Source organism: Wyeomyia smithii, chromosome 3, assembly GCF_029784165.1.
Source record: "Wyeomyia smithii strain HCP4-BCI-WySm-NY-G18 chromosome 3, ASM2978416v1, whole genome shotgun sequence".
Taxonomy (NCBI): Eukaryota; Metazoa; Arthropoda; class Insecta; order Diptera; family Culicidae; genus Wyeomyia; species Wyeomyia smithii.
In genome coordinates, this window is record NC_073696.1 from 16,701,552 (window position 1) to 16,772,983 (window position 71,432).

Consider the following 71,432-nt stretch of genomic DNA (forward strand, 5'->3'; position numbering starts at 1 on the left):
AGAAATTTACTCTTAACTAAAACCCCCAAAGTTTAATTCATCAAAAATAGCTGATATAAATACGTCAGCTAGAGTTGTATCATATACTTTGACATACGTAACACTGGCGATTTTTTTTTTGGTACTCTTTGCCCCACATCACCCGGTACCAACACCAGTTTGAACTGCTCGACGAAAATGAACGGAATGAATTTTGTTCATCGCGGCTCTACTCGAGCCCATAGCAAAATCCCTTAAGAAACTGTCAAAAAGTTGTCTACAAAATCAATGCTGCATTTTTCGAGTGGGGACGAGCCAAATGCAGGGCTGCGCAGGTACACAACCTCCATAAACTACTCAAACAGAGGTTTTTTACAGAGGTTGGTACTTTCGAGTAGTTCATTTTGTACCAACTTTTTTGGAAGATTTCTTCCTGAGTGTTACGTATGTCTTATGTATGGGTTGTATCTTATTCACCATTTTTAATAGAGTGCACTCTTGATCGCAATTTTACAATATGACTTTATAGTTGTCACCCGAGTTGAGCTTAAGAGTTATTTTTCATTTCTCAAATCAGCATAACAAAACTTTTACCCCTTTTCTCTACGAAAAGCCCCGCAATACCCCATCCCGTACGCCCGGCTATGCTCAGGAGCATCGCTGCTCCAGCGTTACTGCTGATACTGCATTCTTATTACAGCAGATCCGGAACGCTCTATCATCATATTCATCATCTTGACAATATTGAACATCGATTAGCTCTCCCATTATGTATGCATTGGCAATCATGCGCAGGATACAAGAAGTTGCAATATAAAATATATTTTATTGAATTTTCAAGTATGGTTTCTCTTCTGTCACTAGCTGGATGATGATGCTTACGTTACCGGAGCTAGTAAACCAGCAAGCAGAGAACCTAGCTCGCTTCTGCAAAAGGATATATTCTATTATTATATCAAAAGGATGAAGTGTGCACCTGAAACGGAGCCCAAAATCCGTCTGAACCTGAACTGAGTACTCAGTTTGGCTGTCTTGATGCTAGCGTTAGGGAAAATGGTCGTACATGCATGGTAGTAGAGCAGATGATTGATTTATAAATTGTAGAGAGTTGTCGCATCTTGTCATCAGCAGACAAACCTTTACAATTCTGCTTTAAAAGTTTATTACTTAATGTGTCAAATTGAACCATTTTGGTTTGCCTTCCTCCGTCAAATGCTAGTGGTTACAACAACAGTATCAGAGTTATACAGTGTTTCACCAAAGTCAACAAAAGAAAACAAAGTCATTACTTGTAGTATGGAGTACGGATCACACTATCGAAGGTCCTGCTGCTGCTCCTTTTCGATTACTTACTATACGCCAGCCAGCAAACAAAACCGACCAGAACCGCTTGTCGTCGTCTTCGAGCTTCCAGACACCAAACATTTGAACTGGAAGCGAGAATGGAAAATAATTGCTTTATTTATTAAAGATTAAAAGACAAATAGCAATTGCTAATACTGAACAAACACCCGCTGGAAAACGTTTCCTTGTTCGTCTTTGGTTTTTCTTGCTCGGTCTAGAGCGACGATTCGTAAGGGTTTTCTACGATGATGACGAACAAAAATGGTGACCCAGAAGCGGAATCGCTTGAGGGATGTCGGAAGAAAGTGAGGAAGTAAAAAACCTTCTCTATTATGGTACCCAGCCACGGTAGAGAAGTGATAATTTCCGTCATTACTTCGTAGAATAAATAGTTTACTTTCGGGTGGTAGATGATAGCGCCCATGTAATTGATTGGTAAAGAGAGAAGTATGATGTTCCATGATAAAACAAACAGAAAACGATGTTAATTGCTTTACTGATGACAGCTTGTGATAGAGCAAGTAATATCTCACTTGAAAGTAGCTTAGTAAAATGTGTTTACAGTGCATCCTTGTACATTTATTACCAGTTTCGTTTTGGATACTTTCACATCAGCTTAGGCTCTGAAGGTTTCATTGATGTAAATATTAGACAAAGATTGAGTAAACATTATTTATTTGTTCTCCAAATTTGTTTCAATTCGACAATTTTGTTTACTCCCCGGAATTGCAATCGATGTTTTATCTGGAATTGTTTCTTTTCCAAGTTTTGTTCACATTTCTGTTGAAAACGCATGAGAATATTTTGTCCTATTGAATAATTTATTATACATGTTGACAATGTTAACTTTAATCATCAAAAATAATTAGACTCTGGAGTCGAAAATCTTCTTCTAGACAGTGGCATGGAAAACTATAATGACCAATCAGTACTGAAAAATGTTTAGTTTAGTAATTTCAGTCAATCTTATTAAACACAAGGTGCTGAATACCGCTACAGTCGACATGTAAATGCAACAACCTAATTCTATTCTAGCGAATGTTTCCCAATTCTTCTCTTGCGTTATAATCTCCACAATTTTTTACAGCTATGCGAATTTTACCTTCGTTACAAACATTGAGCAAATAGTTTATCAATTCATGAAGTCTGTCACATAGCAAAAACTTTATTTTGATGTCGTCCTAAATTATTAAATAAATAAATAATATTCAAAAAATGCTGTTATTTTCAGTGCTCCCAGTAATCAATGTTAGCAGTTTTGAACTGATCTTTGGTTTACGTGAGATTATAACACTTAGCTATTAGAACTTCTACTTTTACAACTACAAATAAATAAATAAATTATTAAATCTACACAATAAATACTCCACAGTTAACCGAAACCTAACCAGTCTGGTCATCATTGACTCAAGGCCTCACCTCACGAAAACCGACAGGAAACCTCGATGGTAGACCCATCATCAAATTTGCGGGTCGTCGCACCAGAAACTGCCCCTCGGTAGGTGTGGGAAAAAGTGGAACAATCTGACCACCGGGAAAGCCCGGTCCTTGGGGATACTGATTAGGGGCAAACTGGTTGGGAAACGACACCGGATAGCGATTACCGCCTGGGTAAGGTTGCGGGAATGTAGGAAACGGCACCGGGAAGGGCTGCATCGGATCTTGTTGAGCCGGACGTCGGCGCCGGACCGGTGCGAAGACTTCCACGTCCGGATGGAGCGGAATTGCCTCGTTCGCTGGCAGATAGTTGATGGCAATGTCATTCGAGAGATCGATCACGGTCGGATTTGAGGAATCGGTTCCAGCGGCATCAAATTGGTGCTGGTTCGTGGTTGGGAATCGATTCGGTCTGTTGTACACCGGAACGGTGATTCTTTTACGCTCGTCGTGGTACTGTTTCCATTCGTCCGGAGAGAATACATCATCGTCGGTATTCTCGGTGGATTCGGCGTCCTCTCGACTCTTGTAGATGTAGTTGTGGCGCAACATATTGCGTTCCTGCGATTCCAAAGGGACGGAATTCACTTCTGATAGCGGTAAGGATTCCAAAACCTGGAATGATTCGATGTTGGATACCGTAGTTACATGTTGAGAGAAAATATATGAGAATTTTTCACAACTTAATTTATTGCATTAATTTGAATTTGTTATGGATATTCAGCAGTTTTTTGACGTAGGACTACGTGTTGTTTTCTATACTAGATTACACTTTGTGAAAATGAGAATGAAACTGGCAAATGTTGCGACAGATTTCAAACGGTTATAGCGAGCAAACGACTTAATGCATCTTAGTCATTTATATGTCGGTGGATAGATAAAATGTGTAACAATTTTTTGATATTATGTTCAACATTGTTGCTTTATTGCTTAATGGTGGAAAAAAGAGAAAAGTTCCAAGGTCAAGCTTTCCCATACATTTCCCTTGTTCTTGGCTTGCTTCCCAAGCACAGATAACAATAACATGGACGAAATAAATTCCACTGCCTACATATTTTGACTCAACAAAGTGTTTTGGTTTGTTTGTCTTTGTCTAAGCTGCGTGGCCACGCGCGGTAAAAATCTACGCTGAACTCGATACAAAAGACTGCGTGTGGAAAATTCAGCTTCAGTTTAGTTTGTTCCACAATAGCGAGAGCGGTGCAGCTGTTAAAGGTACGCGACATTGAGAAACGAGAGCTGCATACGAGTCAACTTCCAGGCACTGCGGAACATGTTACACCTTTATTTTGCATACGGCAGCAACAGTTACCATCGTACGCTGCAGGATATTTTGCTGGCACAGCTACTGGAGGGCACAGCGGAGAGCAAATTTTATGCGCGGCCAACAAAATATTCATGGTGCGATTATCAGCGTTCTGTAGAACGAATTTCTAACTGAATATTATGGAATCGGTTCTTTTCAGAACTATAGATGCTTGAAGATAAGAGTTATGAGAATTTTCGCAACTACTACTAGTGTAAAATTTTCATGTATTCATGCATCGTTAGTTTTAAAATAACGACTATCTAAAATAAACGGTAGTGTTACCTATGAACAGTTTAGCGCAGCATATAATAATATTTAGTTTAGCATATATTATATATTTAGTCCTACGTCACCATTTCATACAACCCCTAGGGCTGTATACCTTGTAGTATTTTTCCATTTCTTGAGTGACCTATAACGACCTAGACGCTCAATATGGACTGCTTTGCGGATTTCAAGTTGTTATTAATTTTGCTTGATGAGTTTTGGTTCAATAATCCGAGAGTATCCGGAACAGAACCAAGACAGGCCCGCTTGTGGTTCTAAGTACTGCAATGATCATGGCCATTATAATACAGGAATATGTTCCTAATTTAATTCCTAAGCCGGTTTACCAATAGCGGTTGTTCTTATTGGCATCAAAAAACCATAATACCTTGATTTTGGAGGTTATTGAGTAAGAATTGGTTGAAGGAATGACGAGTAAGCTGCTAAAAACGAACTGTCTAAGCGGAACGGGGCTTTTACCGCTACAATTATGAACAACCCCGAACGTCCCAATGACCCGGAAGACAAAAGTACGTTATTGAAATACAGAAACAAAAAATACTCCGGATAATCGAATCATTTCCTCCGGATAATCGAGCCCCGGTTTATCGAGCCCCCGGATAATCGAGTCCGACCTGTATTTTCAACTATTTTTTCTACTTTTTCATTCCATTTTATCGTTTCATTACTAGCTTAGTTTATCATTTTTACATGTCATTTTTACATGTTTGATTTGTCTTTATTTAATTTTTGCCATATTCTAATCAAATTATTGGCCGTGTTTAACTATTTGGAATCTTTTGTCATTTTTGCCCTATTTCGACTAATGTTTCTCCATTTCAACATAATTTTGTCGCATTTTTTTTTGTTTTTTCGCACTATTGTTTTGTTTTTGTTCAATTCTAATTCCATTTCTGTCTCATTTCCATCTCCTTGGTTATTTTTGATGCATTCAAAATATTTGACATATTCATTAAATTTTTGTTTTCGCTTTAGTTAATTTTTGTATAATTTTTGCATTATTTTGGTTTATTGCCTATGTTTTTGTCGTTTTCTTTGTTCAATTTTCATGCTTCATTATGTTTTATTTTCTCTCGTTTTTGTGTGAGTTTTATCTTATTTACGACTAAGGCCGTTACAAATTTTATTTCCATTTTATGCCCCCCCCCTCCCTCTTCAAAAATCTTGAATATTGGAAGGGGAAGAAAAAAAAAGCTCAGACCGTTTTGCTCATTTTATTGGTTTTCCGACAGTATAAATGCTTTATTTAGCAACAACCAAGTCCAGTGACGGCGAGAGTGTCGTCAAAAGGCAAGTGAAATAAATAAATAATAATAATAAAGCGTTATTTTTCAACAATTATTTAAGTGCAAGTTACAAACGTCATAACTTGCACACAAACTTTGATCAAAGATATTTCTTTTTTTTCGTCTCGGTGTTAATAATTCTTGCCACCCCCTTTGCTAACTTTGATAACCTTGGAAATAAAAAGAATTCGAAATTTGTATCAGCTCAATTTCAAAATAATTGTTGTCTTATATTTGTCGTATTTTTGTTTTATTTCTTCGTTTGCAGTCTGAAGGGTTTGTTTTATCTTCATGTTCGTCTAGCTACAAGTTGTCTCATTCCTGTCTGTTTTATGACTCTGTATTTTTTCGCCTCTGTTTTTCGGATTATCTTATTTATTTTTTCTCTCATTTTTTGTAACATTTTTGTTCGTCTTTGAGACTTATTTTCAACTAGAGATTGTCTCTTTTTTTGTTTTATGCCCAACTTAATTGTTACCACAATTTCATTCTTGTAATTTTTTTTTTTTTGTTGTTTAACTATACCTTTCATATTCCCATCTTATTCTCGTCCCATTCTTGTGTCATTTTTGTCTGATTTAGACTGATGTTTCTCCATTTTGTTATGATTTTATCTCATTTTTTTTTGGTACATTGGTTTTGTTTTCGTTCTTTTTATCCCATGTTGGTTTATTTTCGTTTTATTTTTATCACATTTTTGTTTTTTTTAAGTTCCTGTATACTTTCGCAATATTTAACACTTCGGACCTATTAAATAAATATTTGTCTCGCTCAAAACTACTTGTTGTCCCATTTTTGCATCATTTTGCTTTAAGTTTTTTGTTTTCGCTTTTTATCCTGCTATTTTTTGTCCTCTTTTGTATTTTTTTTCTTATTTTTGTTCTAATTATTGACTAATTTGAAACTAAATCAGTTTCCAATTTTTGTCTTGTTTCTGTTCTCTTTCCAGCTCTATTTATCATTTTTGGGACCACGTAGTCTCATTCCCCTCTTGTTTTAAACTTTGTTTAATTCTTTTGGTTTTTGTCTTATTTTTGCCCATTCTTTTGTCATTTTATCTTGATTTTCGACTAATTGTTCTCAATTTATTTTTTCTAAAACTCATTTTTTCTTTTGTTCTTCTGCACTTTTGTTTCGTTTTCGTTTCTTCTGTAACCATTTTTCTTATTTTCCACCAATTCTTATTCTTTTTTTGACCCATTCTTGTCATTTTTGTCTGATTTTTGAATATTTTTTACGTGTTACTTAATTTTATCTATTTTGTCATTTTGTTTTGCTATATTTTGGTTAAGTTTTTGTGTCCTTTTCGATTTTTTTTTATCATTTTTATATAATTTTTGTCTTATTTTCAACTTGTTTTCAATTGATTATTGTATTGTTTTCGTTTTATTTCAAGCTCACTTATTCATTTGTAAACATTTTTGTCATATCCTTATCTATTTCGTTACAACTTTGTGTTATTTTCGCACTTGTTTTTTTCTGTCTTTTTTATTTTTGTCGTATATTTGTCCCATTTTTGTCTGATTTTCAATTATAGCATAGTTATGACCAACAACAAATTGAAATAATTATTGTTGGTCAAAACAATGCTTTTGTTTGTCTAGTTTTTTTTATTTCCGCCACTGTCATTTTTTTTCTGATGCATATTTGATTTATTGTTTTCTCATTTCCGACCCATTTTAAGCTAGTTGTTGTCTTATATTTGTCTTATTTTTGCTTTATTTTTTCCTCATTTTTTATATTTTGGTTTAATTTTTCCTCCCTTTTTGTTACAACTTTATCTCATGTTTGTCTTGTTTACGTCGAACTATGATTCTGTCAAATATATGTTTTTATTATTTTTGTCTCTATGTAGTCCCATTCTAGTCATTTTTGTTTGATTTTCGACTAGTTTTCGCTCAGTTTTATCTGATTTTTATCTCATTTTTTTTTGGTTTTGTTAATTCATGTTTTTTTTTATATTTTATTTAATGTATTTTTGGTAATTTTGAATAACTTTTGTTACAATTTGGTCTAATTCTTGTCTCATTTTTGACTCTGTTTGTAGCTGTCAAACTTATTTTTATCATATTTTGTCTAATTCTGATCATTTTTGACATAATTTTTTCTGAATTTGATTTAATTTTTGCTCTTTGCTTAGTGTTGTATTAATTTTCTTTGTTATCCATTTTTGTTAAGCTTTTGTCTTAGGCGCCGTACACAAATTACGTAACGCTAAAAATCTGGATTTCAGACTCCCTCCCCCCTATGTAACGATAGGAAACGTTAAATATGACTTCTCCCCCCCCTAAAATTACGTTACTCTGAACAGCCTGATTTATTTTTATTTCTTATTTTCTTCACTTTTCGTCTTGTTTATTACTAATTTTTGTTTCGTTCTAATATCACAAACAAACTTTTGTCTATCGGATAATTTTTTGTCTAATTTTCAACTTAGGTTTGTCTCCATTTTATCTTATTTTTAATTGCGGATTCTTGATCGTTTTTTTCTTATTTTTGTAATTTTTGTTATTTCTTTTCAAATATGACTTTTTTGAAATTTTTTTTTCTTCTTAATTTTGTCATGTGTATTATAATTAAATATTTTTTTATTATTATTTAGACGTACAGCTAACTTGTTTTCCAGTTTTAGCTCTAAGACAGTTTTTCCCCTTTTTTGACCAATTTTTCACACAACACAAGTTTCTTCAAACTTAAAATAAATAAAAAAATATAATTTTTAATCGTTTTTGTGAATTTTGGTGCCCTTTGCCAGCTCGAAAGAACGGAATGCCTTCAGAGACTTAAAAAAAGTTCTCCGTAAACAAGTTTTGAAGCAACAAACCCAGTAAGTTTCTTGACATGCTTTCGAACTGAATAGGGGAACCGAAATTAACTGAAATCAGTGCTGAGAATATTCACTGTCATGATATTCAAAATTGATAATCATACTACCCATGCGACCGTTGATATTCATGATACCAAACAACCGATGAACACCGAGAAGATAAACTTTAACACTCGTGTTGATATTTTGATCGTCAAAAATGAAAATCATATCATAATAGTGAAAATCAAAATGACCCTTATTCGACCAGTTATACCTAACTGGTTATTGATAATCACCGAAGCTTCTTTGAATATCATTACGAGGCCTTTGATATTCATTCCACTGTTCTGTCATTGAATATGAGAAACGATAGTCATGCATCGTCGCATCGAACATAGGTTACTGAGCTGCAACAGAGAATAAGTGTGCTGACACTGAGATTAATTCAATTCATCTACTCATGAATAAACATTGATATTCTAAGGCACTGACTGAAATGACTGAAAAACTATAATTTTTCACATTTTTATAGTTTGAGCTCTAGCGCAAAACCTGTAATTGAAGTGAAAAAATTTATCGACAAACCGAGTATGTAAAAGTTCACCTAATTTTTATCTGAAAATCATTTCTAACGCACAAAAAGCATTCACAATTTTCAATATATAATACTACAAGGTATACAGCCCTAGGGGTTGTATGAAATGGTGACGTAGGACTAAATATATAATATATGCTAAACTAAATATTATTATATGCTGCGCTAAACTGTTCGTAGGTAACACTACCGTTTATTTTAGATAGTCGTTATTTTAAAACTAACGATGCATGAATACATGAAAATTTTACACTAGTAGTAGTTGCGAAAATTCTCATAACTCTTATCTTCAAGCATCTATAGTTTTGAAAAGAACCGATTCCATAATATTCAGTTAGAAATTCGTGCTACAGAACGCTGATAATCGCACCATGAATATTTTGTTGGCCGCGCATAAAATTTGCTCTCCGCTATGCCCTCCAGTAGCTGTGCCAGCAAAATATCCTGCAGCGCACGATGGTAACTGTTGCTGCCGTATGCAAAATAAAGGTGTAACATGTTCCGCAGTGCCTGGAAGTTGACTCGTAAGCAGCTCTCGTTTCTCAATGTCGCGTACCTTTAACAGCTGCACTGCTCTCGCTTATGTGTAACAAACTAAACTGAAGCTGAATTTTCTACACGCAGTCTTTTGTATCGAGTTCAGAGCAGATTTTTGCAATTAAGGCGTGGCTACGTAGCTTATAGAAAGAAAGAGAAACAAACCAAAACATCTTCAATACTACTGAGTGATTTTCATAAGCATCAAAAGAAAGTTTTTGCTTTCCCGATGCGCAAATCACTCTGGTTCTTAGAATAAATAATTTTCGTTTCTAATATTTGACTGATAACGGTGTTCGAGTGAACACAAACAAACAATTAAACCGGAAAATCACTCAATTTAGCAGTTAAAATTCTTGAAATGAGGGTTATGTCTTGTTGTGATAAACTATTCATAGGCCCTGGTCGTTATTGTAGAAATGATTATTGAGAAATAGATGAACATTCCACACTAGGAGTAGTTGTGAAAATTCTCATAACTCTTATCTTCATCATCTTATAGTTCTGAAAAGAACCGATTTCATAATCTTCAGCTCGAAATGTATGCTACAGAATGCTGATGATCACAGCACCACCGGTAGCATCGATTATTTTGTTGGCCGCGTATAAAATTTGCTCTCCGCTGTGCCCTCCAGCAGCTGTGCCAGCAAAATATCCTGCAGCGTACGATGGTTGTTGTTGTTGCCGTGTGCAGAATACAGGTAAGATGCTCCGCGGTGCCTGGAAGTATGCAGCTCTCCTTTCTCAATGTCGCAAAGCTTTAACAGCTGCACCGCACTCGCTATTGTGGAACAAACTAAACTGAAGCTGAATTTTCCACACGCAGTCTTTTTTTTCGAGTTCAGCGTAGATTTTTACCATTAAGGCGTGGCCACGCAGCTTAGACAAAAACAAACAAACCAAAACACTTTGTTGAGTCAAAACAAGTAGGCAGTGGAATTTATTTCGTCCATGTTATTGTAAAGCAACAATGTTGAACATAATATCAAAAATTTGTTACACATTTTATCTATCCACCGACATATTAATGACTAAGATGCATTAAGTCGTTCGCTTGCTATAACCGTTTGAAATCTGACGCAACATTTGCCAGTTTCATTCTCATTTTCACAAAGTGTAATCTAGTATAGAAAACAAAGACGAAGTCCTACGTCAAAATATGAGTGTTTGTATTTACATCTTCGAGATAATCAATATAACATAATTTATTATTACGTATATATGTATAACAAACGCCGACAAACAGACTTAAGATAATTTTTAATTTTTTTCGTCGGCACATGCATTGTACACAATTTATTATAATAGATAACTCACTGTTCTAGATGACAGATATTAAAAATTTAAATAAAAAATATGGCTCGATTATCCGGAAGGTTCGATTATCCGGAGCGAAATGTTTTTCAAAACTCCGGATAATCGAGTCCGACCTGTATGTGGAAAATTAGATAAAGATTACGCCAAAATCAGTAAAACAAAATTAAAATGGAAATGAGACAAAAAATAGAAAAAAATGACAACCGAAAACGGAGTACAGTTTGTTTTTTTTTACGCGAATTGCTTTTTTTTCATAACTTAAAAACGGTACAAGATATCGATTTAATTTCAATCAAGTTTTCCGTTTTAGGCCAAAAATAATCATAAATGCGTTAAAAAACACAATTTTTAGTTACAATAAAGTCGCTTTTTACGCGGGGGTTACGTGCCGCGTAAAAAAAACGCGTTAATTCCGGAATCCGCGTAAAAAAACCTGCGTTAATTATGCAATCCGAGTGAAGAGAAACCGAAATCCACGCAAAAAAAATACCGCGTAAATTCCGGAATCCGCGTAAAAAAACGCGTAAATTCCGGAATCCGCGTAAAAAAACCGCGTAAGAAACCACCTTAGTGTATTTACAAAATGTTAAATATTGCATTTTGGTATCTAGATTGATCGCTATTTTATTGAAACGAGGTTCAAGCATTTTAGGAAATGGTGTGATTAATTATTTTTATGCTTTAATTTTTTGTATGCTGTTCTGTACAAATTTAAAACACATCTTTCGCGTATGAAAAAAAGTAATGAATGAAATGACTTTGAAAGATAGTTTTCAGAGAGTTAACCAAAGACGATCATTGAATTGAAGCTTGACGTGGTTTTTGCAAATAATATGAATGTTATCACTGGAGTACATTTTCGATCACAAACCAATTTTTAAATGCTGGCTAGAAGTAATTAATTTTTTTTTTTTTGAGATAATCGAACGTGGGGAAACAGTAATAGATAACAATGATGCTGATTTCACACTAGAACAGCAAGCATGTATGTTAGTTTAATGCGGTTCTACTTATTCGCTTTATTTTCAGAAATCGCAGGACCTAGATTTATGGATCAGCATCAAGTTTTTTTTCGAATTGAAGCAAGCTTCTACACACCGGCTCTCGAAATATAGTTTAGAATTATACAGGAAAAAAATATAGCTATTGATGAAAGTTGTCCATTTATTTCTATCTCAAATGCATTATCTGAAAATGAAGGTTCTCCACGATCTTTGAGAATTTTAGATTTTCAGAGTGTAGGCAAGAACATTATTTTTTTCGAAGGCCTAAGCTGTATGAAAAAATCCGAAATAAAGACTTTTTAAATCTTGCTGCGATAACCAAGTGGAATAACATGGATGCTCTGTTTGCACTTAGTCTTAAATAAGAAAGTAATTTTTATATCTTACATGAGCATATTGTATCATTCATAGAGATAAGTGACTTTTCACCTGCGCACACTAGTAAACGTGTATAGCCATGTAGAGTTGCTTCAACACTTTTTCCCAATTTTGCCGATTACGTTCACCAGCTACTTTAGATTCCTGGTCACAAATTTAATACATAAAATAAGTATTCAACTGAAATTTTTTTCCAGCTGTTCAGAACGTAGCATTGCAAACAAAACAGCGATTTATTTGTGTTTTGCTCAACGGGTGGCACTAACACATTCGTACGTAAATAGGTTTATACATCTTTGGTAAAGCTTTTCAAAATATCTGCATCGGATCAGATTTTACTTCAATGCTTGGCTCCCGAAAGCTGTAAATGTTTGTTACTCTTAGCAAATCTAAGTTCAACGTACAATTTAGCATATATTTTATAAGAAGTGAGGACGGGAGCTTCGGAAGAATAGGAGCTAAGTAAGAATTGCAGTTTCTTCTAAAATCTGGTTCAAATTTCCAAGAAAAAGCTTAAGGGTAATTTATTTACACCAGTGAGACGCACTACGAAGAGTGTAAAGATTATGAAAAGTTGTCCATGATTGTTGATTTCCTCTGAGAAATAAATAGCGATACGAAAAAAGAGGGATAGAGAAGAGGAAAGAGCAGTGAAAGAGAAAAATTATCCAGAAAGTAAAATATCCCATGTCTAAAAGATACTTTGGTCAAAACTCTACAGTTCAAGCAACCAATAAAAGATCGCACTCAGCATGATTTTCAAAGATCTCTGGGGCTTTTATTTGAGCATGCGAACATCAAAATCGGAATAAGCGTTCTGTAAAGAGAGTTTTTTTTTGTTATTTTTGTTTTTTGGGTCGATTTTGATATACTACACATATAAACAACATATTTAAACATACATACGTACTGGCACACATACACAAACATACATAAATTGTTCACTTCGTCGATCTGAGTAAATTGGCATAATACAACACATGGCTCTCCGTGTTATTAATAACAAAGGTAATAGCACAGACTAACAGACGTAACACTGGAACCTAGCTCCATCGCCACAAAGAACGTTCATTTCACATTTTCAATCGAATAACAGTCAACGCGCGAGAACGTCGCCTGGGGCGCTGTCATGCAATTTCATACATATTTTGTAGTTCCCTATTTGACACATGCAGTAACGCTGGCGCTGATGTCGAAATACATGACGCAGCGCGAACAAGACAGCAGATGGTGCTAGTGTTATTAAAGTAAAGTACTGGAATCATCCGAACGATGATTTTATTGAAAATTAGTTCGACGTGTTATGTCTGTTAGTCTGTGGTAATAGTATAACAAAGGTAAAAAGGTCCATTTTTTACCGCAAACGTTAGTGCAGAAAAACAAAAGAATAAATGCGATACTGGAGAATTATTAGTAGAAATAGAGCAAAAATGACACACAATTCCAAATAGTTGAACAACGCCAAAAATTTGACAAGGAGGTTACAAAAAGTAAATAAAGACAAATCAAATATGTAAAAAATGATGAACTAAGCTAGTAATGAATCAAAGAAAAACCTAAATTAATCCACCTAGCGGTCAGACTCAGCCTTTCTCATTCAAACTTATTATTTGTAAAAACAGATTTACATGAATGCTTGAATCCAATAAAGGTATATTCACTCTTTGGGTTCCAAAATATTGATGTTGTAATTGAAGCATGAAATATGAAAAAAAAAAAGGAAATATTTATTTTATGTTCACTATAATAGCAAATTTAAACATTTTTTCTGTAATTCGATTATCCGGAAAACTCCGATCGGAATATTTTATTTTCATTATTTACCCCAAAAAAGGTTTTTGCCTTTCTCCTAGAAAGGTATAGCAATCACTGGAAAAACCAAAGGTATAAAAGTGGTCCCAATGGCCGAATGTCATATACCACTCGACTTCTTTCGACGAACTGAACATTTTCTGTATGTATGTATGTATGTGTGTATGTGTGTGTGTGTGTATGTATGTGCAACTTTTTTTTCTCACTCATTTTTCTTAGAGATGGCTGGACCGATTTTCATAAAATTAATTGCAAATGAAAGGTCTAGTTGCGTCATAGGTTGCTATTGAATTTCATTGTAATCGGATTTTTAGTTTAGAGGTTATGTATCAAAATGTAAAAATCACGAAACATCAATATCTCAGAAACCACACAACCGATTTTAATAAAATTGGTTTCAAATGATCGGGCTGTCTCCAGAACCCTTAACTTTTGAATTTCGCAATGATTGAATATATGGTTCAAAAGTTATGTAAAAAAAGTTATCCTGCGGTAGTTCAAACTCACTCATTTTTCTAAGAGGTGGCTGAACCGATTTCCACAAAATTAGTGTCAAATGAAAGGTCTAGTTGCCCCATAAGTTGTTATTGAATTTCATTGCAATCGGATTGTAACTTTGTCCGTTGTTCATGGAAATGTGAAATCACATAATGAAAGTTAACATATTGACTTCCTCCTAACGATCACTGGCTATTTAAAAGGTAGAAAAGTGATCCAAACGGCCGAATGTCATATACTACTCGACTCAGTTAGACGAATCGAGCTTTTTCTGCATATAAGCATGTATAGGTGTATATGTTTGTGTGTGGGTGTGTACGTGTTTATGTGCACCTTTTTTCGCACTCACTATTCTCAGGAATGGTCTGACCGAACAGATTTCAATGAAATTAATTGCAAATGAAAGGTCTAGTTGCCCTTTAAGACCCTATTGAATTTTATTGTAATCTGATTTCTAGTTTAGAGGTTATGTATCAAAGTGTAAAAATCACGAAACATCAATATCTCAGAAACCACACATCTGATTTGATTAAAATTAGTTTCAAATGAACGGGCTACCATAAAAACCCTTAACTTTTGAATTTTATGAAGATTGAACATGTGGTTCAGGAGTTATGGAAAGAAACGTGTTCTGGACAAGCATGGAAAAGTTCACTCACTAGCAATATTTCATGCAAATGTGTTCTTTGATTTATCAGTTGTCGTTCAACTATTTTCACTCGCGTACAAGTTTCCATAGAAACGCTGCTGATTGTTTTTCGCTTCTAAGAGTTCCGAATGCCATAGAAGGAGACTGAATGATTCAAACACGATAGTATTTATTGTGTCCAAGTTCACTTGCATTCAACATTATTGCGAGAAGCTTTGAGATATTATCGCCAGTGATACAAAATTATGAATCCAAATGAACGTTAGAATACGTTCAATTGTTTGCTTGCCGGAGCAAATAGGCATCATCAATGCTTACGGAAATTGAAGCATGGGGCATTATCATTTGATACTTGAAATCACCAAGAATCATCATGGTATATCACGGTGAAAGCACGACGTGGAGTAGCCGAATTCCGCCTACAGGCAACCAACATTTGAAAGAATCATTGCGATCGCTTGAGTGCAATCGTTTACGATTCTTTCGTGAAACACTCGCTATATGTTGCTCGCTCCGCCTAAAGCAGGCAATACTGAAACAAAATCATCAAAGAAATCTACCATATATTTCTTTGCTCTAAGTTGTCTCTTGCAAGCTTGAGAATGTGTAACTTTTAATAGCGATGGTTTGCTAGAATTGAAAGCTTATAAATAGCACGTTCAGAAGTGATACCCGAATGATTGTTATGCGATACGAGTTTTTCCATCCTTGGTTCTGGAGACTATTTAATCTCACTCATGTTTCTCAGAGATGGCTGGCCCGATTTTTATAAAATTAGTGTCATATGAAAGGTCTTGTTGCCCCATAAGACCCTAATGATTTTTTTTTTTCAAACGGATTATTACTTTGCCTGTAATGTTTGCAAATGTGAAATCCAGCTATGAAAAGAAACATATTCCAAGACAACTTACTTGGACTCACTCATATTTCTTAGAGATGGTTGACCCGATTTCCACAGAATTAGTGTCAATTAAAAGGTCTACCTACCTCATAACTCCCTATTGAATTTTGCAGTAATCGGACTGTAACTTCGTCTGTAATGTATCGAAATGTGAAAATCACGAAACTTCATTATCTTAGAAATTACACAACCGATTTGAACAATATTGATATCAGATGAACGGGCTAGTTAAGGGTTAACTGATGAATTATGATTGAACACGTGGTTTCAAAGTTTGGCTGCCCCATACGTTACCTTTTCATTTGATTGTAATCAAGCTTAAGCAAGCGTTATGTTTTAATTTGTAAAACAACGAAAGTCTATTATCTCAAGTACTACACGACTTATTTGAACATAACTAGTGTCATACAAATGAGTCATCTCTCAAACTTACAAATAACAAACTTCATAACAATTTGATATGCTGTTTAAAAGTTTTAGAAAGAACAGAAATCCAAAGACTATTCAACACTTTACCTGCTTCGATCAATATATATTGCCTCAACATGATTTAAATGTGATATCGTACTATTTGAACGTTCCTGGCATCGCTCGTGATTAAATTGTTCGAAATTAAGAGTCATTGCCTCTATTTCGCTATTTCTTAAGTACTAACATTACGTCAAATTTCATATTTTATACTTTAATTACAACATCAATATTTTAGAACCCAAAGAGTGGATAAACATTTATTGGATTTAAGCATTCATGTAAATCTTTTTTTACAAATAATAAGTTTGAATGAGAAAGGCTGAGTCTGACCGCTAGGTGGATTAATTTAGGTTTTTTTTTAACGAAATTATGATTACTTTTAGCTTAAAACGAAGAATATCATTGGAATGTATTCGATAACTTGTAACGTTTTTAGGTAATGGAGGAAAGCAACCCCCGGGAAAAAAGATCTCAGTGTACTGTGGCTGAAATAGAAGCCTAGATGAGCTTCTTAATTAGAAAACATACATACAGAATAAAATCTCTTTCTTATTTGAACTGAATTTTGATGGAAAATATTGGTGAAATCATATGATTCACTCGTTCAACTGTTTCAGTAACAAAAATTCGTTTCGAAAGCTGTATATCTCTCAGACTTTTCATACTACGACCAAAACCGGTGATTTTACCATATATAATGTACAAATGGAGAGGCCTGCATAAAAATTTAAACTCTTTCAGAGAATTCATTCTGAGCGAGAATTTTAAAGCTATAAGACCTAAAAATTTTGGTGTTGTATCAAGGTGTAGATATTTATAGCTAACCTCCAAAAGAGTGATCCAAAATGAAACAAATTTTAATGCAACTCACTTCGAACTGATGTAACATACTTTGTTGACACCCGAGAAGATTACTTCTTACACTGAATATTTTCCACCACTTTTTGATTTTTTGATATCACCACTACGAATTAAAAACTGGCAGCACTGGCTAAACAGTTTGAGTTATTTTATTATTACAGCAATGCAGGCGTTATCCACAGACTACATTAATTAGCAGGTCGTGAAATTAATGTAAAGACACTCGTGAATGCAATTTATTCTAGCCTGGAAGATCTTCTTTTTCCACGGAGATTGGATTTTTTGGTGCCATTAATCTACTGTATTTTCTTCATGTACTTGGGTGGGTTTTACAACATATTAAAGCATTTAGCCAGTGTCATTAATAGGAAATGAAACTTTGACTATTGGCATACGAAAATTGGAGATATTAAGTAACATGAATATAACAAATTGTGAAACTTTAAGTGGTAAAATTTAAACAACATTTAAAATCCGTTTGGAAGTTGTTGAATCGAAAAATGTACAGCCTAAATTTTCCTAAATTTTGAATGCAGGCAAGAAAGAAGAATCCATTTTTCTATCGAAAAGAAAAAATTGCAGGACACAGGTTCTACCTACAGTTATTCTATTATTATAATATCTCTTCTGAACTGTTACGCGTAGAATAACAGTAAGTGTTTATTATGTGTTATAATTGTGGCAGTATATTATGAAACGAGCACCCTGAATACGATTGAAAATTCATTTTTTTTTCACAAATATTGCAGCAATATTTAACCGTCAATCCTCGGCAATTTTAACACACGTAAGTACTCGGCAGGGTACCCAGGTACCCTCCAAAATGAAATGCTTCCTACTTCTTCAATTCTTGACCGATTTTCGCTCTTGACCCATCAAAAGATTGGATAATTTGTCTATTTTTAGTATACGGGACCTTGAGAGCCATTGGCCCCATATGGTTCTCGTAAATTCGGATCTCCGGGACCATGTTCAAGACCTGGAATCTGCTCCGAAATAGCCATTTCGGACAACTTATCAGATGGACTCAAAATGAATGAAAATCAACTCGTGGAGTGATTTCGGGAACTTTGAAACCAATTTTGTTCGGTTTTATTGAAAAATGTACTACTTCGTCTTTCGGTACATTCTCCTGAAGATCCGGATTAACAGGCACCAGATGTGGTCACAGGTTCATGTCGGTCCCGGATTCTAAAAGTAGACATATTTTCCAATCTTTTGATAGGCCAAGATCGAAAATCGCACAAAAAATGAAAAAGCAAGAAGCATTTCATTTTGTAAGGTCCCGGGTACCCTGCCGAGTACTTATGGGGTAAAAAAATTCTAAGCTGCTAAAAACAGTCTGATAATGGAAAATGGTTTATTTCTACTAGTTAGGAGCATTCCATATGATTCAGCTGGCTAAGTTGAGGTTATCCTTGTTTTTTTAAGCGATAAAATCTGAAAAGGTACCCGGGTGCTCTGCTGAGTACATAACGGTAAAAAAATAGCGTAGAACGTTTTTGAAACTCTGCGTAAAGAAAAACTTTTTGCAAACTTGATATATTTTTGATGAACAGATATAATTCCAATAAACCGACAATAGAACATAAGAGAATATTCTTCAATTGAATTGAATTGAGAATATACTATGGAATAAACAACTGTACAGTAGTAGATTTACGTTCGAAATTCTGTTTCTTGCAGGCAAGAAAAGCAAGTAAGAAAAAATATTGATTATTGTTAAAGAAACTATAAACACTAAGATTAATTGTGATTATTTGATATTAAATAGCCGTCTCTTTTGATAGACCCAAAACTACTCGATTACAATACTTACCCGCGCAAAATCATATGTACAGGCATGCAAATTATTTGTACGCGTAGTAGAGAAAAAAAAGTGGGGTGTCAATGCGTTAGAATTAGACTCGCCAAAAAACACGAAAGCGGTAGGGACGGGTTAAAAAATTAATCGTGTTAATTTCTGTAACAGTATCGTTTATTTACATAAAAAAATGATATCATCTGTTGAAAATAGTCATCACATCGTTACTCGTGACCGACGGAACAAGTTATACAATGGGCGAAGTTTTTGTTTTGAGAAATATATTCCTCTTTATACCAGCCCGTACTAGATTTTATCTAACTTTGTTTTGTTCATTATGGTTAGGTTAGGTTGTTGTATCGATACTCAATTCACTAGCCATCAAGTTGTGATGAATGGTCGAATCTATTTCATGTTTACAGAAGATTTATCAGTTGTTTTTGAACCTCAGGATGGCTAAAACTGCGAACCTAGGCACGGGTTACCGTCGCAATTGTCCATCAGTTTGCCAGCTTTTTGGGCTTGAGGGATGAAAGTGAGGCGATTAACAATAGATCGTATATTTACATCGGTCGCTACTGCAACAGGAAAAATCAGAGCGGCAGAATCACAGAAAGTGTTCAAGAAAGATGCAAGGATGGATGTAGGGCATGCTTTTTGGTTTGTTTCGTGCTGTTAAGGGTGGAATGTTATTTCGAGAAAACGACTATACTTGAGTAGTTAGGAATTATAGTACAATCCAATTCTTGGAAGAAAGAAATACTGATTGAACCCTATTTGGCGCCTCGGAAGAGAGATAGAGAGGTGATAGATGTTTACTCATCAGTAGCAGCAGTAGCATCAGTAGTAGGAGTAACATCTTTATCCGCTGAAGCTTCAGTATTTACCTCTTCCTTTTTGGCACTGTCGATGTCGTTGTTAATGGTATTCAAACTTTCGTCGGCTGGAGTTGTTTCCTCGTCACTGGACTCCAATTCGGTGTCCCGTTTGGGACCCTCTGTGGCCGAATTCTTCTCTTCATCGGCATCAGTGCCGGCGGGTTTTTTCGGTTCGTTGCCTTCTTCAGTTCCCACACGGTTTCCGGTCTCTATTGGACCATCCGTAGAAGGCTTATCAGCACCTTCTTCATCCAGCGGTTTGACATCGACCACACGAACCTTGAAAATGGATGTTCCGAAGTCGGTCTTCTTGGTGTAGTACGTGTCGTTGATTATGACTTTGTGGCCGTCAATAACCTAAAATAGCAGTGATAAATTAAAACAGAGTTCGAGGCAAATATCAGTTTGCTTACTTTAACAGTGGATGTCGTATTGGTCTTTCCACCTTCGGAAGAGTCATCCGGGATATCGATTGGCCAGAGTCCTGGTCCGGACGGGGCAAAGTCGCTTCCACCGTAAAACGGATTCCACGAACCGGCAAAGCGATCACGGAACCGTCTCATCAGATCTACGAGATATAAAAAAAAGCTTTTGATTGCTGAAAAATGCGTACGCATAGTGGATAAACTCACCGTCGAGATAAGACGAGAACTGCCACGTGAACGGGTTGATCGATGGGAAGAAGATCGGACTCTGACCCTGATGAGGGAAATCGTCAGTATCCAACACACCATCGAATGCGTCAAAGCTGCTCGGATAGCGGTTGAAGTAGGATGGCCTCTGATGCTCCAACGGGACTACGACGAACTCTGCATCATCCGCGGGGTTGCTTTTGCTATCTTTGCTGGCTGCAATAAATAAGAAAACAGCGAAAATTTTACTCAAGAATCAAGCGCATTCATTCATTCGAAAATGTGGAAAATAGTGCATCATTAGGTACGCAAACTTGCATACGGTAGACCTTCACCCACAGCACGGGCTTGAAGCCGACAGGTGATGACTCAATCGCGCAATTTAACGATGTTCCCCGCGTGACGCTTCTCGTCGTGCCAGAGTGACATCTGTATGACTTCGTGTGGGCTTTGTGTAAAATTATTTCACCACGGTAGTGTCACCAGTCTCGGGTGGTGATGATTTAGTTCGATAACGATGACAGACACATTGGGCCGAGAGGGGGAACCAGTGCAAGGTTTTGCACTTGTTTTTCACACTATGTTTGTTGTAAGCAACCCACGGAATTACCATCGCAATTGGAGGGTTAATGGAACTGACAGTCGCAGACAATCGAGTTGTATAGGAACATGTGTTACATGTTGTTTATAATCATCGGGTAGTTACACGAATTTGTAGATAGGAACATATTTAAATAAGACGTACCCTGACCTCCAATATCTTCTATGGGTTTCTGCGTCTCACATGAGGCATCATTATTCGCAAAAAAACTACGGAACGGAATGTAAACTATATTTAAGTTTAGCTTAATATAATTCGACGGTGACCGGATGTCATTTACGGGAATCTCTACTCCAGCAAAACATTTCTACGCAGTAAGACGAAAATTAGTTTTCGGGATTTTTATTTCTTTAATTATATAGGGGCTCGGGGGTTTTCTTAAGAAAAATAACTATATATTTGGGCCTTGAAGAAGAACTAGAAATGCAACTTTATCTCGAACAAATAGTTACCTATAAATCATTCAAAGTATTCCCCTCACTAGCTACAACTTTATCCCATATTATTGGCATTTTTATTCGACTACCGTTACGATGAAATTGTTTGTATTTTGAGGCTTTCCACAAATCAAACAATTTTTTGATTTATTCATATGAACAGAACTGCTGATCAAACAGATCATGTGCCAGTTGGAAAATGCAATATCTGGGAAATGTGGCTGGTGAGGTAGGACTTCCCATTTAAGCTTTTCTATGTGAGTTTTACCGACTTTGACGGTATGAGACCGAGCGTTGTCATTATTTATTATTGTTATTCATTTTCAACAATTCATTCGACACCTCCGGTGTGCAAAATAAAGGTAACATGCTCCGCAGTGCCTGGAAGTTGACTCGTATGCAGCTCTCGTTTCTCAATGTCGCGTACCTCTAACAGCTATACTCCACTCGCTATTGTGTGACAAACTAGACTGAAGTCGAATTTTCTACACACAGTCTTTTGTATCGAGTTCAGAGTAGATTTTTGCCATTAAGGCGTGGCCACGCAGCTTAGAGAAAGACAAACAAACCAAAACACTTTGTTGAGTCAAAATATGTAGGCAGTGGAGTATATTCCGTCCACATTATTGTTATCCGTGCTCAGGAAGCAAGCCAATAGCGAGGGAAATGTATGGGGAAGCTTGACCTTGGAACTTTTCACCATTAAGCAGTAAAGCAACAATGTTAAACATTATATCAAACAATTGTTACACATTTTATCTATCCACCGACATATAAATGACTAAGATGCATTAGGTCGTTCGCTTGCTATAATCGTTTGAAATCTGACGTAACATTTGCCAGTTTAATTTTCAATTTCACAAAAGTATAGAAAACAAAGACGTAGTCCTACGTCAAAACCAAAACCTGACGAAACTACCTGTTCAGCATCAATCCTAGTAACCCATAAATCAGCAGCTAACTCTAACCGTTATGGCGAAAACAGTAAGGCTACTCTGTTCAGAAGCGTTATTTCAAAGAACGGCACCTCGCCGCGTCGAAAACGGTAATCGTGCGGCAGTTCGTGAGCACTGGATACGCCCGTTCCGGCATCTACAACATCTTGGCACTATTGGACAACAATCAGAGCATCGAAAAAAAGCCCGGTTCCGGGCGGCCGACAACCCTGAACGACAACAAGTTCCAAAGGATGCTGAAGAGGAAAACCGAGAGAAACGTAGCTACATCACTGCGTGCGCTTAGCCGGGAGGTCGGTGCAACTGGCCAAACAGTGAAAAAGTATTTGGCAAACATGGCCCTACATGTTATGAGCTGCAGGCAATGACGCAGCGGCAGCGCCTAAATAAGATGGTCAAGTCGATTTTCACGGCAAATCACGACGTGGTGGTGGTGATGGACGACGATCTGTCCCACCCTGGATGGCAACGACTAGCAGGGCACTTTGTATTTTACTTCCCCTACGAAGGGCTTGAACACCGAGGTGAAGTTCACTTCACACACCAAGTTCCCCAAGAAGGTGCTGCTGTGGCTGACAATCGGCGAGAAGGGTATGTAAAAGCCGCTCTTCTTTCGCTCCGGACTAGCCGTGAACGGGGAAATTTATTGTACGAAGTGCCTGCCGGAAGTTGCGTCGTTCTTGAAAAATACCAAAAACCCGAAACCGCGATGTTCTGGCCGAATCTGGTGTCGATCCACTAGTCGAAGCGATCATTGGAGGAGATGGAGTGGCAGAATATCGATGTGGTATCTAAGTCGGCGAACTCGCGTTTCATCGAGGATTTCTGGGTAAACCTGAAGCGTTAGATCTACTCCAAAATTTTGTTGCGAAAACTGAGGAGGAATTGATAATTGAAAGGAAGAAAGAATTCGAAAACATGCCTACATGTATGTTTTTGTCAGCCATGGCGAATAATCCGGGTTACTGCTGGAAGGCCGTTCGCAAGGGCGTAGAATTTTGTTATAAGTAAACTAATATAATTACCTTCCATGAGAACTTTATTGAATTCAATTATCTGTCTTAGTTTTGTTTTTAAAACCATCCGGCAAACATCCATTCCTTCAAATGCAAACGTTAGTATATCAGGGTTTCTCCATGGTATGGAGTGGCAAATGTTTCGGACAAAAAGCTTTAGCACACGGTCGATACGTTGGGTCCAAAACTCGTAATATGGGTCCCACACGGCGCAAGCAGACTCCAGTATGGAACGTACCAGTGAACAATAAATTGCTCTCATGGTACCAGGATTATCAAATTCTTTGCCAATTCTCATAACTAGGCCAAGCTATCGGTTGGTTTTATTGATAACCTAAGTATAAAGTTGCCTTAAAGTAAGTTTTAGTGTCATGTCATAACACTAAAATCAATGACAACGTCACAGCCCATCAAGTTCCTTCCAGCAAGGTGTTAATCATAAACCAGAGGAAATTTTTTTCGGTTGAAACTGATTACGGAACACTACGGAATACTAGTCGACATATGACTAAGGCACCACCAATCTGGGAAAAGGTCAATTAGCCCTTGAAGTCTGGTGCAGTCGTTGTTAGTTTTAATGAGCTTATAGATTTAAGTGTCATCAGCGCACAATAGTCTCGTGCCTAGGGGCAATAGCCTGGTTACATCGTTGATACATAAGGAAAACAGTAGAGGTCCTAGAATACTGCCTTGGGGTACTCCAGAGTTGCTACAGAACAAGCTATATTTCGACGTACCCTGTTTAATGGCAGTTCTGCGATCACGAAAATACGAATTAATCCATCTCAGTTAAATTTCATCTAATTTAGTGCAAACTATTCCATGATCAACACCATGAAATGCAACTTTTGAGTCCGTATAGACCGCATCAACTCTCATGCAGTAGAATCACTTATTTGTGACTTTGCTCGTATTTGGTCGTTTTTTTGCGCAGTGCTCGACTTAATCGCATCAATTGAACACGGTATTGTTTCCCAATGATAGTTCCGTTCGGTTTCAACAGCTCACAATGATTGATTTGGATTTTTTCTATATCCGTAGTGAAGATACAATTTTTAGATAAAGATTTTAAGTTGTATTTTTTTACCACGATTAAAGTTACTTAGATAAGATTTCGTATCCAGGCGTGTGAAGCTCCCTCTGGTGTTTATCGAACACTGGTATTCAGAGTGAAAATAAAGTGAGTACGAAGGACCAATTCAAAGAGCCTATTTCCAAGATCTTGGACGAGATGCCGATGGACCAGGTGCGTACCGCGCGTTATTTTTTTAGAAAACGTCTAAAGTTTGTCAGATAGCATGCTCCCAGCTCCCAGTCGTAAAGGTTCTCAATAAACACTGCTGAATAAATATTGATTCAGGAAAGAATATCTTGTATCTTCATTTTTTAACACATTTTTAAAAGGGTATTCGAACTTGTTGAACACCCTGTATAGAAATAGTAGCACCAAATAATTACCATGACAGGCTGAATTCATAAAAAATTTGACAAAATTAAAAAAAATGCAAATTTTCCAACGTAAACATATTAGAAGGAAGATTTTGTGATTATGTTTTCTTTTTTCTGAGCTAAAAAAGTAGGAAGTTGGTATACAAGACACGACTGCATGTCGTTGGACTACGGTATTTTTATATTCCATTAAAACAAATAGTAGACGGAATTGTAGCTCTAGTATTTTCTGCAATTTTATCTAACAGTGCATATTTAATTGCGGAGACGTTAAAGCGTTATAAAAAATAATATATACTTAAAGAATGGATCTTTTATATAAACGCTGTCACTTCAGAAAAACCTTTCTTCGTAGCTGCAGTACTAAAGCAATCATTTAATTCAGCGAATTGGTTGGCTCCAGGCCAGCATATAACTTTATGTATTTTAAGATATTACGTTTATTTCAATAACTTAAAAAAACAAGAACTCAATTACACGCTTTTTGCGTAGGTTTTGGCGAGTGACAGGAAAATATATTACATCTTTAATTACGATTTAGAGCGTTTCTAAATGCTTTGTTAGTTTTCACGGTAGAGACAAGTTCTTTTTTTTCTCTGTGTGCGAGAACCGTGCATCGAGAAACAAAAACGAAAATTAAATGTATGCTCATTGAGAAAACTTTAGTGTTGAAGTTTAAAACGCTGCTGTACAACCGTGTTCGTTTAGGCGTTTTGATATTTTTAATGAAGTGTTAATGAAAAAACGAGAAAATACTAAATCTTCTATTAACACCCACTATACTGCGGTTCCAAGCATAACTGTCCCAGCATACATAGCGTTTGTGTAGAACATGGGACAACTATGCTTGGAACGGCAGTATAGCTGTCCACACACGTGCTATAGCAATCCTTACATACGAACGACTAGGAAATTTAGTTCGATGGTGTGCGCTTTTGTAAACGACCAATATTTGCCACCAACCGCTTTCTGCTGCTCCAGAAAAAACCGTCCGCTTTGCCGGTCAATAAACAAATGAATGATGTTAGAAGGGTACCTTTTATATCAAGGTTTCGTTAATTATTAGGATAGAGGGAGGAGTTTTTAAGTATAGGGAATGGCAAGGAAAGTAAAACAACAACAACAAGTCGTTTACAAAGTCAGATCGGTTGTATCCGTTAGTGTCGGCTGTGCTTGGATGATTGGTTGCTCGGTATGATTTAGACAATCGATGTTATTTACCATTTTTTCAATGGTATATCTAAAACAATAGGTTGTTTTTGTTACATAAATTTAACCGTAAAAAAGTTTCTGATCGGTTGATGCCAAAGTCTCGATATTCTGGAAAGAAATGACCGATATATAAGCGCTCAAAACCTGACCACTTTTCTCTAGTTGAATTGAACTTCAGGTGCCTAACTTCGAGATAGACGTTAGTCTAACGTCAAAGTGTCTTGCCTTTAATTCAAAAACATATAGGAATCCCAAATCAAGTTTCGGTTTGAGGAATAATCGTTAAACCAGTAAATAAGTGAGAGCAGTGAAAGTGAAGGGTTGTATCTGTTACACGACCGCGAACTGCCAAAATAGTTTTTCATCAAAGGCTATTTCTTTATCGATTTGATCACAAGTTTGGAAAACATTCTAACTATCGAACAAGATATTAATGCACACACCCAGCATTTTTTTGGAATATCAATATTTTTATAATTTGATCAAACTCTTCACTGAAAGCACGGAATAAATAAGACTTATAATCTTCATTCTAAACATAGATAGATAATTAAACATTTTTAAACATTTAGAATGTGTTTTCTGAATAATTTCATACTTTTCACTGCTTTAATTCATTTTGGTTCTAAACGAAAAAGTTGTAATTTAAATGCTTCCCCCAAAAAAAAAAAAAAAACAGTAACAAAATAGATCAACTCATATTACTGCTACTACCTGGAGAGGTATTCCTTCAACTCTGTTGGAGTTTGTTTTCTGGAACTTGGCGTGAGGGAAGCGTCAAGTAGGGGGTTGGAAGGGGACCTTAGAAAAAAACTCAGGCGTAAAAGTCCCTCTGACACCAAACGATCTGATTTAACTTATAACCATTCGCTTGTCAAAGCGGACTCTGTAACCTTGAGGCTATGAGCTCCCCCCCCCCCCCATAGGCTATGTTTCCATTAAGTTCTATTACAAAATCACAACATCATTAGAGGTAGAAAATACACGCGAAACAACAGCAGTTTAGGCGAATTCGAATTGCACTGGCATGCCAAGCAATTCGGTTTTCATTCAAAAGGATAAGAAAGGTTCGGTCGTTGAAAATAGTAATCCAAAATTTTTCCCATAGCAGATTGTAAGTATCGCAAAAAATAGAGCGCTGTTGTGTCAAAAACATATTTTATCCATTTTATGCTGAAATATTTTTTAGGTGAAAGTCCATGAATTGTATTAACAACCAAACAGACCCACACCTAGTAATTGTTAATTGCCGCCAGCATCGCACACACAGTGTTCACCAATATTTATCTCGCTGGTCGCAGTTCAGCAGCAGGTACTCAACTGAATTGGCCAACCGTGCCGACGATAGATGGCCGACATTGAAGCGAAAATCATGCAATGAAAATCGAAGGCAATCTGCACAGCTCATCAATAATTGCCGTATGGGGGTATTGATAGATTACCTTTTCCAAGCTGGACGCGGATACCATGCTGGGTCAATGTCGAGTCCACTGAACCGAAACTAATCCGCAACTGTCAGTTCCAGTTCTATCAATCAAGGCTGGCGATATATCGGATCTCGGTAGCTGAGAATCTGTCATTTTGTTTGATTAGCATGCTTAGCAAATTAGCACCGAATAAAAGCATTATAAATTGATCTCTTATTGTGAATAGTTACATTGAAATGATTCTCGCTTGACCCCGAACGGAGACTGTTCAATAGTTTTTATCCACTGATTCTGCACATACTACGCCATTCATATTCCAACACACCGATTCGAATCCAATCCAGGGAAACTCGAAGCAAACTCAGCTCGCATTGAAATGTGTCATTGTCAGCATAATAGAGTAGCAGCAGCACATCCCCCCATACCATTGGTAAAGACAACAAAAAAAGCGCGCGCCGTTCAATCGTATGACGGTTCCGCAGCGACACCCTTATGCCGATACCGAGAGCGCTGACCTAGCAAGCAGCAGTAGAAGCACCACCGCCGTCGGATGCAGGTTTATGCTGTGCTGTACTGAGTACTCTTATACTCTAACAAATGCCGTGCAGAGTAATTGACAGCTTCGCGGTTGTCGCAGAGTCCCACCACCACCACCATCATCATCATCATCACCATGATCGGCTACGTCGGCCTACTCTTGGTACGCACCCGGGCATACAAACCGCACTGCACTGAAAATGCCGGTAATCTCAGACATATTAGTCTCGTTAGTGCTCGTTATGATGGTTATCAATAATTCTGCGTGCCGGGCAGTTGTCAAAAATCGCTTCCCGACGCGCAATCAGCAGTGCGGCAATTGGATGGGTTTAAATTTGTGGAAAAAAGCAGACCAGGCTATACTGACTACGCAATATACTGAATTAGAACTTCGGTTCTCGCTATTAATTAGGTTGTAAATTTAATTAGGTTTGAAAGAGAGACAGATATCGCAAACAATTATAATTTCCGGTGATTAAAAAGATTATACTAGCAGATCCAACTCAAGTGATAAGTTCTATTATATTTATTTAATTTTTATTTTAACGTGAAATCAACATGACAGACTAATAAACAACATATTTATTCAACTTTGGTGAAACAAAGAGTCAATATTCTGTGCAGAACAAATGAAAATTCAATTACAATTTCGTTCAACCTCTAAGTGAGTGATCTGAAGTACGCAACATCACCGTGTAGAAGTACGCGAATATATTAGTACTTGAGACCTTCTGAAACGTTCAAGACAATTATTTTGACAGCCGCTATTCGTGGATCCAATATCACACCCATGGCTAACACATTGAAAACTCGTGCTTGTTATTCAATCAGCAGGTACTCCTGCAGACAGAACGCAGTTTTGCCTTCCCGCGAAATATCTTACCGTGTGCCGTGACTCATCAATTCTATTGCCGCAAACCTTCGACTCAAGCTCACCTCAAGTGGCAACAAATTAATAAGAAAGTAAACAACGTAACAACAGCGGTGCGGAAAAATCATATTACCTCCATCTAGAAGAGTCGATTGCTCGCCTTGATCGGTTCGTGATCGTTTGGCTAGTACTGGAAACCTTCTTCTCGCAAGTGTAATTGATGTCATTTGATCGTCGAGGTTGGACCGACAAACCGGCTGAAGGCAAATAAGACTCATTTCGGAAGTTTTCCGAGCGGAAAATGATGACACCGACGAAAACAGTACGCAACAACAACAATAACAATAGCCATTAAGCGTCGTGATCAATCGTAATGACGCTATTGCTCGTGCGGAAGCCGGTAAACAACTTGCGCATGGGTAGATAGATAGAACATCAACTGAGTCGAGTGGGTGGAAAATTGCCAGCAACGAAAAATCGCACTAAATTGTACATTATGGTTTGTTGTGTGGAATAACATCAGTAGGTACGGAGCACATTTCCATATTGCCGAAATGATGAATATCAAATAACACGGCAACGGATATTACAAAAGCCCGAATCTCCGAAAATGAAGAATCTTATAATTTTATACTAACCTCAAAACAGGTTAGGTTAGGACATCTATTGTGAACAAATCCACAAAGATTCGACAAGAAGCGTGATTTACAGTTTTGATCCATTAACACTTCAGAATCATACTAGGGGTTTAAACTTATGGATTGATAGATAGCCATCATGAGACAGTTTTAAAAATCAAGCCACGAAAATCAAATTAGTAGAATGGCTCTATTGGTTCGAGTCCGTGATTTTGTAGTCTTGTTTGTAACGGTGTCGTGCCTAATTAACAATAAATGCTTTTTTTTAATTCTTCATATTAAACCGCGATGAGAAATTTGCAAACTGTTAGTTATTACTATGAACCACATATATTTACCATTATCTCAACAAATTCACTGCGGGCAACAAACTTAAAAATTTAAAATTATAATATGATAAAGATTATAGAGCCAAATGGTAATATTTTGGACAAAATAAGTGAAAGTTCAATTACAATGTTATTTTGACTGAACGATTACATTTATCTGGGAATTTTAATTTTTTTCAGGGTTTTTTCAATGAATATAATTTTTTATATAATTTTTTTCATTTTTATATAATTTTTTTCATTATAATGCACAAATAGAAAAATTCCGTGGAATTCCGTAGATTTGCAATACTCTACGGATTTATTAAGTGCGTTACTAAGTTCTCTCTGTTTTTTAATTAATAACGCCAGCAGTAGGTGCTGGTCGATTTTGCCCTATTCAAAGCGTGGCGAACCAAACTGAGATATTTGCGGGAAGTGTTATTTTCCTCATTTCATTCAAAAAAAAAAAAAAAAAAAATAGTATAAGGGTGGTATCAAAGACACGACCGCATGGCGTAGGACTACGAAGTCAGATAGGTTGTATCCGTTTGTGTCGGCTGTGCTTGTGATGAGAGGTAGTGATTTGTTGCTTGATATGTTTAACCCTCTAGTTCCCAATGCCGCCATTTGGCGGCCTTCAGTCGAGGTTCTGAAAAGCTTCAATAAATACCTAAAAAGTGTTTATAATGATTCATAGTTTTTTTATCCGAAGCCCGTCTAGAAATTAAATTGGGCACTAGAGGGTTAAGACAATCGATGTTATTTACCAATTTTTCAATAATGTATCTCGAACAATAGGTTGTTTTTGTTACATAAATTTAACCGTAGAATAATTTCTGATCAATTGATGTCAAAACCTCAATTACCTGATGACTGAAATATAAGCGCTCAAAACCTGAAAACTTTTCCCTGGTTGAATTACTAGATTTTCATATCAGGTATCTAACTTCCAGATAGACGTAGTCCTACGTCAAAAAAAAAAAAATAATCGAAGGATTGTACGCAAAGCAACGACCGCAAGGTTGACGTAGAACTACACAAGATTGTTTGTTACATTCCTTGCATTGCATCAATAACAATAACTTTTATTCAATACAGTTAGGTTGTTTTTTCACGCGGGTTGCTTTCCTCCATTACTCAAAACCGGTACAAGATATCGACCTCATTTCAATCACGTTTTCCGTTTTAGGCCACGAGTCATCATATATCAGTTCTCAAAAAAAAAAAAAACACAATTTTTGGTGTAAATACTCAAAATTTAAAATATTGCATTTTGGTCTTTAGATTGGCCACTATCATGTTCAAACGAGGTTTAAACGTTTCAAGACGGTTTTCTTTGTAATATTTGCAACTAAAAAGTGTCGTTTTTTATCCGGGCCATACAAATTTAGAACGAGTCCCCCGCGTAAAAACGACCTTAGTGTACTAATAAAATAACTCTCTGGATGGTGTGATGACTCTGAAAAGATTTGAAATGACATTTGGGATCGATTTACGGTCATTTTGAAATTCAATGCTCCAGAGAGCTATTTTATTAGTGTTGGATAAAAGTTATAAACATTCAGAAGAGAGTCTAGAATAAGCGTCTATCAATAAAAAAAATCACTCCCGAATGCGCAACAATGCAAGTGTTGTAACGATTGCTATGCAGTTCTATGTTAACCTTGCGGTTGTGGTTTTGATTACAACTCTTCTGTTATTTTGTACTAGTAGAAGTAGTGCTGCCGCTGCTATTACTTAGTTAGGACCTTCCTAGTGGCCATCCACTAGTAAACCGAGTGGTTCGAGTACAAGCAGCCTCTTATAATAGAGCATTTACAGGTAACTAGGTATAATATTATGTCGGTCGTATTAGGAAAAGCGAGACTAATCGCGATTTTCGTTTCAACAAGGCTTAACCATTTTCAATAATACAGTGTTCTAGTTATTAGGGCATGACAATTTTCAAGATTTGATCAGGGGGCATACACATTCCACGTGAACAGTTATTTAACGATTTTACCCCTCCTCCCTCTTCCCCCTCCGTGGATAACTACCCATATAAAATCTAAAAACTTTGTATGAACCGTGGACATTACGCATAATCCCACCGTCCTCCCCATAGCTGTCCACGTTTATTATGCGTTTTAGTGTCGTATGGCAGTCCATACATTTTGATCGTCGGTATCCCAAAAACGCTCGTGTATTGCAGCACAAACGTTTGTTGTGCGGCAGAGCTTTTCATTAGCTTAGCCTAGCTTAGCTTAGCTTGACTGACTGCACATATTAATGGTTGCACTCCGTGATTGATCCGAATCAGTAAAATTGCACAGTGAGTCAACTAAGTCACCGACCATTCTCATTGTACTAATCATTGTGATTCGATACTTTGAAGGATCAATAACGACGCCGGCCACGTCCTTGCAATCAGGTGGGAAGAGGGAAGGGATGTTAGTGTGACCCTCGCTATATGGAGACCGTATTAACCTCTTCATCTTCACAAAAGTCACAGGAAGAAGGTTTTTGGTAGTAGGGCAGGGCTCGTTGGATCTGGATTCACTTTGATAAGTGACGCGATCATACGTTCAACCCCTACCCGTCTCTATTTAGCTATTTTCGGTTTAATGTATATTCAGCCGGCTGACTAGATGAGCACAGTTAGCTTATTTATGTTTGGTCCCGGTTGAAACCAAGAGATATTAACAATGTTGTTGTGCGGCAGTGCTTTTTACTGAAGGAAGTGCTAGCCAATGCACCCACCGCTAATGGTGCCGTTACCGCACAAAGGCAGCTTTTTACTTGAGAAAATAGAGCCGTTGAACCTACCGGTGACGCTGTTATCATCACTACCGCAGCTATCCACTACCACTTAGTAAGGATCGTCCTAGTGGCCATCCAAGAGTAAACTGATTTCATTGAGCAGGGACAGGCTCTTATATAGCCCATGAGTTAGAGGAAGCAAGCATTAAACGAGCAATCAGAGGTCGGAATATGCGTTTCAACATGGCTTGTTTTTATAGTACAATGATTCGAATAACCAAATTACAATTTTCTGCAATTGGGCGGATGCGTGGATAATTTTTCAGTCGATTGGTGCAAGAACGTTTCCGTTAAAAACTAACCGACTTGTGAGCATTTGAATTGGACATATTTTCCCTGTTTTCCATTCTTAGATTTTCATTTTACACCCCCATTAATCTTGAGTGAGGTTATTTTACGTCGAAAGAGCGTATCGATAGTTGAAAAAAATACGGAAATGCTACTCGAAGTGAAACAACGTGCTGTGATTGGTCTTTTTTAAGTGGTAATTTTGATTTGACCGAATGTCTGTGTTAAGGAAGGCCATACACATTCGAAGGTACTAAATTGAAGGATTTGTGCTATAAGGATTCATGTCAAACGCAGGAGCAGCTTGCTTCAGTATCAAAAAGTTTATATACCAAAACATTTACAAGCGATTGAATTGAAACGAGGTTACAGATCTGGCCTTCAAGATTCTTTTCCAGCCCACAGTTTGGTTATTTTTGCGTTCACGATCTGCTTTCTTTCGACTAGGATGCGCTAGGGGGAGAAACACGGATGTAGAATCAGCGTTCAAAGCTACTACTGCTTTTTTCGCTGCACCGCTCAAATCAAGCCCAGTGACGACTCCAACAACGAAGAAAGGTGGCGAAAGGTAACCAGCGAAAAGAACGACGACTTAGATCATCTGCAAAAACGTCGCAAGTCGCGCGATTTGTAAGAGATTCCTTATCCCGCATTTCGGAAAAAAACTTGTATGCGTACGAGCGTACGAGCACGTCTACTCGCCGAAAGATGGCCGATTATCATCATTATAAATCATTCCATCTTGGTTTCGAAAGATATTTTTGTTCAGTTCCCTGGTGTGGCTCAATTATTCGATTGAGGTCTACGCAGGTGAAAGTACCCGCTCAGAGGAGTGCCTGCCGGGCAACGGAAGTTTCAGAATAGTTGAAAACTCGCCCCTTCACGGTACGTTCTGGCCTTTCTGTTGCTTAAGTGAAGATTACTGTCTTTCTTCACTTCTCTTTCCCCTACCTAACGTTACAGCAAGCTTTGGGGTGATTCAAAAACAAGAAATTCGGGTTTCTGTTGTTTTGAAGCTACAAAACGTTGAGCGTCGTTTTCCCGCGGCAAACGAGGAAGAGTTTTCTTTATCGCATCGTGAAGGGTGATAACAAGAGAATTTATTACAGCGATTAACCGGTCATACTTCTGCGTCGCCAGCTCGGCCGAATTAGTGCGACCTAGTTGGTGTTATTTATAAAGCGTAGTACACAATATACGTAACGCTAAAGACCTAGATTTTAGACCCCCTCCTTCATATGAAATAATGAGTAACGTTTGATATTTTTTCCTCCTCTAAAATTACGTAACGCTAAAAAACCTGCCCTTCCCACAAAATTTGTAATTTTGAGCAAACATCACAGTTACGTAACTGTGTGAACTAATCACCCCCCTCCTTCTACCCAAACACCTCCTTCCCTTCATGCGTTACGTAATTTGTGTACGACGCCTTATGAGCTGTTGAAACCGAACAAAACTATCACTAGAGAACGGTTGCGACTTCAATTGATACGATTAGGCTGATCACTGCGCGAAAAAGGGCTGCAACTCGAGCAGAGGCACGAAAAAGTGATTCTAGTGCATGACAACGCTCGGTCTCATAGTTGTAAAAAGTAACATAGAAACGCTCAATTAGGAAGTCCTACCTCACCTGCTACTTACGCAACTAATAGAGGATATTTTACTCGCTATACGCAAATGTGAACTAGCAACAAATTGCTTTGTAACATTTTGCGAAAAAGTTAATTATATTTAGCTCATCTTGTCATTCGATTTCAACAGGATATCAGACTACTTCAGCAGTGGTTTTACTCGACCGCTTTTCTACAGTGTTTTTGTGCAAAACCTGTCGAAGTAGTGCGGCGTCTATTAAAATCAAATGACAAAATGAGCTAAAATTATTAAATTATTTATTTTAAAAAGTTTTTTTTTTAAATCGTGTTACAGAAGATTCTATTTTTGGCTAAACTTTTTTTTAACAAAAAACTATAGATCACTCTTTACTGTACTGTGTGTGCTTTAAGTAATCCAAAACAAGCTTCATGAATAACTAGAAGAAAGTACTCGGTGTCACTGGGAATAAAAGGGTTTAAATTTAGAATCAGTTCTCAGTTTACTGCCCGTTCAACAATTCTTAGATTTGAAAATGGCATCTGGGGTCAATTAAAAGCAATTTTGTCCGAATTAAAAATATCCGAATTGGATATCATTTAGTAATTTTGGGTAGATTTCGAAAGCCGGAAGTCGTCATCTCAAAGTTCAAAATGTCATCAAGAGTCTTTTTCTGATCTCGGGGTATCATACCTACCCCAGAAATATCTATATTTTAGATGCTATTTTGCAACTTTTAACTGTTTCTTACGTATCGGGAGTCGTCATCTTGGATTTAAAGGTAACATTTGGAGTCAAAACCTGGCCAATGGTTGGGCTTTGACTCCAAATGTTACCTTCTTCCTAATTTCGGAAATGTTTGGTCAATTCAGGCAGTTTCGCAGGCACTGAAAGATACTATTTTAAAATTCTGAATGAAATCTGAGATCGGTTTCCGACCTCTGTCATCATCTCTATTTCAGAAATATCCGTGTTAGGTGATATTTGGCAATTTTAGAATGTTTACGAGAAACCGGAAGTCGCATCTCGAATTGATCAATTTCATAGAATTCTCCTTAGCGTTATTTTATGATATAATTTTTAGAGAACTGTAAGAAATGTAAGTCACATGATTGAAGTGACAGTGAAAATGTCATCAAAATGCAAGCCAAATCCCAAGCAGCAAAATTTGTTTCGATTATGAACTTTGTACATCACAGCAACAAATTCTTATGCGAAATTAAGTTGCAGTTACATCTACGTTTCATATACAATGACAAAAAAAGCGCAGGAGGTGGAGCCAATTGCAACATTTTCGTTGTTTCAACACAAGTTTCAAAAATGAAACCGTAATGTATATGAACTAAGGCATGAAATTTGATAACAACATGGTAAATGCTGCATGGTGAAATTTCAGCTAAGAAGATGCATCGTAGCAGCAACTAGGGCGCAATAGAAACTTCATGGCGTTGTAGTTAGATTGTAAAATGTCAAACTCCAGTTCTCCAGTTTACCCAGTTATCCACCCAGTTATCAATTACTATTCACTTTTCTCGTTTGTACTATTTACGTCGTTTGCTGTAGAAACACTTGCAAGTGCATGGCTCAGTTTTATATATTGCTTCCCTTGTCATGCTATTGATCATTACCAGTTTTCATTTTGCTTCTTCAATTCATCAGTACCTCAGCGTGATAATGAAATTCAAAGCAATTTATCACATTTCGTTTTAGAGACCCACACTTTTTGGACGACTTCTAGTCCAAGTACCCAAAAGTTACAACGCAGTAAATAACCTCATCTCAAAAACAAATACAAGGCGAACAATCGAGCAAAAGTTGCTGTTACATCGCTTCAGAACATGACAGAAACTTTTAGAAGTATTTTTGTGTGTTTGTTTTTTGTATCTCGCAAGCATCACGTTGGCAACCTATATGCTCCAACCACTAGATCTATTCAGTGAAGGTTATGTTTTCAAATGCCGTTTACACGTTCCAACAACAAATCCAACCTCGCGAATTACGTTGTTGGTGTAAAGATTTTTGAAGCAGCGATGCAACTTTAGTTGTTGCTTGATTCTTTACAATTTCATCATAGTAACAAAAATTGTTTCTTAAAACCTCGGAATTTCATTAGTGCAACAAATGATCACAATTAATTTTTTTATTATCTTTCAATTGTTGCTTGGGATGATTAATAATGATAATAATGTGATATTTTTCATCACACTTTTGCATGCAAGTTCCAAACGTCTTGCACCCAATTTTTTTTATGAAAGCTATTCCTTTTTTGCCTTTCTCCTAGAAAGGTATAGCAATCACTGGAAAAACCAAAGGTAAAAAAGTGGTCCCAATGGCCGAATGTTATATACCACTCGACCCCTTTCGACGAACTGAGCATTTTCTGTATGTATGTATGTATGTGTGTATGTATGTGTGTGTGTGTGTATGTATGTGCAACTTTTTTTTCTCACTCACTTTTCTCAGAGATGGCTGGACCGATTTTCATAAAATTAGTTGCAAATGAAAGGTCTAGTTGCGCCATAGGTTGCTATTGAATTTCATTGTAATCGGATTTTTAGTTTAGAGGTTATGTATCAAAATGTAAAAATCACGAAACATCAATATCTCAGAAACCACACAACCGATTTCAATGAAACTGGTTTCAAATGATCGGGCTGTCTTCAGAACCCTTAACTTTTGAATTTCGTAATGATTGAACATATGGTTCAAAAGTTATGTAAAGAAAAGTTATCCTGAGGTTGTTTAAACTCACTCATTTTTCTCAGAGATGGCTGAACCGATTTTCACAAAATTAGTGTCAAATGAAAGGTCTAGTTGCCACATAGGTTGTTATTAAATTTCATTGCAATCGGATTGTAACTTTGTCCGTTGTTCATGAAAATGTGAAATCACATAATGAAAGTAAACATATTGACTTCCTCCTAACGATCACTGGCTAATTAAAAAGTAGAAAAGTGATCCAAATGGCCGAATGTCATATACTACTCGACTCAGTTAGACGAATCGAGCATTTTCTGCATATAAGCATGCATAGGTGTATATGTTTGTGTGTGGGTGTGTACGTGTGTATGTGCACCTTTTTTCGCACTCACTATTCTCAGGAATGGTCTGACCGAACAGATTTAAATGAAATTAATTGCAAATGAAAGGTCTAGTTGCCCTATGAGACCCTATTGAATTTTTAATCTCACTCATGTTTCTCAGAGATGCTGGCCCGATTTTTATAAAATTAGTGTCATATGAAAGGTCTTGTTGCCCCATAAGACCCTAATGATTTTTTTACAAACGGATTATTACTTTGCCTGTTATGTTTAAAAATGAGAAATCCAGCTATGAAAAGAAACATATTCCAAGACAACTTACTTGGACTCACTCATATTTTTCAGAGATGGTTGACCCGATTTCAACAGAATTAGTATCAAATAAAAGGTCTACCTACCTCATAACACCCTATTGAATTTTGCTGTAATCGGACTGTAACTTCGTCTGTAATGTATCGAAATGTGAAAATCACGAAACTTCATTATCTTAGAAACTACACAACCGATTTGAACAATATTGATATCAGATGAACGGGCTAGTTAAGGGTTAACTGATGAATTATGATTGAACACGTGGTTTCAAAGTTTGGCTGCCCCATACGTTACCTTTTCATTTGATTGTAATCAAACTTAAGCGTTATCTTTTAATTTGTAAAACAACGAAAGTCTATTATCTCAAGTATTACACGACTTATTTGAACATAACTAGTGTCATACAAATGAGTCATCTCTCAAACTTACAAATAACAAACTTGATAACAATTTGAAATGCTGTTTAAAAGTTTTAGAAAGAAAAGAAATTCAAAGACTATTCAACACTTTACCTGCTTCGATCAATATATATGGCCTCAACATGATTTAAATGTGGTATCGTATTATCTGAACGTTCCCGGCATCGCTCGTGATTAAATTGTTCGAAATTAAGAGTCATTGCTTTTATTTCGCTATTTCTTAAGTACTAACATTACGTCAAATTTCATATTTTATACTTTAATTACAACATCAATATTTTAGAACCCAAAGAGTGGATAAACATTTATTGGATTTAAGCATTCATGTAAATCTATTTTTACAAATAATAAGTTTGAATGAGAAAGGCTGAGTCTGACCGCTAGGTGGATTAATTTAGGTTTTTTCCTCTCAGTTTTATTTATTTTTTGCCCTCCCCTTAGCTAACTTAAATAATCGTGGACATAAAAACTATTTAAAATTTGTATCAGCCTAAATTACTCGAAGCAATGGCTTGACATTTATTTATTTATTTATTTATTCATTATTCTATTTCCATCTGACCTTATAGGTCTCCATGAAAGTTAGTGGATGGGGAAAAGCCTATTTGAGGCTGTCCTCATGTAGGCATAAAAACCCCATCATCTTTTGATAAATATACATGAAATTTTACGTTACAATGAGTCAATAACAAAACGACAAACAGTTCATATCTAACATAGAATTAAATGAATAATACATTGGGTCCAACTTAGTCATTACATAAAACATTAATCCTATTATTAGACAATATGGTCAATTATAAAATATTCGACATGTACACATTCTGAAGAAATTTATGTGACGGTTCGCCGAACTCAAAGATCTCCTCTATTGGAGCGAAAGCTCGAACACATGCAGTGACAGGTTCATTATATCCGAACAAAGTGCGATGTACATTGGGTTGAAGTAAACCAGCAGATCGAAGTGACCGTTGCGGTGCACGAAAGTTCAGCAAAGAGAGGATTCTCGGGGAGTCGACTTCGCCATTTAAAACCTTGGCCACGAACAAGGCTTGTTGAATTTTCCTGCGTCGCTCAAGCGTATCAAGATTAATAAGGCGACACCTCTCGGAATACGGAGGGAGATTAGCAGGATCACGCCAGGGAAGATTTTTCAAAGCCAACCGGATAAACCTTTTTTGTACTCGTTCGATCCTTAAAGTCTAAGCAAGTTGATAAGGAGACCAAATCAAACACGCATTTTCCAACAATGGTCCAACAAGTGAGCAGTATAAAGCCTTTAAACAGTACGGATCCTTAAATTCACGTCCTATTTTACTAATAAAACCGAGCTGTCGAGTTGCCTTGGAAATAATAGATGAGCGGTTCAAGTTAAAATTTAGCTTAGCGTCAAGTAAGACACCGAGGTCATTCACGTGATCAACTCTTTTGAGTACGTGTCCATCAATCACATAATCGAACTGAATAGGTTTCGCAGTGCGATGGAATGTCATGACCTGGCATTTTGCAATACTAACTATGAGCCAATTTCTGCGACACCAATTAATAAAAACATCCAGCAGTCTCTGTAATTCACGACAATCATCTACGGACCGCACAGCCAAATACAATTTTAAGTCATCGGCGTAAACCAGCTTGCACCCAGCTCCTAATAGCAATGCCACGTCGTTAAAATAAAGAAGAAAAAGAAGCGGCCCCATAATACTGCCTTGTGGTACTCCAGAAGTGTTAGTAAATTCTGAGGATAAACAGGAACTTAGCTTTACTCGTAGTATTCGACCACATAAGTAGGATCGTAGCCAGTCAATGAATTGTTGCGACACACCAAGTCGAGAGAGCTTCCGTAAAAGTATTCGGTGATCAATCCGATCAAAAGCTGCTTTCAAATCCGTATAGATTACGTCAACCTGTGCCTTCTGCTCCATATGCGATATACAAGTCGAAGTAAAATCCAAAAGGTTCGTGGCGACAGAACGTCCAGGCATAAATCCGTGTTGATCGCAGGAAATGTAGTTTTTCATACACGAGAGGATTCTTGAGCTCACTACAATTTCAAACAATTTGGACGAAGCGGAAAGACTGGTAATGCCCCGGTAATTTCTTATGTTTCGTCGATCACCACTTTTAAACACAGGAAACATGTAAGACTGCTTCCAAATCATCGGGAATCTTCCTTGTTCGAATGATCGATTGAATATGCGACATAAAGGCTCAGCTAAAACGGCCGCACAGCGGGTATAAACCACTGCAGGGATACCATCCGGCCCCACAGAAAACGAAGTTTTAAGTCGTTTCGCAGCAGTCACTATCATATCGGCAGTGATTTCGAATGTGCTTAGGTCAACTAGGTCAAGCGGTACATCCGCAGAAGCAATTTCAGCATCCAACTCGGAAGCAGTGCTGTCGGCGAAAACAGAAGCGAAAAATTTAGCGAACAACTCACACGACTCCGGGGAACATGCTGCTTCAGTGCCATCGAGGTGTACATTAGAAGAGATTAGTGAACATTTTCGCTTCGAATTTACAAAATTCCAAAACTGTTTAGGGTTCCGGCGGAGGTCTGTTTGTACCCGCATTACGTAGCTTTTGTACAAACAGGCGTTCATTCGACGAAAATCGGTGCTGGATCGTTTATAATTACATTTAGTCTCAACTGTTTTAGTTTTTCGATATTTACGCTGCCAAGCATTACGTACACGCTTTAGTGCATGTAGTCGCGGAGTAGCCCATGGAGGGGAAGCAGGCTTATTCACTAGTGGCAAATTTTGTCTCAACCATTGGCATAAAGTTTCACTGAACGAGTTGGCTAGATCGTCAACGTCATTGATTTCGTACAGAGTCATCCAGTCGAAACTTTGTAAAAACTCAGTAAGAGCCGTGAAATTAATTTTACGGTAATTCAAAGTTCTCATACTGTCCGCTGCCGAAACCGGTGTCGTCATTCTTGACTCAGATGGCAATTATATAACAAGCGGGGAATGATGCAGATCAACGGGAACAAGTGGGGCATCACAAGTATCGACCACACATGTTTGCTCGATAGGACAAAAGATAAGATCGAGCATACGGTCGAGGTGATTCAACTGCTGGTTCACTTGGCTTAGGTTTAAAAAGTCCATGCCATCGATCAGTGCAGCACTAGCAGCAGAAAATTGAGACGAACTGGTATGAATTGCTTTGTCCTGTGACCAAACGATGCGAGGTTGATTAAAATCACCACAAACGAGAATGGTATCATTAGCCGATCTCTTACTGCACAGCTCAGTGTACGAGGCACATGTATGTCATAAACTCGACATGTATGTCATAAACTCGAAAGTATCTTTCTTTTGATGGTAAGAATTTAAATTGACCGAACTTTTTTTTGCCTCTATTGCCACGAAACAAGCGTTATTCGAAGACAAACAATTTTATATTTTTTGAAGAAATGGTTGTTCAATATATTCTATTCATGCGAACAAGAAAATTCAAAGGCACAAAGAAAAATTATAATTGAAAAATGAATTGAGCAGAACTGGTCGATTTTATTCAAAAAATTCTATCCCAAAAAGTGTATAGGGTGAAGCCAAAATACAGTTCAAATTGAGTGTCTTACATGACTTAAGCGGCTATTACACGAGGCAAATATATGTTATTTTTGATACCGGATTTATTTGCGCAATTTTTTTCTACGAGCAAATATATTTGTTATGGTATTACACTACAGCAAATATTTACCTCAAAACCTGTTTGCTTGAATGCTAGCAAAGTCTCTTTGTTCATTTTATGGTAAATTTGTTTGCTATGCTATTACACGATGCGAAAAATATGAAGCAAATCTAGTTTTCATTCGCAGCATAATAATTCAACTGTCAATCGAAAACATTGTTTCTGTGTTTTAGTGGTTTTGGTTCAATAACGGTAGTGTTCGATATTTTATAGTTTTTTTAAGTGAGAATGGCTGATTTCGAAAAAAAAGATTCGCTGTTGGTTTGCGTTGAAAATTGTGAGAATCGGAAACGTCGTCGGATGCGCAGTGTGTGGGTGTGTGATTGGGTGAAACGACGAAAAGACCGAGGATTCTACAATCAACTTCTTCGAGAGCTCGAGAATGAGGGGTCGTTGTTATATCAGCACTTTCTGCGCATGAACATAGACGATTTTCACACCTTTTTGGAATTGGTATATCCATTAATCAAAAAGCTGGATTCAAATATGTGAGAAGCTATTTCTTCCAGTGAAACGCTAGCTCTCACATTGCGCTTTGTTGTAACAGGTGATAGTTTCATGTCGTTACAGTATCTCTTTCGTATCCCACAATCAACAATAATTCCCGAAGTTTGTGATGCAAAATACAAAGCTTCGAAGCCTGATTTTTTAAGGTAAAATTCTCCTCAACATCTTTTAGCTCAACAATTAACGATGTTATTTATGTCATAGTTTCCATAAACTGAAGAAAATTAGCTGAAAAATTACAACAATAGATGGAGTTTTTCTCATTGCATCGGCCTATAGATGGAAAGAACATCGTGATGAAAGCCCCAGCACATTAAGGAAGTGTTTATTATAATAATAAAGGTTAGAAATCATTCCAATACTTTATGAAAATAACAATATTGCTTGCTGCGCTCTCCACAACTAGGTACCTTATGATGCGAAGCAGAATTTATTTCAATCCTACGATGGTCGATCGCTACGAAGATCAAAGAAGTGTCATTGATGGTGATTGGCGTAGAGTTAACAATATGATGAATAGCTATTACCCACTCGAAGTATGTCGCACTTTTGTAGGTATCTGTTACCTAACAAACAAATACGTGATGGATTATCCCAATATTTTGTACATGAAGGGGAAGTTAATTTTCAATATGGTCGTATATAAATAAATTATTAAAATTTCGTGTAATAATTGTTTTGTTTATTAGATAAAATTTATAGAAGGAAAAACCTGACTTGTATATTTTTTAATATTTGTATTATTAATAATTAGTATTTAAAATACAAAAACGACAATAAAACTACCACTAATCTTCAAGTTGAATCGATGTCAAACAAAAATATGTCATTGGTGGAATGGTTTTTGGATTCAATGCAGTCCAATGAATAGCAGCAGTGAATTCAAAATTACAAAAAAAAAACACGAAGGTTTTCACGTTTCTGTCACGGACACAAACCATAGACAATCCCGTAAATTACAGTCTCAAAAATTATTAATTAGTTTTTTTTTGTACATCAACACTATTTATCGTGAATAATTTTTCAAGCATATCATAAAATACCGCACTGGCTTGTCTGCTACGTGGAAAGCTGATTTGAAACATTGATACTCATTTGCTGTAGTTTGCTCATACCCAATTTCAGTATGACCAAAGAAAAAATTCAACCAAATATTCGCGCAGTCGTAAATTTACTAGCAAAGAAAGACATTAGACGAAGCAAACCTTTGCTAATATTTTATTTAGCAAATACAACAGCAAATTGTTTTTCGCAAATAATATTTTGATATTACACGGACAAACAAATAATAACTGTCATTTTATGCAAATATTTGCTTCGTGTAATAGCCGCTTTAATAACTACCGATTAATAACAACACAAAGCAATAATATAAAGTATTATACAATGATTCTTTAGAAAGCCTACACGATGCTTTATTGAAGTAACGATTTAGAAGTTTTGTATTACCGCAACCAATTAAATTCCAAAACGAAACGGACTCGATTAGAATGACTGCAATTGTTGCTCGTTGCCTGTGATCGTGACTAGGGTAATTATTCTACAACGCGCCTGCCACGTGGTACCTACTTGGTAATTCCACCCTATGTAGATAATGCACTGGATGTAAGCATTATCAGCGTTAAATCGAAAACACTGGGAGAAAATTATTCCGAATGAGTATCATTATCTAGAGAAAACTTTTATCGGCGTGGAACACACATCATAATGGCAAATCGCATCCCATCCACTTTCGGTTGCAAATTTATGCACATGATGCAATCACTTCCTAGCTGAGATAGAAGCGTGCAGTTCGTTCTAGGGTTGACCTTTTCATCGAAGACATAATGTTCTTTTGTCATTCGCTCGACACCAGTGTTTGTTTTATAATTCCCGATTAATAAAACTCGTTTCCTTATGCGTGGCCAAGGTTCGACACCTCTCACATTCAAGTTCGTTTTTATTTCATTTCTGAGAGTATTATTCATCGCCGGTTGGTGATTAGTTGTGCACAGTTGTAAAAGTGAGGTATTAAAAAGTTTTTTTGCAGTACTCCAACGCCCACATCATGTTATGGTTAGCAATCAAGATTTACCGTGAATCTGTTGACCCACGCAAATGTCATAGGATTATAGAAGTAGTCATTCCTATTATTATAAGCACCTCAAGAATTTTCAACGAAATGGATCGATTCACCCTCTCGCTTACCGGGTAAACGAGGGACTCAAAACTTGACATTGATTCTGCAAGTACGCAGCAGAAAACCAATGTCAGCGATATCAATTAATCACAAATTGATCAATTTGTTGTGGGTTCGATCGTGATTTTAACGGTCACTCCGCTCTGGCAGCTGACTAATTACAGGTCTTCCTCCCACCGAAGCTGACTGGCTGGAGAGGTAGGTACACGAGAAATCTCGTAACGGCAGTCAAAACATTCGCAATTGTTCGAATCGCTCAACAGCGCCTGTTCACAGCTGACGACATCCGGACCGAGGAGGGAGGAATTCGATGCAACGCGGCGTCTCTCAACGCTCGCCGTAGTAGGTACAGTTGCTGTTGGGATGGAAGGAATCATTTGAATAGCACTTATTTACGGTCATTTTCAGCGAAACCCCGTCTCGTCCCCCAGTTGGATTGCACGGAACATCTCACCGGGCAAATGACTCGGGCTTGAACGGTTGAGACGGTGGTTGGTGGCACGATGATGATTGCGCTGCCGCTGATGTTGCCGTTGCTGCGGAGCGCTTCACAAACGGGGGATGTAATTTTATTGCGCTTCAATTTTTGTGATTGCATTTTTCTGCCAAGCGTTGGGTTTTCTCTGTGTTTTTTTTTCTCTTTTTTATTCGGTAGATGCACCTTCACGAGATGTCCCAATGCCGCTAGCTCGCATATATCTGTGCTGCCGAATGCCGAACGGTCTAGCACCAATTCGAGTATTCGACATTGCGGCTGGCGGGCAAGACAGACAATTTCCCCTTGGTAAACGGTTTGAGGCTAAGTGGGTAGGCGAATAGCGCAAGTGGATGCAGCTCTCGTTCGAGCGTAAACAGACAATTTCGGGGTATTTTCCGACACTCAAATCAACCCCGCTCAGTGCCGTACGTTGTTGTTGGGTCTGTTTATTTTCTAGGAACCTCTTTTCGAATGCGTCACACTTGGCGCAGAGGGGGTTCTACTACGATCTGATTTTAAGCGGAACGTTAGCGGTATGTGAGCGCTCAAGGTTATAGGTATTCGAATTCGATGGTAATTTTTTTTGTGCTGAAAATTCCAGTGTATATAAGCACTTTTTTATGTTATTGTACAACTGAACTGAAACAGGTTCTTGATTATAGGTCAGGTGCAGTTTCCGTTCTAAATGTTGCAAAGCAGTTTTAACCAGTAAGTTGGATATATTTTTGCCTTCTATTAGGTTACATATAAAAAGCAATAAAATCATGTTTCCATATGAAGTAAAGATTCAAAAAACAAAAAAAAAATTTAGGTATTAGAGTAAAAAACCGGTGAGCGTTAACTTTGTTATTTAGTATTTCATCGGCAATTATACGATCTCTATGCACAAAAGTAGTCAATTTTTGTCAAATCAAAGATATACTGAAATATAACAATCTTGATTATCAATCTCGCTACACATCTTTGAAACGAAATCGAAACTTTTCTCATTTTTTCTGGTGAAAAGTTCCTGAGTTTTGGAAGTAAATACAACTTGTAGAATCGAGTGTACTCGTTGCGAAAGTTAAATATTTTATTCCGGTTCAATAAATTGAACTAGCGTTTTCAGAAATCTATGGAATCGCGGGAATTGAACAACAAATGTCAATCGGACCGCAAAAAAGCTCAACTGCCGTAATTTTCGTTCGGAGTTGTCACTTTGATAGCATGGAGATTTATAGTGTAGAAATTATATTTCGAATAGAATAAAAGTTATTTTTTCAAGGATTTGCTATTAATTGAAAGCAGAATTAATGTTTTCATCGTTTTTATCCTTGTAATATGCTCTATTTTTCCCAAAAACTGTCTCAATATATCTCACTTATCTGTACTCCAAATTACTTCGACGATGCAAATGTAGAGTTAATTTTTAGTTGCTTAAAGCAAAGCAAAGCCTTGCTGCTACATTCCGTATCGGAACTCGACCTTCTGTTTATTGTACACAGACTTCGCAGCCAACTGTTAGTGTACAGGACAATTGCGGGGCTAGCGCTACGATCCTACTGACACTAACAGTCTCTCCCGAGTCGAGACTCGAACTTACGACGAATGGCTTGTTAGGCCAGCATCGTACCTCGAGATCAGCTGGGAGAATTAGAATAATTGCTTACCAGCGCAATAAAATTCTAAATCTGTGCATTTTGAAGAAAATAACGATGAGTTTTTTTAGTAATATCCCAAAATACTAGACACGAGTGCCATGATCTGAAAAATAACTTAACTATGAAAACAAATTCAAAATTATTATTGTCTCGAGAAAAAAGATTCGACTGAAGTACATCTGCATCAACATATGCGAATTTTATGATATATATCTCAGTCCGAAGAAAATTATCAATAAACATCTAAAAACTTGAGAAAAGAATTCCAATCCCAGCCACAAAATTAACCAATATCTCAAATTATATTTTTGCTCCCAATTCCAATAATAGGCTCATACTTAATCTCAATATTGCTTCTAATTCCAATTCCAATCCCAATCTCAATTTTAATCCGAATCCCGATTCCCATCATAACCCCAATCTCAATCCAAATCTCAATCCCAATTTCCATTCCATTCCCAAACTCAATTTTAATTCAAATTCCAATCTCAATTCGTATTTCAATTACGATCTCAATTAAAATTTCAATCCCAATTCCAAACCCTATCACAATCCCAATTCCAATTCTTATTCCTCAGTTTCAATTCCTATCCCAATCCTAACTGCAATCTAATCTCAATCCTAATCTCATTAAAAAATGGTAATTTATTTTCGTTCATCACATCATAGGGTAATGACGATAATAGAACGGATTTTACCGATTATCGTCAGGGGGGTAAATGATGTCCAAGACCGTTAATTTCTTGCATGATGGTACTTTATAAGGCGTCATCCATAAATTATGTGTGGACTTTTTTCGAAATTTTCAACTACTCCCCCCTCCCTCCTCCCATAATTAGACTTAGTAATATTTTGCATTATTTCCCTCCCCCTCTCGAATTTTACGTTAGATTTTCTTTTTAGGGACAAAATCATTATCGAAGAGGAAACATTTTTCTTACATATAACGTATTCGTAGAGGATAAAAACAAATCAAATTAATTCAGTTAATATCATGTTAAAGTAAATAAAACTTTAAACTAAGTAGAAATAAAGTAAAGTACATAATCATACAGCGACGGTAATTTCACTATTTCAACTAATTTTATCTTTTTTTCAATTTTTAAATTTTTTTAGTGTTTTTAAAATTTTTCGATCTTACGTAAGATTTTCTGGAATTCCCCTCTCCCTCTTCGTAAGCATTCGTACGAAATTTGGATATCCCTTAACCTTTACGTAATTTATTTTACGACTTTATGTAAAACCTGACGATAATAGAGCCGATGCCCTAGTACTTTTATGTGGTAAAAAAATTGCTACACATCTTTGAAAAAAATCTAAAATTTCTCTTTTTATTCGAGTAAAAAAGTGCCGAATTTTTGAGTAAACATACTACGTGTAAAATTGTTTGTACTAATTGGGAGAAATTAATACTTTATTCTGGGTCAATACATTAAAGCAGCGTTTTCCAGTAATTATGTTTCCCCCTCATTTAAAAACTAGGCTTCCAAATTAATAGGATGCAAAAATTGAACAAAACATGTTAAATGGACTGCACAAAATAATTCTCATCGACCTCAATTTACGTTCGAAGTAGTCACTCTGATAGCGTTAATTTTTCTTTATAGTTTCGTAACTTACGATTAAGCATGTAAATTATCACTCACGCTCTTTTTGATTCTTAACCTGAGGGCTCATTGATTAAGTATATTTTTGGACAACTTCGTATGACGAATTTGAAGTTTCAAGCAGTTTTACAACTTTGTCGAAGAGAATTCAACTCGTACTCAAACACCGGGGCCGTGAGAGCGCATTCGAGAAAATTATCGCAATAATTATCGCGTGCGTGATAATTATCGCGATAATTTGCAACAATGTGCTCTCACTGCTCGGATGTTTGAATACGAGCAATACTCTCTTCGACAGTGTTGTAGTACTACTTGAAGACTTCAAGTTCGTCATATAAACTACAGGGGATAGTCAAAATAAGTAGGATAGGCAAAATTTTGATGAAATTTGAAATGCTATAGCTTTGCTAAACGTTATTCGATTTTAATAATTCGAACACCATTGAACTGGAAAACTTTTGAAGTTTCATTTTCTGACCCCAGATCTGGCCTAGGTCACCGGATATAGGAAATATTCCCGAGTTCCGGTAGGCATGTCAAACCTGCTAATTTTTGGATGGATTTGGTAATGGGTTACCTGATAAAAATGCCCATTTGCATCATTGGCATAGATGACAAAATCATTTCTGAAGCGAATGGTTCAGCAAGATCCGGAATCGGCCAAAAACTCATCGAGAAATGGCTATTTTTCATCCGGAAGTCCTCAGAGGAACCTTTAGTAGGGGAGATTTACGTTTTTGCACCAAATATAGCGTGTTACACCTCTATCTTCAGGATTTTTCATCAGGAATCTTTTAAAAGACATATATCTGAATATAGGCTGCATTGGCCACTTCCGGAACGACCTGGAGGCCCCGAAGGAACCCGTAGTGGGAGAATTCACATTTCTGCATCAAAATATAGCATGCGACACCTCTATCTTCAGGACTTTTCATCAGAAATCATCCAAAAGACATATTTTTTTAAATACAGATTACGTTGGCCACTCACGGAACGATCCAGATTCCCCGGAGGAACCCGGAATTGGGACATTTACATTTTTGCATCAAATAAAGCGTGCGACACTGCTACCTTCAAGACTTTTCATCAGGAACCATCAAGAAGACATATTTTGAATACAGATTACGTTGGCCACTACAGGGATGATCCGGATACCCCGTAGGAACCCGGAAATGGGGACATTTACATTATTGCATCAAATAAAGCGTGCGACACTTCTATCTTCAGGATTTTTCATCAGGAATCATACAAAAAAAAAAATATTTCCTAATATAGGCTGCATTGGCCACTTCCGGAACAACCTGGATGCCGGCCTTGTAGTTGCTTTGCGAAAAGCAGCTTGTACGTCTTTTCATTGCCGTCGTCCTCCGTCAAGTCACTGTTGTAATGAAATTGGAAACTTCCCTTTCTCAATACTACTTTTCCAATATACTAAATGCACGGGCTAATGCGGGATAATACGTATTGCACGTAATTCGAAAACACTGAAGACGTAAGAAAGGAAATTATTCAGAAGCATATCCAAGACTTCAACCTTATGTTTTGCTTTTCCAACGACGACCTTAAAGTCGGGGTAAGTAATGGGTGGACGTCTCCGTCATTCTCAATGAAGCATATTTAGAATCTGTCTGCGACCATGAACGTATGCCCATATTCAAAATACTTGAGAAAAATATGACTACTCCTCCACCGAGCGGTTGAAAACGAGACTGGTATGCGATTATTTTACTACTCGATGGCCAAAATAATCGCATATCAGTCTCTTCCTTATCTTTGATTTAAATTTTCACGAAAAAGGCAATTCTTTAAGGAAGAAGTTATGATTATCGTCTGTTTCATTACAATATGTCGTAAAAATAGGAATAACCCACCCCAAACAGCTGAAATACCCAAAACAAGAAAAATATCTTCAAGCGCTGTTTTCTCAACTCGATGATTTTCTAGATGGGAATGATATGCGATTATAGGCAGTGTAGCTAGATAATTCTTAAGTTCCAATCCTAATCGCAATCCCATACAAACCTAAATCCCAGACTCAATTCCAATCCAAATCCCAAAGTCAATCTCAACTCCAATCCCAATCCTAATTGCAATTTCAATTTTAATTCCAATTTCAATCCCAATTCCAAACTCTATCTCAATCTGAATCCCAACGTTAATCCTAATCCCAATCACAATTTCAATGCCAATTCCAATCGAAATCCTAATTCCAATTCCAATGACAAAACAATACCAATTCCAATCTCAGTCTTAATTCCAATCCCAACTCCAAATCCAATTCTTATACCAGTCCTAATCCTAATTTCAATTCTAATTACAATTCCAATTTCAATATAAATCCAATCCCAAACTCAATCACTATTCAAATTTCAATTCCAATCTTAATCTCAATCTCAAACTCAATTTGAATCCTAATCGTAAACCCGATATCACTCCCAATCTCAATGAAAACTCTAATGTTAATTCTAGCTCAAATTTCAATTCCAATCTAAAATCCAATTCCAATCCCAACCCCACTCTAGCTCAATTCCAAATCCAATCTCAATATTCATCCCAATACAAATCCCAGTACAAATTCCCATTTTATTTCTAATTCCAATCCCAATCTCCGTCCCACTCTAACTGAATTCGTTTTCCATTTTTAATCCCCATCCCATTACCAAACCTAATACAAATTCCAATTTCAATTTCAATTCCAGTTTCAGTTTCAGTTCCAGTTTCAATTCCATTCCCAACTCAATTTTGATCCCAATTCCATTTCTAATCCAATTCCTAATTCCAGTTCCAGTACCAACACCAATTTCAATACCAAAACCAATTCAAATCTCAATTCTATTTCTAATCCCAGTTCCAACTCCTATTATAATACTAGTTTTGATCCCAATCTCAATTCTAATTACAATTTCCATTCCAATACCAATTTCAATCTTAATCTCAAATCCAATTCCAGACTAAATCTCTATTTCAATTTTAATTCCAATCCTAATGCCAATGCCAAACTTAATTTGAATCCCACTCCTAAACCCAATGCAAATTCCAGTTTTGTTTCCAATCCCACTCTAACTCAATTCCAATTCCAATCCCAATTTAAATCCCACTCTAACTCAATTCCAATCTCAATCCACATCCCAATACCAATCCCAGTACAAATTCCAATTTCAATTTCAATTCCAGCTTTAGTTCCAATTCTAATTCCAATCCCAGTCCCGATCTCAATTTTAATCACAACTCCAATTCCAATCTTAATCCTAACTCCAATCGCTAACTCAGTCACAATCACAATCTTATTCCTATCCCAAATCCAGTTCCGATCCCGATACCGAACTCAATTCCAATAATCCAAATCCTAATCAAGGTCTTAATCCTAAATTTAATCAGAATCACAATCCCAACCGAACTTTCAATTCCAATTCTAATCCCAATTCTAAACCAAATATCAAATCCATTCCAAATAACAATCCCAGTCCCAATCATAATCCCCATCTCAATACACTAAGATCGCTTTTTAAGCGGTTTTTACGCGGAATCCGGAACTCACGCGGATTTTTTTTACGCGGATTCCGGAATTTACGCGGTTTTTTTACACGGAATTCGGCATTTACGCGGTATATTTTTCACGCGGATTTCGGTTTCTCTTCACTCGGATCGCAGAAATAACGCATTTTTTTTCACGCGGATTTCGGAATTTACGAGGTTTTTTTCACGCGGATTCCGGAATTCACGCGGTTTTCTTACGCGGATTCCGGAATTTACGTGGCACTTATCCCCCGCGTAAAAAACGACTTTAGTGTACCAATCTTAATAAAAATTTCGAATTTATTACCAATCCCTATCTCAAACCGCATCCTGATACCATTCCCAACACAAATTTCAGCTCTAATCCCAACTCCAATCCCAAACTTGATTTCAGTTTTAATTTTAATTCCTCAGTTTTAATTTCAGTTACAATACCAATTCCAATCTTAAACCCAATTTCAATCCTAAACTCAATTCCAGTTTCAAATCCTATTCCAATCTAAATCTCAATCTTGGATTGACTACTCGAAAATTGTCAGGTTTATTAGAAAATTTCGGTTTTTTTAAATTTTATTGTGTTACAATCTACTCTTCACATGGGTAATTATGCAATTATAATTAAATTTTTGGACCTACACTGCTACTCCAAGCATAGTTGTCCCAGCGTGTATAAGGTTTGTGTAGAACATGGGACTACTATGATTGGAACGGCACACAGTGGGACGAAATCAAAAATAGTAGGACATTGGTATTTGTGACGAAACGCATGGTTTCAGCGTTTCGATGTCTTCTAGAAAGTTTCTCAGCTTTATGAGTACTTTATTTTGAAGATAATTTTTTTCCATTAAGGGGGTTGTAGACCAAAATAAAAAAATTAACTTTTTTATTTCTTGATGAACTTGGTAACTTGCTTCCGACACATTGTAGAACTAGCTATTACGAGCAAGTTCGTAGAGCATTGAAAAATTCTATCTCTGAATCTGACAAATTTATAAGGTATTTAAGTAAAGCACCCCCTTGAAATGTGCTTTTGCGTGATAACGCTCTTATCTTAATTTTTCCATTAGGCCGTTACAAATTTTATTTTCATTTTATGTCAAACCCCCCCCCCCCTTCAAAAATCTTGAATATTGGAAGGGGAAGACAAAAAAAGCTCAAACCGTTTTATTCATTTCATTGGTTTTCCGACAGCATAAATGCTCAATTTAGCAACAAACGAGTCAGATGACAGCGAGAGTGTCGTCGAAAAGCAAGCGAAATAAATAATAATAATAATAAAGTGTTATTTTTCAACATTTATTTGAGTGCAAGTTACAAACGTCATAACTTGCATACAAACTTTGATCAAAGATATTTCTTTTTTTTTGTCTCGGTGTTATTTATTTTTTGCCACCCCCTCTGCTAACTTTGATAACCTTGGTCATAAAAAGAATTCGAAATTTGTATCAGCCTTATTGAAGTGTGCTACAAACTTCGCAAGGAACTTCCCAAATGGGCTTTTCCCCACCCTCCCCTAAATTTCATTAAGATCAAAAAGGTCATATGATATAATTAAATAAATACAAATACAAATACAAATACAAAATGCTGGTTTTATTGACAAACCTTCTGAAGGAGAAATTTATTGTATAAAAAGCTTAAGGGTATGACAATAAACATAATTTCTAAACACCGCCGCTAGTGGAGCTGCCAAATCTGACTTTTCAGTTTCGTACATTAGAGAAATGTTGTCTTCCGTAAAATTGTGAATAATATCGTCACAAGAAGCTTCGCTGAAGACACTTTTCTTCTAGCTTGTTTTGGAGATATAACGTTTTATTTTAGACTAGTCTTTAAAATTAGATTTTATTGAATACTTAAAAAATGTAGCATTTAGAAGACAAATGTTCATCATACATTCGTATATCATTAAAATACACAACAATGTAGAAAACATGAGAAAGATAACTTCTACACAGACCGAGTTATTGTCAAAAAATATTAGAAAAAATTATCATATTTGATACATCCTCAGACACAAATAAGCAAAACTATCTGACGAAACCTGCGTAGGACGAACTACACTAAGGTCGCTTTTTTGCGGGGGATGCGTTCCAAATTTGTATGGGCCCGCGTAAAAAAACGACTTTTTTGAGTTGCAAATATAACAAAGAAAACCGTCCCAAAACGTTCAAATCTCGTTTGAATATGATAGTGATCAATCTAGAGACCAAAATGCAATATTTCAAATTTTGAGTATTTACACCAAAAATTGTGATTATTTTTGAAAACTGATATATGATCACTCGAGGCCTAAAACGGAAAACGTGATTGATATGAGGTCGATATCTTGTACCGTTTTTGAGTAATGGAGAAAAGCAACCCGTGTAAAAAAAAAAAACGCGTAAAAAGCGACCTTACTGTACTAGTATCATCGCTCTACGAACTAGAACAAAAGTTCCAGCTCTTCCAGTATCGTCATCGCCTGAAATTTAATTCAAAACGACATATTTTTTACATTTTCTGACAATAACTCGATCTGTGTAAAAGCTATCTTTTTTATGTCTTCAAACAAATGCGTGTTTCAATGATATACAAATATATACTGAACATTGTTGTCTTTTTAATGTTACAGATATTTGAAAAAAAAATCTTATTTCAAGGACCAGTCTTGTATAGAACGTTATATCTGCAAAACAAGAAGAGATCGAAAAAACCAGTCTTCGGCAAAGTTTTTTGTGGCAACATTATCTACATTTTTGTTGAAGACAACATTTCTCTAAAGTATAAGACTGAAAAGTTAGATATTGTAGCGATACTAGCGGTAAATTTCCGAGCTCAAACTTGTCATTCTTTGAGGTTTCATGTATACTTAGAACTTCTAAAGATAGTATGTCAATAAAACCAGCATTTAGAAAGCGAATGGAAAATGTTAACTTTTTTTTAGCTCCGTACCATTGTGCAGTAGGGTGAAATTTATCATCTAAACCCAGGCGATAAAAAGCACTGGAAAAATAGAGATTTACAACAATGAATAATGTTTGCATGTTACAATGTTTGTTTGCGAAAATCACGAACCAGTCAAATTTATTGAATTTACTTAAAGTAAGCTTGATTCATGCTCATTTATGCTAAGCTTAGAGATCTAAGTGAAGTCTGATTAAAGCGAAAAAACATAATTTTCAACGATGTTTGTACCATAGCATTAATTTAATATTGATGATGCACCAGGAAGTTACAAAAAATAAATCCTGATCTAATTCCTAACCTTATGCAAAAAACCGAATTGAAATCGGTTCCCCGATGATCAAATTAGAGCAAAATAGTACATTTCATCGCGTGAACCACATTGATTAGATTTGGTCCTGAAATATCGCGATTTTAATATCCAAAGCAGCTATGATTGACAATTTGTAGTTGATTAATCATCATTTGCCACGAACTAATTATAGCACATTTGCTATAGAATGCATGGATTCCATGGATTGTCAAAGTCACACCGAATTATCTGCATAGGACCTTAGTGTTGTTTAGAAAATTATTTTCGCGAAAAAGGTATGGCGATTTTCTGTATGTGGACCACAAATTGTATGAGCAATTTCAAACAGTTACATCAAACATTCAACGAGAGAGGTCAATATTTTTTGTTGTTTTAGAAGCTTTAGGGAATTACAATTTCACTCTGATACAAAGCATTAAAAATAAGGAAATATAAACTTTCGGATTTCCACTACGGCTATAAATTATCAAAACAACTAACATTTCCCACATCCCATACCCAACAGTAACAGCGACAAATCGCTGCGGAAGCAGCAGATCCGGAGACTGCGCAGTTTGTGGACGACACAAACGAACACACACGTCAACTGTCATACGGCATAAGTTGAAATCACCAATTAGCATCTGTTTGTGACTAAATGGTTAAGTTCCAGCAGTAATTTCATTTTTTCCTTTATTACGTCCGAAAGATATTTCTCACCTGGATATGCATAGCCGGTCGCCAGCAAGGCCCCAATCAATAGAATGTACATCGCTTTCATCGCTGCCAGCTTTCCGCACTGAGTTGGCACTTGTAGGAATGTTCCAGATATCGAACCGAGCTCTTCTTCACCAGCACAAAGTGCAACTGTTTTTGCTCACTCGCGAATCGTGACCACTTGTTTACTCAATTTTTGGCTGTAAACTTCGCACTTCAAGTCGTTTGACTAAAACTAACTTTCACTGATATGTCCCAAAAACACCAATGGAAGACAACAAATCACAAATTCTGCTTCCCTTTAGCCGATCGGACTGTCACTTTTTTATCTGTTGCTTGACTGACTGGAGAATTCTGTCATCCACTCACTGTTCGTTTCCGCAGCTGCTACGAATAATTCGCTCCAATCTCCGGTATCTCGTTCTCTCTACTAAACCGTGTGCGGCGGTTGCTCTTCGCTATTTATATGCACCCGGCAAAGCGGCGTGAATCAGAACCCAGTTCGCTGTTTATGACGCTATCGAAACAAAACATTGCCACTCACCAATCGTAGCAACCCACACCGTGCGTAGGTAGGTGTTGTAGTGGCATCACCGGTAGGGGCGATTCCACCAACAACATACAAGCGGTGCTCATCCACTCATCATTTGATGGCAGCGCTGCTGCCGATAAACTTAACTCGCGAGTCGTACATGATCGAAGGGGTTCACACACTCGATGGTTTCACGGTTGTCTGCTGTGATTTGTTTGGTAAAATTGAGTGTCGAAGTTGCAGTTCGCTTTTTGTTGTGACGCGGTGCGACCCGAGTGATCAAATGTGGCAAAACAGTATTCAAAGCGGAGAATTTTTGTCTTAGCCCGTATATTCATCTAGTGAAATTTTGATTCTAAATTTTATTTTAAACCAAGAAAAAAATTCACATTTTCTAACTGAATCAGTCTTAAAAATAATTAAAATCATTCTAATTGAATTGGAACTTGTAAAAAAATTAATTCGCTGAAATATCCGGGTATCAATACTCAACAATTCAAAAACCTAAATCTCCTGTTTTAGAAAACAGAAACGTTGCTTGCTTTAAATGGGCAAAGCTATTTTTTAAATTTCGCAGAATGGTTCGCACTTTTTGGAAGAATCTCCAGTCAAAAAAAAACTGCTTCAGTGGGATCTTTCGAAGGTTTTGAAGCACTTGGAACAGAAAATAAAACCTGTAACTCCGTCTCGGGTCGTTACGGGTTAAAAAAATACTTAAATTTCGATTGAAGCAAAAAATGCAAGACAATCCGATGAACTATTTGAGCTGGGAAGACTATTTGAACTGGAAAGACTTTCGAGTGGATAATGCTTTTTTATAATAGAAAATAGGAATAGGTAGGAATATACCCATGTGTTGAACATAATAATTATTAAAATGTAGGAAATTTGGTCCCCTCCTGGTAGTAAAACAAATTAAAACTGGTCATGTGATTTTTTAAATTTAATTGAAGGCGACTTAGTACGAAAAAGTACGTAAGAGTCGAAACGTGCCGAGGAATTCTCGAACTCTTACTGAAGCGCATCACTTATTGGTCGTCTAACTCGTTACTAGTAAAATTTTTTAAGCAGAAATTGCTGGTTCGTCGCGTTCATCGCAACCAGTAAGAAGTGGATGTGTGGCTTCAACCTGTTTATTTTTTTTTTATTTTTCCCCATCCACCACCAACTGGCGTGTTTCTTGTTTGTATTTTATATATCGACTGACTCACAACGTTAATAAATTAGCAGAAAATTATTCAAATACTGGTTCCTAGTTTTGTATCTCTTCTTTTCTGCACGTGAAACCTGCCTGCCATTTAACACCCATTTCGCGTTGGTCACTTTGCTGGCGGCTGACTGAGTTTGTGAAATACTCAGTGGCAAATGAGAGGCTGCGTTGAATCATCACTGGAGCTGGAGGCTGTTCCGAATCGATGCCGACAAGTTCTAATTTCCGAAACGAGGTTTACGCAATTGCCTAAGCTTTCGGAAAAGTGGCCCCGGCCCAAATTCGATTATGATGGGAAACTAGGGGAATTGGTCGATTCAGGCCGAATTGGTGATTCAAACGCGTAGCAATATCCTACTGTTTGCTGTGCAAAACGAGCGCATCCTAGGAAAAAGGTTATTTTGTCGACGTGAGTGTCAACCTTCGAGTGCATGAATAAGTAATTGCCTGTGGTGACAGTAAACCAGCGGTGTGTTTATTTCTAGAAAATACTTTGCTCGACTCATTAGGTCTGGTTGCATTCTAAACAACTTCTAGCATCTCTCACGTTTATGTCCGATAAAGGAAACTTATGAATACACAGCTGTTATCGTACGGCCGGAAAAACTGCCAGCTCAGGTTTACTCACTTCGGTGCAGCGGCTCGAAGGCTGCGGTCAGCTTGTGTCGGAATGTTCGGAATCCATAATAATAATTCCGACGGTTTGCCATTTGATCACTGAGTACGATTTACTGTGGCATTCAATACCGGGTTGATTGACAGCAGCAGCGGTCACCATAAATGGATGATGTGTTCAGTTTAGGATCCTACACGAGCCTGCTAATTTGCTGGGGTCATAGAAGTGCAAGTGAACAGCTTGCAAATGTCACCATCGATGGTATAACTTCATTTTACTGACTACTTGAACGAAACATATTGTTCTCAAACCGATTGGAGGCATAAAATTACCGCTTATTTCGATCGTTAACCTACGACCCAGTTTTATGAGTACCAAAAACAGCATCAATTTTCGCTTGCGGGTACACGCATCCTGCCGTTCCATCTGAAGAACAATCACGCAAGTCAAACGCATTTCGAACGGCTTGATCTATCATTAACAGCTGGCTGGTATTTAAGCGCCGAAAGTGCACTTCATTATTTCGCCACTGCATTTCATAGTGTTCGAATGCTTTCTCGGCTGCTGTTGCTGCTGCTATGGGGTGCGTTGATCAAATGTTTTAAAGTTATGTTCCACCTGCTGAGGCGTACCAAGCTTTTGTTTTGTTATCGATGTTTACGGCATATGCCACCTCAATTTGTTCGTGGATTTTATTATGGACGCAGGCATTTTTTTCGTTTCTATACGGCTCAACTTGACCTCCAAGTTTGCATGATGTTGGTCCATTCATCAAGCCCGCTCAGTAAACGGTCATAATCGATTATAATCTCTTACAGTGGTTGGCGTTTACTGTTGTTCGGTTAACAATTTAAGTAAAAATAGTACCATTGATGGGTTTCGATTGCCACACCAATGACCTTTACCCGAAGCCATCAAAACAAGTTTGTATCGGGCAGATAAAACTCTATCATTACCGAGTTGATCAACAATTTCTAGCCATTTTTCAAAGCAGGTGTTGGCAAGCAGTTATCTCAATTAAATCGCCCTTTCAATTAATTTAGCTGCGGTCGTGATGAGTTTGCTTCTTTCAATGTCGAAGATGAAACAACTGCGAACATGTTCCTGGAACGTGTGTTCCAGAACGTGAGTTGTAAATATCGCCGGCGGATTCGATTCTAAATGCGCAGCATTCAGAATCCGGTATGCTAAGAGTTGGTTTTTCCAACAATTAACCACACTCTCACCGCCCCGGGGGTGGCAGACCAAGACTAGGTGAATGACTTCTTTGCCTTATGTGTTACTTTGGACGGTGCTTTTGTTTTTCGTCGTTCTAAGATCGGGCAGGAGCGATGAAATCATCTGCATCGTTTTACTGTCTCAGGTAGAATTACTTCCAATGCTGCTTAGTCACTTTTGTTGAATGATCTGAAACAATAAAGTAATCTAAATGCAAACCGCACTTGTGTAAATCTTCAGCTTGTCGTTTTCTATTGTCATTGTCTGGATAGTAAAGAATGATTTCATCATGGGGGTTATATTTTTCCATGTAATTAATCGACAACAAGAGCTGTAAATAGTAGACTCTTCGATAATAATTTCAGAAAAAAATGCTAGAAATGGGTATTTATGTTTGTTGCATTTTTTAACCTTTGCGGTATTCAGAAAATTATTATTCTTGACATTAAGAACTTTTTTGAACACTGGCATTTTTGGCATTTATGTCATTTTTTCTACATTTGTGCTTTATAAGACATTTTTAACATTTTTGACATAGTTGACATTGTCAGGAAACAGCAGTCCCATCCACTGGTCTTAGAACTGCAGACAATGTCGCAGCGGCAGCGGCTGATTACGATGGTCAAGTCGATTTTCCCGCCAAATCGCAACGTTGCGGTGGTGATGGAAGACGAGACCAACCTCACCCAGGATGGCAATGTCTGGCAGGGCATTTCGTATTTTACTACGCCTACGAAGCAAGTGAGCTCCGAGGTGAAGTTCATTTCATACACCAAATTCTACAAAAAAAGGCTTATGTGGCTGACAATCATCGAGAAGGGGATGTTAAAGCCATTCTTCTTTCGCTCCGGACTGGCTGAGAACCAGGATACGAAGTGCATGTCGGAAACTGCGTCGTTAATCAAAAAATACTATAAGGCTGAAGACGGGGACGAAGACCGGATTTGGCGTCAACCCACTACTTGAAGCGATCGTTGGAGGAGACTATGTGGCAGAATATCGATGTAGTACCCAAGTCGGCGAACTTGCTGAACGTCTACCAGCTGCGTTCCATCGAAAATTTCTGGGCCAACCTAAAGCGTAAGAGCTACTTCAATAATTTTGTCGCGCAAACTGAGGAGAAAGTGATAGATGAAACGAGAAGAAAACTAAAACAAGCCTACTAGCATGTTTTTGTCCGCCATGGCGACCGTTTTGGTTAACTGCCTGAAGGACGCTCGTGAGGGTGTTTTTGTGGAAGTAAGCTAATATAATTACCTTACATAGAAAATTTATCAAACTCAATCATCTGTCTTAGTTTTTTTTTTTCATTACCATCCATAAACAGTCCTTTTATTCAATGCAAACGTTAGAATCAGGTTAATTTTCCTAGTATTGTTTTTTTTTTCAAATTCAAAAACGACTGTAATGTGAAATTCCAAGGGAAAACTTTTTTCAGTCTAAACGGTGGATCAAAACGATACTATGTTTTAAGTACGACGTTTCGGTCTTTGGACTTGGCCTTCCTCATGGGATATAGTGCGAGAACTTCCTATAAGCAAACATTTTTGTTTTAGCTGGTAGATAACACTAGATATATATTAACAAATTATTTTCATAGGATTTAAAAGAGCTTTGAAAATCAAGTATATCTTGCCAAAAAAAGTTCCAATCCTATTCTTTTTTTTTTATAAAATCTTTATTCTCATCTATGCTACTGTTCTACAAATAATTCCTTACGAACTAATTTTATTCTACGCTAGTTACAATTGTTTATTTCTAAAAAGAATTTAAAGCTAGATAAGGAGATCATGTGTCGTTCTGTGTTGACAATGTATTGAATAAACTGTGAAAGTTTTTTAAGAATCAAAATTTCCCATTTCTGCTGAATTTTTCTAAACTAGGTGATATCAATCTGGAATAGGTTAAATATCGCTTCAAACGAGAGTCAAAATTACTTCGCAAATTTCTAATGAAAAAGTTCCATACTTGGTTTATTGTGGAGCATTTACACATTACATGTTCAAGATCTTCTAAGAAACCACATGAAAGACAGTTAGGATTATCTGTAATACCAATACGATACATGTGAGCTCTATGCTCCATTTTTCTGTTAGCAAGTAAAAAGAGAAAAGATTTTTCATTTGAATTCAAGTTTTTAATCGAAATATTGCTCCAGATACGAGACCAGTTCATTTCTTCTTTGTTTTCGATAGCAGGTCTGGGTGATGATTTTATTTTTTCAGAATACATTTTTCTCATAGAAAAAGGGGCTTCAAGATTGTGTTCGTAAGTTAAGTTCATCAAGGACGGATAAATATGCGGTAATTTGCTAACTGGTTTCTTATTAGGCGGACTCGTAATGTTAGGCAAAATATAACTAACAAATAAGTTCTAGTCTGTCGAATATTTCAAACAATTTTTAATGAGGAGCGTACAGCACTTATGTTCAGGCGAGTGTAGGTTTAATCCACCTGATTTCTTTTCTAAAAACAGTTGATTTAAAGGAACTCTGAGTTTTCTCCTTTTCCATATAAACCATCCTATACTAGTCTTTATTTTTGCAAGTTGATTATTCGGTAGCGATATTATCGATCCTACGTACCAAATTTTAGACAAAGCAAACTGATTTACAAATCTCACGCGCTGATATAGATTTAAAGAACGATGCGAGTTCGAAAGTAAGCTTAAATTTAAGTTTTTGTTACTCTGTTCCAGTTTAATTGAGCCATTGTCTTAAAATTTTTATTAAAATCTATTCATAGAATTTTTATACTATCTTTTTGATTAATTCCGTCTAGTTGGATACCTAGTGATATGTATTCAGTCTTTGTTAAGTTTGATTACGCACCCGAAACTAACTCAAATTTTTTAAATTCTTCTACTAAACATTGAAATTTTCTGGTTTCGTCAATTATACTTGTTATATCATCGCAATAAACAGTTAGAACATCATTTGAACCATTACAGATTGAGGCTAGTTTTTGAATTAAAGGTTCCAATTGCAGGACGAATAGAATCATCGACAAAGGATCTCCTTGTCGTACCGATCTCGTAATTTTTATTTCTTTTGATAAGCGGCCATTAATTAATAATCTAGAATAGGTATTTTCTGTGATTGCCTTATACAGAGTTATGAAATTTGAGTTGATGCCCATCTTGGTCAGAATATCCATTACTCAACTTTGTCGAAAGCTTGACTTAGATCAAATGTTATCAAAGCAGCGTGTTTGTTATTCAAAACAACTCCTGTAAATTTTTTTCTAATTGCACATAATCCATCATAAATTGACTTATCATCATTCGTACATTTCTGGTGCTTCGATAAAAGAAAAGGGGTAAGTTTGTTAAGCCTGTTTTTCAATACTTTAGTAAAACATTTGTAATCAAAGTTCAATAACGATATAGGTCTATAACCATCTAAGCTATCGTTTGAGTTTTTCTTCTTTACAAGAATAATAATGCCATCTAAAAACTTTTTGGGTGTATTTCCTCTAAGCGCTTCGTTAAAAATCAAACAAATTTCAGTTTTTATTGTTTGCCATGTTTTAATATAAAACTCTTGAATTAGACCATCTGAACCAGGTGACTTCTTAGATTGGCTTTGTTGAATTGCATCAAATATCTCATCTTTAGTTATATCGTTCATCAATGTTCTGTTTTCTGGTAGATTGTTTTCTATTATTTTTTGTGGAAAGAAATCTGTGTTATTGGTAATGTCTTCCGAAGCAGTGTATAGTTTTTCATAATGATTAACAATCAAATTATTCATTATATCATCTCCCTCAAAATCAACCCCTTCGACCACTAGTTTTTCAATTTTAGTTTTCTTTTTTCTTGATTCGCGAACTACTAAATGAGCTGTACTAATCGATTCAAATTCACAAAAGAGCGGATTATTTTTATAATAAAACTTGAAAACTCTCTCTGCCGATGTAGCATTTTTCCTTTGATCCTATTGATTTCCGTTAGAGCATCTGGATTCGTTATAAACTCATCATAAGCAGATTTCAACCTACTGTACAAAAACTCCATATTTAGCTTAAAGGAATCATAAATAAGCTTAGTTTTGTATTTAAAAAAGATGTTAATTTTAATTTGGCGTAACCTAACCACCAATCCATCCACGAATTATAAAATCTTTTCTGTCTGATCCAGTATTGCCATTTATGTGAAAATTCATTGATATTCTCATTTGAGAGTGTGATAGATCAAAGTGACCACAGGCCTTGGCAGTATTTAATCTCAGTTTTCGGTAATCGAATTCTAGTGATGTAGGCTTTGTGATCTGACACTGCACAGACTTGGAATTGAACAGATGAAATTTTATCTTTTAGTGACTGGTTCACGTAGATTCTATCTATTCGCGAGAAGGCACCGTTACGTATGAAGCTATATTCGTTCACTAATCTATTCGAAACAATCCAAGGGTCTTTAAGTTGTAATGATTCGGTCAATCTTTTCAAAGAAGGACTAAAATTGCTTTCACCTGATGAGTCTTCTGCTCGCTCTACCGAGTTAAAGTCTCCTCCTAATATAACATTTTCTGTATTTACACGAAGAAAAAAAGGTCAACGGCTGCTAAAGAAAACTTCTCTATCTGAGTAGTTAGCTGAGCCTGAGGGAGCGTAAATGTTACAAAGGAGGGTATTTTCACCGAGTCTAGCAGTTATGATGCGTCCATCTGAGCTTCTTTCAATTCTTGTAATTTTGTAATGATTTTTAACAGCAATTGCTGTTCCACGGTGTTTCTCATCTACATTGAATGCTATTGTATAACCAAATAAATTTAAACATTCTGATTCCACTTCTTGCAAAAATATCACGTCAAAGTCCATCAAACGAACGAAACTATTTAGAGCTTGAACTTTATTCAGTGAAGAGATACCATTTAAATTGATCGTACTAATGGTGTAGGTCAGAGTATCATTTGAGTTATTCATTTTACCTATGTTGCACTAGAGAAAATCGGTAACTGCTTGAATCACATCTCAATATCAGTCGGATGTTTCTTCTGGCGGGAAGACTTTTCGACGGGTTGATTCGAATTACGAACTACATTCAACAGAATCCGTTGATCACCCGGATGATCCGTTTGGGTCAGCATGTCACTATCTTGGGGTCCACGTTTCCTAGCAGCATCACGAAGAGATTTGTTCAGCTGATTCAAATTGACACCCGATCTTCCGGAAGTTAAAGTGGCGGCGTACGAATTTGGCGTCAGATGCGGTAGCTGGGGCGAAGGCGGCTGTTTTAAAAAAGCTTCGTGGTCGTTATCGAAGATTTGATCATGAACTCGGTTTTCACTTCCTTCATTTTCGTCATCACCAGACATCTCAAGACGTTGTGCAAGATTTGACGTTTTTTGAGCGACTTCGGAGCATTTCTTGTTGGGGTGTACTGGGTTATGGCACGACTTGCACGTATGCTGCTGGTTCGGGTACGAGATAAATGCTAGCTCGTTATAAATCCTTAGGTATGAGGGAGTCGGTTTGAAGATGACCATTCTAATCGTTCTCGTTCCATTACGTTTTCCCGTCAGAATACCAGTGTCCCAAACATCGTCCTTGGTACAGATTATCTTTCCGTAATGTTTGAACTGTTCTACGCTGATATCAGTGTCCCACTGAGGTGGAATATCACGAACCTTCACATTAATGCCTCCATCCTCCATTGTTAGTCTAACGGTATAATCATGATCATCGATTCGAATCACGTGTTTCTTGTCGTGGTCATCAACATAACCTTGCGCGATTTCTAGACTCGGAGCTTCGACATAAATGTAGTTACGCTTTTGTTGTAACGATATCACGTGGTCGTGGGTAATCTGTAGCTTGGTTTCCAGGAAAGACACAAGTTCGGCATCTCTAACTTGACGCGGCACAGGAGAAAAGTCAATGATAAACGTATTTTTTCGGCTAAATTGATTGTACGCCATAGCGATCATGGTCACTCACGAGTATAAATCGAATTGAAACAAAGCAATGAACAAAGGCTATTGTACTCTCAAATTTTCAGAGCTACAGCACACAACTTGTGATCGCGTTGAGTGTTGAGAGCAGACTCCAAACGATTATTCTCAAAAGTCATAAAAAAAAATTTCTAGTAGTAAGAATTCTTAAAAGCGCACACCAGACTTATTCTCCCAGAACGATTTTTACATGATAATGACAGCATTTAATATTTCGTTAGTTTACCATTTTTTAAAATAGCTTCAAAGATACGGGTTGCCATCGAGTCAATTAAATTATCCAACATTTCTTGTGGATTTTTATTCCCCTCGTCCCTTACACATCTCTTTAACGCACGAACCGCTCCGTACTGCCGCCCACCACTGTAGACTTGTCTTAACAGGATTCTACAGAGGTTTTCAATGGGATTGAGGACTGGCCAGCTCGTAGGCCAGTCCTTAAACTGAATATTTTTTCGAAAACCATGACAATGATTTTTTACCTGCGTGAATAGCAGCATTATCCTGCTGGAAGATTAAATTGTCGTTCATGATGTCCTCCGTAAAAGGCACCGAAACTCTGTCCTCTACATTAACAGTCGGAGTTTATCCTTGTCGAAATAGTGGCGATGAAAGTCTTCCTTTTTTCTTGAAAACGCAGTTCACACTAAGAGACTTCTACCTTGAAAGATTCTAGTTCACTTCTCTTGGGGGTTTTTTGGTAGATCATGTAAGCAGTCGGAACCATTAAGATTGATTTTTTTAACGTCGGAAAAGATCATTTCATCCCACTCTGCCTTCTAATCCATGTGCTGCTTATCGAAATCCAACTTTGTCTTTATGTACCTTGGGGTGAGGTTTGGCAAAAAGCCTTCTTCGTGTAAACCAAATGTCCAAATCTTCGCAAAATTTGGGAAACATATCTTTTCTTTATGGGAAGGTCCAGTTCTTGCTTTATTTCCGGATTGGTGAGCTTTCCAGTCTCCCTAAGCTGAATGATGTGGGTCCGGTCGCGGTTTTGAAGTAATTGTTATTTTCTTCTTGATGCTATGTTTTTGGTCCTTCTTGAGAAAATTTCCTTTATAGATCATCTTTGCTATCTCCCAGTTGCTTAAGCACACATTCTTCGATTCGGTTATCAATCTTTGCTAAGTTTCGTCCAAGAACATGCCTTTCGGCATCTTGAAGCATCATGCAATTGCGTCATTTCATCGCGTGGCTTTGTCGTTTTTAACTACAACCGCATTAAGATATTATGACAGGTAGTCAAGGTATTTACATATTGGTGTGATTTTTTTTTTGTGAATGCCAGTTGCGCGTGTTAAAAATTTCGCTACACAATTTTAAAAATCCTTCAGCAATAAAATATGTTGACGCCAGTTGTGATTCAAACAACATAGTTAGTAAACATTTATTCATTAAAAAAAACATTTTTTCATTAAAAAAAAAACACAACGTTGAAACGGTTTCGGTTAAGTTGCAACGTTTTTCGTTCATCGTACAATGCTTTACGATAGGTTATCGATACAATTTTTATCTCCTGAGGAAGGCCAAGTCCAAAGGCCGAAACGTCGGACATAAAACATAGCAGCGTTTTCATCCACCGTTAATGCTGAAAAAAGCCGTATTTCCCTTAGAGTTTTTTTTTGCTATCTCATAGACAAAGTTGAAAGGAGAGGTCTTGTGAATACGATGTTTTTAAATTCCTTACGCGATCCCCTAGGGTCTAGGTAATTTGTGTTAGGATTCTAAATACTCCACACCCGTTGTTCCGGAACGCTGTAGAGCAAGCACATAGAGTAAAGTGTATACGGTTTGCGCGAGTGCGAAAAAAGTTGGAAATAAAACGAATGGACAGAGAAGTGTAAAATGTCCCTCACTTTGATGGATAGAATTGTCGGATGTTGGTGCTACTGGGGAAACACGAACTCCAGTGCTACGTCAAGTTGGGAGCGGTGGAAGATCCTGAGCAAAGCTAAAATAAAAGTTAAGCGAATTAGAAAAAAGCGTCGCAAGTCGTTGCTGATTTTCCGGTAAGTATAACCAAGATCAGCAGTTTTCGATGGCCAACTTTTGAAATCAAGCGCGGTGGTGATGATAGAAGTAGGTCAAGTAGCTCCAAGATGTGAAGCGGTGTGAAGCAGCAGAAGAATAAGAAGAATGAGAAGAAGTATTTGAAGTGGAAGGGTTTCGGAACGATAAGGACACAACATTGTCGATTGTCTAGAAAAAAAGAAGGGGAAAAAAGAATCGACGAGAACAAGTGCGCACATAGGAAACATAGGTGTTTCTTCCTCAGCAATGAGCACCAGCGATCGGAAGTATATTGTTACTTTAACGACTGGTAGGGTAAAAGCACCGGTTTTGGCCATAGTATGTTATTGATGAGAGGTATTTGGCCTGCTACCTTCAAAAAATATGTAATTGAATCAGTTCAACGTGGAAATCGGATGAACTCGCTTATATTTTTCACTAACATTGAGTTTAAATAGTAAAAATATGTTATTTTGTTTACATATTTTCCAACCAAAAAACTTCTCTTGGCTCTTATTTTGGCCATAGCATTTCTTAATTGGCCACTCGGGGCTCCTATTTTGGCCAATTCGCGAAAAAGTTTAATTCACACGAATTTATTTTATGATTTGACCTCACAATTAAGATATATTTTATCAGCAGAAAATCATCGTTATTAAACTAACTGAATGGCTGTAGTAATACAATCTTATGACAGCCCGAAAAACTTCGTAGTTTTCATGTTTTGCATCAATGTTAATACGTTACCATGGATATGTTTACATATGGCCAATATCAGGAATATAAATTATGGAACTGCTTTGATATGACGCCAAGAATAGATCATTGATCGTTTTTGGAAGCTTTTGTTATTTTTGATATTGCAGAGAAAAAGCATACCATAATACCTATTTTTTCATCCATGTGCTGTAATAAGTTGTGCCTGATGCTGATAACAAAATTTGCTATAGAAATGTACAAACTTAAACAAGATTATGCTCTACCAAAAATAGCTTGCAAATTACCTAAACGTTAGACTGTACAGTAAACCTGGGAGAGTATATTTAGTTCCTTTATTAAAAGTAAAACACGCATATTTGTTTGCTACAGTAAGTAATGTATTTGCCGAATAACATCAGCAGTTTCAATAGGCAACTTTGAAATAGGAGTAATTCAAGATACTTCTTCACAATTATCAATTTTATTCTATCATGGTCAAACTGGTGCTATGGCCAAAACCGGTGCTTCTACCCTAGTTATTATGCAGATATTTTTTGTTTTTGCTTTCTCAGTCTTTTTCAAAAAGGAAGTACACGACAATCTAGATAAATTGGCCGACGTTTCGGCCGTTTTGATGGCCTTTTTCAAGGTATCCCAAGCACAAAGAGTTACGTCGATAATTTACCGAGTTCCCTAGCGGACATGAAAAAGCGACCAGATTGTAAGATGTGAGAAACAGCCGTCTGCGATGAGATGGATTCTCTAGAGTGGAGCGTGCTAATGGCTACTCAACATCAGAGATTGCAGGTTCGAGTTCCGCCTGAACTAGTGAATTTTTTTCTAAGTCTGAATCACATCCTCAACCCGTGTTTATTTTCGCATCCTCGAAAAAATCACATACATTGCTTACTTTATAACCTCAAATGTAAGTCATAGGACAAAAAATGTAATTAGTTCATGAAGTGGTTACTCAAGGAGCGAAGGGAGTCCGATGGAAAGAAGTGCTACAAGACGAGGCTTATGGCTCGTGGTTTCAGTCAGAAAGCAGGATTCGATTAAAGTGAAACCTATTCCCCGGTTGCGCGACATCATACGAGCTGTTCTCGCTGTAGTGAACGAGCAGAGGATGTCAGTGCACCAGATGGACTTTAAGACTCCCTTTCTCATCATGACTCAGCCTGAGGGATTTGAGTGAGACAAGAATCTGGTGTGCAGCTTCAAACGATCACTGTACGGCCTTAAGTGAGCGTCAAGGGCCTGAAATGCGAGGTTTCATTTTTTTGAACGACTCGGCTTCACCAGAAGCTTGTGCGATCCATGTCTCTAGTTATTGATTGGAGGAGAGGAGATGCCTTGAAATTGTTCTTCGTCGATTCAACATGATCGACTGCAATCCAGTATCAACGCCGATTGAGTGTCGCCTGCTCTTGAAGAAGGGGAAAGAAGCCGACCGTACTTAGAAACCATATCGAGAATTGATCGGTTGTCTCAGTTACGTGAAACTAACTTTAAAGCCGGATCTGAGTGCTGCAGTCAGCTACCTGTGTCAATTTAAAAGCTGTCATTCAGAACTGCACTGAATGCACGCTTAGGAACTAATTCAAGGAACTGGCGAAGAAACCGGATAGTCTAGTGGTATACCAGAGATGGACTAGACGGGTTCGGGTCGGGTTCGGGTTTAGAAATTTTTGAAAGTGTTGGGTACGGGTCGGGTTCGGGTTTTGTGAAAAAAATATTTTCGGGTTCGGGTTTGAAAATGTCGGGTTCAGGTCGGGTTTGGGTATGAAAACCCGAAACCCGACTATAAAATCTATGAAATCTCGGGTTTGGGTCGGGTTCGGGTTTCACAATTTCGGGTTCGGGTCGGGTTCGGGTTTGAAAGAAATAAAATTTTCGGGTTCGGGTCGGGTTCGGGTTTGAACGAAAAAAAAAGTTTCGGGTTCGTGTCGGGCTCGGGTTTCGACAGAAAAAAAAGTTCGGGTTCGGGTCGGGTACGGGTTTGAAAAACATCAAACCCGACCATCTCTATGGTCTACTACGAATATAAGCAATCTACGATGAAGGTGGCCGAGGAAGAGCGGGACATTGGCCGCTCGAAGCACGTTGATGTTAGGCATCGTTTTGTCCGTGAGGAGAAGCTGTTCTAAACGTTCCAAGCGGCGAGCAAGCCGCAGGCGTGATGAACAAGAGCTTGCCAGCAGGTAGAGCAAACACATCGAACAGAGTGAGCCATATGTGCCTTTAATTTCCGAATAATTATATTACTACTCAATTTTCCGTATAACTGCCCAAAGTTCCCATTAATTTGTGTACAGGGGTTTTCAAACACAAGTTTTGTTTCTGTAATATTGAATTTTCTGTATCTCAAGTGATAAGAGGTAAATGATTTTTTGCATTGCAACAAACCATCAAACACGACTACTATAAAAAAAATTATTCAAGTTATTAGGAAAACAGTGTGTGATTCTATGACATTAGTGTTTTCTTATCTCAGTGTCGATGTTGGGATGGAGGAAATCTTGGGTTTCAATTTATTTTCAACACTTAGACACTGTGTTTCTCCCAAATTATAGGTACTCGTAGACGAGAGGGTAGTTTAATTTCTATAGTATCGATTTTTGAAATTTTGAGCAATGGTAATTTGTACAAAATCGACAATTTCATTCAATCCCAGTTTATATTTGCGATAAATTTGTTTGTTTTAGTGTTGATATGAAAAAAAAAAATACACAAACCTCACAAAAACAGTGCTATATCGTTGCAAAAACAGCGACTCTACTATTTGTGAGAATTTTCATGCGCCTGGCAGCTATAACTATAATCCAGCGTTGCCATTACTAAAGTGGTTAAAGTCGCAAGTTGCAGAAAGATGTCGTTAGCATTCCAAACGAGTAAGAATTTGAAAACGTAC

The 71,432-nt window shown here is 37.0% G+C and overlaps 1 protein-coding gene across 1 annotated transcript; it reads right to left on the reverse strand.

Annotated features, from left to right (window-relative positions):
• Nucleotides 1-2,123: 2,123 nt before the first annotated feature.
• LOC129726439 (uncharacterized) lies at nucleotides 2,124-56,739 on the reverse strand. Its single transcript, XM_055683131.1, has 5 exons — nucleotides 56,287-56,739; nucleotides 20,790-21,005; nucleotides 20,571-20,725; nucleotides 20,167-20,514; nucleotides 2,124-3,375 (listed from the first exon to the last, which is right to left on the reverse strand). The coding sequence occupies exons 1-5, from the start codon at nucleotides 56,345-56,347 to the stop codon at nucleotides 2,731-2,733; spliced, it is 1,425 nt and encodes a 474-aa protein (XP_055539106.1). The 5' UTR covers nucleotides 56,348-56,739; the 3' UTR covers nucleotides 2,124-2,730.
• Between the last annotated feature and the right edge of the window lie 14,693 nt (nucleotides 56,740-71,432).

Bases quoted from the DNA above. Each gene is read 5' to 3' on its own strand.
- LOC129726439 (XM_055683131.1), bottom strand. From the start codon at position 56,347: ATGAAAGCGATGTACATTCTATTGATTGGGGCCTTGCTGGCGACCGGC. The intron at 20,726-20,789 runs GTGAGTTTATCC...TATATCTCGTAG, and splicing joins GTTCTCGTCTTATCTCGACG to ATCTGATGAGACGGTTCCGT. The intron at 20,515-20,570 runs GTAAGCAAACTG...CTGCTATTTTAG, and splicing joins ATACGACATCCACTGTTAAA to GTTATTGACGGCCACAAAGT.